This window comes from Trichogramma pretiosum, unplaced genomic scaffold (assembly GCF_000599845.2).
Source record: "Trichogramma pretiosum strain Unisexual culture from Peru unplaced genomic scaffold, Tpre_2.0 scaffold62, whole genome shotgun sequence".
Lineage (NCBI taxonomy): Eukaryota > Metazoa > Arthropoda > Insecta > Hymenoptera > Trichogrammatidae > Trichogramma > Trichogramma pretiosum.
In genome coordinates, this window is record NW_019641674.1 from 441,045 (window position 1) to 501,992 (window position 60,948).

The following is a 60,948-nucleotide window of genomic DNA, read 5'->3' on the forward strand; positions in this document are numbered from 1 at the left end:
CCCTCTAGTGTCAATATTTTTTACTTTTTTTCCTTTTTCTATACCTAACATAAGCCTCACATTCGTACCGATTTTTTCGAGATTTGAACCCTTATCGGATTAATTCTAAAAACTTGACCTTCCCACCCCTGGCTCACGGAACTTTACCAACTTTTTTTTGGATTTTTTAAGCCCTCTATCTTTAGTTCCATCCTTATGGTCCATTTTAAAAATACCTCCTTTCATTTAAAATTTTTTTCTAATTTTAGGGACAATCACTAACCAATCAAAAAATACGAATGAACTATTTCAGAATTTTATGCGACTGTCTATAATTCTTTTTAGGAACTCAAAATCTGCTGGCCTTCGCAGGAAAAATGTCAGGTCTCTGAAAAGGAGTGATAAATGTTTTTTAAAGTTTTATATGTAATCTTCAAACAATTTGGAGACTTTTGTTTTTGATATTTTTTCTAAAGTTATTCCTTTTCGTGTTAAAAAATCGCAAAAGTCTTTATTAGAAAATAATTTTTTTTAAATCGTTCCTAAGAACGTTAAACTAAACCAAGCATAGGGAGCTTTATTATTAAGTATCTGGAGCGCCCAAAAGATATTAATTAGGATCTGTGATTTAGGAGTGAGAAGGTCTCATTGTAAGTCTTTTCTAGTTGACGAAATGACTAGAGTCTAAACGGCAACTATAAAAATAAATACTCAAGGATTAAAATTGTTGGTTCATTGTGGATTTTTATCATACAAGAGCTTTAAACAAATCCCGAACATTAAACGAGAAATAAGAGGTGAAAAAACTCATTTTGACGAAGCGCGATTTTTCAACTTTTTCGGGTAGGCACTTTCTTAACAATTAAACCTAAATTTTTTTAACTTTTTGAGTTTAAAATTTGAAATGTCTTTATTAATTGATGGCCAATTTCTTTTTTAGTTGAAACTTAACATCTTGAAGCATAAATGCACGCGGAAAAGCTTGCGCACGAATTAGTACGAAACTCAAGCAGTCGATGCTCGGAGCTCATATACGAACGCGAATTGTTGTTGGAGCTTCTACGTTCTTTCCGATTCTCGAGATTTGATATTCATTTTCAGTTAATTTTTCTGTCAGCCTTACGTTGTTATATGGGCATTCATACATAGCTGGATCAACGTAGCTTTGATACTAGCGTAATCTGTCGTGTAGTATACTTTCTGCCGATCAAGTATATCAACTGACAGGTTAAAATCAAAAGTTGAGCTTTGCAGCGCTTGCGACATTCGACTACCCTCGAGGGGAGGATAAACAGCTGAGTCTTGAGCTATTAACGGGACCATTGTAAAATCGTCGGGGTTTTGCACTAGTCGACCGGCCGTAATATATACGAACGCCGTATTACGAAGTAGGATAAAATGTTTGACTCTATGTGTGATCGTTCCTCCGACTCGTATAGGTAAACTGCCGCTATTCTCGAGGGAGGCATCGAGGAAAGCCACGGCGTGACACTTGAGTGCACGATTACCGCGGCGACTTGTCCGCTATCTGCATGCGTATGTCGGTATACAAGACCACGTGTACATAATTTGCCGTGCATTCAATTGTACACATTTTTACACGTGTAAGAACTCGAGCAGCGAGATTGAACAAATGTGTTTTTTATAATGCGACTCAGTAGTCGCTACATCTCCGTTTTATCTAAACTTTTTTACTCGAAACAGAGAATATTTGTAAATAAAGAGCAGTTAAAAGGCTCGGTGCATTGGCGTACTATCGTTTATCAGCCATCGATTTTTTTGAATTTTCGACGTCTCTGACAAGATTTTCCGACATGCCTCAAAACACCAGAATGATATGAAAATTAGATTCTAGTAAAGATCTCGCTGTATATTTAATACAATTTTTGACAAATAATTTCGCATGATTCATACTTGAAATGGACCCTCGCTCTAGAGATAGACGATTGATTCAATCGATTGGCATCACACACATCTATCGATATCGGCTGTATAGTTAAGTTGCGGCGCTCCGAAACATTTTTGACGGATCCGAGTAAGCATCTCGACACGTGTGTCACACTCTTGCCATTCGAGGGAGAGAAAGAGAGAGAGAAAAATCGCGCAAGCGCACGCGCCACGACCAAGTTGTATCCCATACGTCCGACTATCCACGCCGTTGCACGAGCGAGTCGAGGAAAAAAAGTTTTGTGTGCAACATAATGGTACAGGCAGCGCCACTCAAGTTAATAGCAGCAAAATAGAATGGGAGAAAGCGCGAGCGTTGTCGCGCTGCATCTGCGGCACTTGCGAGCCGACTCGCACGACTGTCGGTTCTGCACAACAGTTAGGCACGTTGAATGGAGCGCGCGATGCACCGAGACTGGCCGTGCGCAGCGCACAAAGTTGCACAAGAGCAGAGGATAAGCCTCTACCTGTACACCGCAGCGACCGTTTACATACTTTACGAGTCCGTTCCGCTAGGATCCCGCGGACCGACTGGCCACTGGCCGAGACTTCCTTGGAACCACTGCGCGAGACACGAGCATTTTTTCCATTGCTTATGCTATCGGCCACTTTTTAATTTAAAAACCCTCTTCGTTATGACGGCTCGGAAGCACCTCATTTCACTTCCTAGTTTTGCCTCTTGCCAACTCGTAATTGGGTCATATTTTGTTTTCATCAGATCAGTTTTACTCGTGAATTTATTAAGGAGATTATTATATCATTCCGATTAAAAATAATTTTCTCTTGAACTTGTTATCAAGAAGTTAAAAGTTGATATTTTTAAAGAAACTACAGAGCTCGTACCCGATGCATATAGTTAAATGTTCTCATGATATATTCTTAAAATAGCGCAAATAAACCAAAACTGAGTCGGTCATTCATTCGATATTTTTTCCTTCTATGCCATCCGAATCTCTGACCGCACAGAAAACTTTCAATTTTTTAGGTCTAGTTATAAAACAGTCAATTTTAAACATAAAACTGACAATGATTACTTTTATTTTACAATTAAAAACCAGTTCATGACGCCAAATTTGAAAAAAAAAATTTATCAATTTTATTATTTTCAATTCTCAAATAAGCAGATTTGCCGAGGATATATTATGTATAAGATAGAGTCACGTTTTGGTATAGCAACGGCCCGTAGAATCCCATACATCATATTCTTTCATGGATTATTACAGTGCACCTGCCAAAATGACCTTTCTAGTTTTTGCCACGATACAGTCAGTGCAGCTCTTCTTGTCCCCATTCATCCCTTACTAGCTTGAATGGGAATTGCTGAACGTAATGCACTATCTGACATTAGCCCTCGATCGCGTGCCTTTTGCATCTTACCGATATAAAGGCACTATCTCGATATTTTCAAGCGGAAAAAATTTTTAACTATACAAATTATAGCAATGATTATGATTGTTAATTATCTTTTTAATGTTTTTAAAAGATTTTCCTATGTTTTCCTAGCGACAATCTGGTCGGTTCCGCATCTTCCACATGTTATCTAGTTCTCTTCTTTCAATGTTTGCAGCTTTTTTGCGTGCGCGTGAGTATATTCGCATTTGTGTGCAAGTGTGAGTGTAAAATTCATCGTGAACTTGTTTATTCCGCGAGCATATAACTTTAGTATAGCCAAGTCAAAGATGTCTTACATACAGTTCGATTAGAATAACAGTAAACTTATCCAAGAAAGAGAGAGAAAGAGAGAACTGCATACCAATTCTATATAGATCAGAGAGAAGCTTTTGCAGAGTCTTGAAATTTTTTTAATGCATTGGTATCCTGACTAAGATTTTGATAAATTTAAAGGAGCGGTAGAAATATTTTTTAACAAATAACCTGTTAATTAAGGACGGTTTTTTGCTTTTTTCTGTGAAAAGTACAGGTGCCTTAGAAAAGCAAGAATGCGATTGATAAGACGAGGAGATGGAGCGATTAAAGCAAGAGGAAAGGAGAAAAAATGTCAGAGTGCATCGACGGGATGTTTTCATTGAATGAAATTGGCATAGCTATGGGTATGTACGTTAGGGAAAGCGATTTTTAAAGCCCAAATACAGGCAAAAAGTGTCTTACATTGGCATGTTTAAAGCGAGCGCGAAAGTCTCCGAAAAAGCCGAGCGAGTAGAACTGTTGCTCGCGTATAATCGTAGGCTCTGCGTAGGGTACAGTAGAACAGAGAGCCGATGTCTCCCCTTGGAAAAAGAATAGAGCTCCACGGACAAAGCGACCCTCGATGTATAAAGCTACGGGAACCCCTCTGTATATGCGCAGCAGCAACGACGTATAGAAAAGAGAGAAGGGAACGGTACAGCGAAAGAGAGAGAGAGAGAGAGCGGCTGGCTACCCTGAGCCTCAACAATACGCTCATGAGGTCCCCCTGACAGCCTCGTACGTTTGAAGCTTCCCGCTTGTTGTAGCGAAGCAAGGGGAGCTCTCGTATTGCTGCCTCTCTCTTTCTCTCTATATATACGCGTATGTATACGAGTTTCTCTTGCTCTCGCTCGCAACGAATTATATGGGAAACTTTTTCTCCTTCGTTTTTCGTGCACTCTTCTTTAAAGAAAAAAACATCTATATAGCTACATCATGCAGCGCTTATATATGGTCTACCAGTGCATGTGTGTGTACGGGAGTTGATGCGCGCACACACATACACACACACACACACACACACATTTAGTGAGAAAAGCACGTTTCTACTGGTTCGTCTATAGCTCGCACGCAGTTCTCTACATTATATGGCCCGCATACCTGATTTCCCTTTCGTTGTAATTTTTCATGCTATTGGTTTTCCCGGCAGATACATTTTTTGCCCTATACTCCAATTCCAAGACTGCACTTTTTTTTATCTTATATTTTTATGGAAATAGATCGATGAGCTGTCGGTCTGACTTGACGTATCAGCCGACGGATATTTCGGTCATTGCGTTTGTTACTTTAAGCTCTTAGAAAACTCAAATCAAAGCTTATAAACTGCTGCCGCCAAAGCGATAGCGATCTCATTTTCGATGTTTTAAGCGAGAATATATATTAAAAAATTAATAGAAATTTGCTATAGTTGGTTATTTTTAAGCGCGCACTGTATGTTGAAAAATAAATAAAAGACAACCATAAACGTATCGAGCATTTAATTCGTCGACACTGCTTGAACATTGCTCAGCGTACACCTGTATCGGAATCGCTCTTGTGTAATGGACTGACTCGCACATAAAGAGAAAAAAAAATAATACGCAAGAAAGTGGTGCACTGGCCTTTCCGGTTGTGTGAGCCCTTCGCCGCTACACATCTATCATGGGTGACATGTGCCTTGTGCCAAATCGAGCGCGATCTCTATGACCTCCTTCATTGTGCACGTTCATTCACCTATGCGCACTGAATATGTGTGAATGCATACATATGTATATATTTCAACTACGACAACACATGTGCGTGGCATGGTAATCGAACCCGTTGCGAGCCCCTGCACTTCCTGGCGTTTTCCTTGCATTTTGAAAGTTTCGTCCTAAATGATTCTGCGTGGGCCAAAAGACGTTGTTTCGAATGGGACCGAGAAAAATACTCAACTTTCGAGCTCGGACAGGTTGGTTCTGTGCTTCCTCGCGCGTCGTCTTTTTACACAAGCAAAACTTATGTATACAATGAGCTGCAAGACTTACAATACATTTCTTATCCTTGACGCTTTTTTCCATGCACTTGTCGGAGCATAAATGAATGTCTCACATGTCCCTTTCGGAAAAGAGCGGTGGACAGTAGGGCGAAACGCAATTCGTTAACGCGACGGGGCAAACGAGTAGAACCCTCGAGTGTTTTTTTCGCCGAGTGTCGGACGATCGGCGGCTCACCGGCCCGACGCCTGTATCGTTTTCGCTCTTTAGGCCAGGCGAATCGTTATTTGTCATTCCGGAAGGGCTGCGGGGAGGGCTTATGCAGTTTGTTTTGTCGGGCATAAAGGGCATTTCCGAGATCAGAAGTAGCGAGCAAAAAAGCCATTCACAAATGAATCATACGACATGCGGTGTATAAAAATTATGCCAGAGCCGTTGAAAAGTCTAGGACGGTCAGCGGGCTCGGGTTTTTCCGTCGATCTTCTCACGACGCAGCAAAACGGCGAGATCGAGTGCTGCAGCGACTCAATTCAAACTCATTCGCATAAGCTCGCTTCGAAGCAGATCTATCGGCAAACGCGATCGCGAGCGGTCCGCAAGGTACGAGCTGTACAAGCGGTACGTATAGCAGAGAGCGTCGTTATCGAATGATCCTGCCGAGGACCGCAACTCGAGCACGAATATAGCTCCGTACATTCGAGGACACGTATATATCTGCGCGAGCTGCAATGCTGTAATGGTCGCGCGGAAGCCTCGTAATCCATCGCTAATTCAGCGCATGTGTGTGCGCACTTTGCCCACGCTTACGAGCACACGTACGTACACGTGTGACGCGGCGGCGCAGAGCGTAATTATGTGCATAGCAGATTGCCACCGCTCTGTGTACGAGTCAATGTACGCTCTATATTCACTTTCTTTCGATGCTTATCCGAGCGATTAACTCGCTGGAGCGATGATTTTCAGGCGCGCTCTAGAGGCCAAGGGCTCGTTGCTCTTTGCGCTTGTGCAGCACACTCGTGTAGCAATTATACATGTATATTAATTACGCCGATATCGCAGCTATAACGCCTATATATTATACTCGCGTACACATTCGTATACTATAGGCATTATGACGTCGGAAGCGTGCAGAAAACGAAATGCTTTTATAAGCGGGTCAATGGGAGCGCGCATCCTTTTGTCTGTGCTCCTGTGCTTTTCTGGCTTTGCTGGCGACTCTTACTTTGCTGCACAGCTCATACACCCACAGCGAGGGAGCAAGAAACTTTTATTACTTTATTAATCTTGCTCGATTGTTTTATACCACAATAATCTCTACGTTATTGTACATTAGCAATTTTCGTAAATGGTTCGCTAAAAAGTACTCGTTGATAATTTGATTGTTTACAAAGCCGACACCACAATGTACGCACACTTTTTTTGAAATATGGGAGAGCAAGGGCTCCTATTATATAATCGCGGCTCAGATGCGCAAGCAAAGTACGACTACTCGAGGCTCGACTAATCGGCTAATCATATAGTCGACGGATAACCGAAATCATGTGTACAACTATAACTACTTGTCTTGTCCCTCTCGTAAACTACCGAAGAAGCATTGAAAGAACTATTCGAACGGAGTAACAGGTCTCATAACAGTGAAAAAAAAATTGACCTGCTTCTAACCCACTTCGTTTTCTAATTCCTTATATATGAGGGGTGAGAATAATCTGTCCAATTAATAATCCAATTTTACCTTGCAAATGAGTTCATGATTGTAATTACGGCACCAACTTTATATAATTATTAATGTAGAGGTGAAATAAGGGTTGAGATGATTTGTAACAGAGAAATAAAGGAGGAAAAATCATCGATTGAATCTTGCATGTTTTCTCTGTTTGTCTGGCTCCGCAAGATTCAGTTACCGAACGGACGAACGGGTTCGCTCTGCTAGCCAGGCATTCTGAGGCCTATGAGTATAAAAGTCTCTGAAATACCTGTCAAAAAGCTTAAACTTTTTACCGTATGCGTGGGTGGCTCGTGCTAGAGGCTTCAAAATGTTTGCCATACCCAGCAGCGCTCGCTGTTCGAGTCTTGACTTTTTTCACATCACTTTCTCTTTCGCGGCTCAGGGCCAGCATCGAGCGACTCGACTCTTACACTTGGCTGTTTTTATTCGACTTTCTCACATACGCTATGTACCGAGAATGCGTGTACCAAAATATTCGAAATCTTTCCAAGACGCTAGAGTTTCTCTCCGACAGTCGCTCTTTTTGTATTTTCCCAAAGGCCAAATCAGCTTATTTTTAAGTTTTATTATCTAAAATGCACAAAATTTCAGTTTAGTTTACAGCATTATTTCTTGTATTTGCCAAAAAAAATCACACGTGACGCTACATGTGCTTATTGGGACTATTAATCGAAAGAAATCAGTATAGAATACACCAAAGAAAGAATAATAGCGAATATTCGAGTCTCGGATTGTCGAGGGACGAAATAATCGCGAAATTCCGAACTTTCGTGTCAGTAGTATGTATATAACTGATACTTGTGGATTTGAAATCCGCAAGTTAACAATGATTCGCCGGCCGCACTGATTGATTTACCTCAAATGCCTAAGCGGCTTTTTCTTTTTACGCGCCTGCATCGCATAAACGCAGTACCGAGAGCGATCGGTCGATCGCTGCCTCGACAAATCTCAAGTTTGCTTACGTTGGTCGGTCAATGTCTTTTTGGCTCACTGGTACACAATACTTGCGAGAAAAGCTGCTAGAAATGGCGCATGAGGTATATGCGTCGCGTTGTAAGAGGTGAAGATCGGGCGAAGAATGCGAGGAAACAGGCGCTCTTAGCCATGTGTCTGCAGCTCGTACGGGGCTTTTTCGAGGCCACCCTTTTTGCATCCCAGAGAGCTCCGCATGTGCGGGGTCAACTTCCGTCAGCTTCATCAGGGCTGCGTCGTACCCGCATAAGCAGCTTCGCGACGCGTCGATGCAACGATATACGGTAGATCTCTGCATGCTACATACATAACACACATTGTCGAGGAAAAAAATTCGTCGATTCATAGATGAGTACCTTTGATGGCAGAGCATACTTGCTAAAACGGTATGTGCACATTATGGAACACATTAAAATTCTTCTATTCTGCTAAAACACCCGCTCAAATATCCCGCATAATCAATAACAATAGACGCGCCGCTATAGTAAATCTTATACACGCGTATTTGTTTTCTTTCTTACTGTAATAGTATCAGCGTACGTAGTTTTGTCTTTACTCTCTGCGGCGCGTCGTCGGTGCGTATATACTTGAAATACGTCACGTATTTTGCGTATATAACTCGTGTTAAGGTCTCGATGATAAGACATCAGGCTCGTGTAGGACTCGGTCGAGTCTGTGGCAGTAGCAGCTCAAATAGCTTGCCAGCACCAAAGAGAGAGAAACGTAGAGAAAGAGAGACTCGGTAGTACTAGCGCACAAGCTATCTTAATGGGCCAAATTCACGCGCGCGCGCGCTCAGTAGGTCAAGCTCGACTCTCTGTATACATACAACGCGCTGCTACACATGTGCGCATGTACATACACAATCATTATATACATATATATACTGTACCGATGACAGCTCGCGCAGCACGAGGCTTTGTTTACGAGGAACCTCTCTCTCTATCTATCTTTGCGTCTCATTGCTTTTCTTGTACATTTCTATATCGCTCAGCTGATATTAGTATTTCTACGACGAACTTTTCAAATAGTTTAAAATTTTTCAAGATTGCACAATTATTGTGGATGATTGAAATCAACGAGTTGGAAATATTTTATTTATTGTAAAAGTCCGCCGGCACACCACAACCCAATAGGCTTGGGTTAAAGTAATTGAATTATAGGAAAAAAATGTAAATACAACCAAGTAGAAACGGAGCATACGCCGCGCCCCTACTTGCTGTATTCAAGTTTTTTCTCCATTGCCAAATTAATCTTAGGCAAATTGAAAGAGAAGACGACGCGTCCGCATAATCACGACATTCGCTAAACTTTGTGTCGATTTTGCGACGTGGTTTCGAATCATCACGAGTAGGGTCGGTAATTTTATCAAGTGTTAATTAACGACCACGTCGATAAGACAAGCTGAAGTTGCGATCGTCGTGCAGGCTGAAATGAGAATCGAATGCTCGAGTATCGAGCACCGCTGACTTTTGCTCGGCCTCTCCTTCCGAGCTAGGATGCTGTATACGTGCATTGCGAGGGACGGAGGCTGCGTGTACTCCTCTGGGTGCACATGCGCTCGTGTTTATATTACGTGTATGCGCAGCATTTGCGGTGCAAGATCCTTTTGCTTTCTATCGAAGGCCACCCTCGTGCGCGACGCGATCGTGAATAGTACGCCAGAGAAGCTCCGATGCAAGCCTGCTCGACGTCTCTAACAAATCCTATCAATAATCCTCTTGGATTTGCTTGACAACGCGCCACCGCGACTATATCCATCAATTTTTATTTTTTTTCTCTTTTTCATTTACACGACTAGCATCCCCTTTTATCGGGCCATGATTTACAAGTGCTTCGGCCAATGATGTTTGTTTGACCGATAAGAGCGCATGTACGGTAATTTGTATACTGCACAATACGTACAAACTGTGTTCCTACAAGTGTTTCTTTCGACTACTCTTCTTCCGTCCTGAAAACGATTTAAAGAGCCGTAAAGCTTTCTGAGAGTCATTGAGATGAACAATAGGCTATCACAGATTTGATTATTAGTTCAGAGTCGTTGACAGCTGTAAAGCATTTTCGTGGTCTACACGGAAGAGCAGTGCGCCTAGGCATTGAACTGAAAAAGAGTCTAGACAAACACGCGCCTATTAGGATTAAAATAAAACAAACATAACATACATAATGTATGTAATATAGTCAGGTCAATCGAACAAGTGTCGCGCGAGCAAGCCACAGCGTAATAATGACGTATTATCTGCCTCTTCTATAGGCGTACGAAAAAAAATCTATATAATGCCTATATGGTGTATCGAGCGGCAGTCATTAATTACTTGTCCATCCAAAGTATTTAATGCTCTCAAAAGTGTGAACAGCGCGTGTCTCGTCGTGCTATCGAGTCACACATCTCTCTTTCTCTATCAAGCTATTTATCGCTTGTACACGCGTACAAAACATCAAACTATCGTGTAAGCGTAATTAATATCGCGTCGAGTCCCGAGAGAGCTGCTCAGACAATAGAGGTAGCAGATTTGGGTCTCGAAGTCGAAGCTCGTTTAGCCGACAGCGTGTCAAGTGCACGGTCACACCTACAGATATTTTATAAATAAAACACACGATCGAACGGCACGCGCGGAAGCTGCCCGTGTGCGTCAGATAAAAACAAAAGCGATTCGATGATTATCCAAACACATGGGATCGGACGAATTTAAAGAGCCAAGCAGTACGAGGCAGACCTTGACACTATCTCTCGGAAAGTGTTGGGTGGTCGACTCCGACACAGTAGCAGACAATAGCAGCAGTAGACTCTTTTCTCGTGCAGCGCCCAGGCCTAGGTACAATGGCACATTCCACGTGCTACAACGCTGCAACGCAGCTGTCGCGGAGCAGCAGTAGTAGCCTGCATGAAATATGCATAAGAGCACCGCTACGAAGCTGCGGTGTGGCGCAGTGCAGCGGCCAACTAGAACTGAATGAAACTACGAAATGTCGCCGGCCGGCACTATATACACGTACATAAATACGTACATGTAAAGGGACAACGAGATCCGCAGGCGCGCACGTAAACGCGCCGACCGAAGGAGTATAGCGAGATAATCGCGTGTGCACTGCATAGCCAGTGACAGCCGCTACATAATAGAGCCGGCCTGCAACCTCCCGCAAGTAATCCGAGAAGTGCGCCGAGCACGGAAACACGTGGCCGCCTCTGTCGCGCGCGGCTGTATTCACCTCCCGTGCCTCTCTGCTCCCCACGTCTGTCTATAGCTATAACGTCGAATAGCCCGACGCGCGCCTATATATGTAAGCGATAGTTTGCGTAAACATCAGCTGTGAGATCGACCCTCTCCGATCACCTCCCTCTTCCGATTCGATAGACTTGCGATTCAGTTGCTACTTGTCTATCTGGCGATAGATCGCGCGCCGCGCGTTTTTATTGTAATTTCGACGATTAGTTGCGCGTGTGGGGCTACAAGTCTATAATGTACAATCGATAAAGGATCAATGCTCAAGTTGGAGTCGAGGTCGCGCATCGTGCGACAAACAATCCTGCTTATACCTTTTGACGATCGTCGATCGATTATCCGCGATTCTGTTTAGTTTGCATTACATAAATAAGGTGTATGTAAGCGTTGCTTTATACAATATATAAGCTCACGGCTATTTTTCCAATGACATAACTTTGACTTACGACGACGCTACGTCGATCGGCGTCGATGAATCAGCAAAGACGGCGCTCGCGCGGACGTCGGATTATAATCCGCGATACACCTTCTGATTATGTCAGAGCATGAGCAGCAGCTCTAAGCGAAGACTGCAACGCGCGTAGTGCGTGCGCGTAGTGCGTCGCGATGCTCGTTATCAGTCCCGCGACAAAGAGAGACGGAGTTATCCGCAAGAGCCGCGGCATCGAGTCATCGTCGAGGCGTTTTATCGCGCGAGAGCAACACCGAACGAGCGCGTGCTCCAATTCCGTCGGGCTGCGCTTGTATATAGTCGCAGCTTTCGGATAAACGCGACCGAGACCCATGCCTATTGCACACGGATCGACCAAAGTTTTCGGACCAAACGATTCAGTCTTCAACTCGAAAATCGTCACGGAGTCGATGCGTGCAGTTTTGCTGCGACTCTTGTAAAATATACATTCGACAGCTTATACATTTTTTTATATTATACATATGGTGTGCGCGTGTGTAACATAGCTATGGAGGAAGGCAAAGTCGAGGCGAGTGAGCTGTCGGTCGTTCGGGGGCTTTTGCGCAACTGGCCGCTCGCCGTATAATATTGGCTGGCAGCTCGAGTCGTGAGTTGGCGCGCATGACTTTGAGCGCCGACTGCCGAGTCGACTCGTTCGCGCAACAGAGCCGCAGTCGATGAGCCAGCAGCAGCGCGTACATATAGCACACGGAGCACGAGCCGAGTCCTTGAGAACAAAGCGCGACGTCACCGTGCCAGCGTAGCTCTATAGGCGGCCCGCTCTCGAGCACACAGCGCACACATTTATGCGAATGCCGATTTTGCCACACAGACACAGTACACACGGAGCAGAACAGCGCTCGAGCTCTCGGTTTTGCTGGCGAGCGGCCGCGCGACTCGACGCTCGACGCAAATAAGATACTTTACGTGCGCTCCGACGCAGATTAGCCGCGCGCGCATTATAAATCCATAGATCCGAGTGGCGAGTCTCCTCGCCAGCAGTTTCACTTCGATTCCTATTTAAAAGAGCTTTTTCGACTCTTACGATTCTCTTGTTTCCTAGCTAGCCGAGCTCGACTCTTATTCCTCCTAAATTAATGCTTCAATTCACTGGGCTTGCTTTTTCGAATTATTTGGCTTGATTTTGTTCCTTTTTACTTTTCACCCATGTCCAGTGGACGTCTTCGTTCGAGGCTTTCTACAGGAAAAAAGCGTGATTATTTTCGTTCGAGCTGCTGCTGTAATTTTTCGATAAGAAACGCATACGCGTGCAAAGTTGATACCGGAATTGCATTCTCGATGTAGCTTTTGAATTTGCATCGATACGTATAAAAATTGAACAAAAATGTTGCTCCCGATCACATGGTGCTTCGAGCAAGATGTAGCTCTCGGCTCTTTGTAGTTTCGCGAAACTAGCTCGAAAGCCCGAAAGAAGTCGGAGTCGCGAGCGAATAAAGCAAGCATAAATGCGACGCCAGTTGCCTGCCAGTGTGGCTCACAGCAACGAGGCTCGCTGCGCGCCAGTCTGCGAGCTAGCAGCAGTCCGAGATCTCGCGCACGTATATATCTTCTTGTATATATATACACACACATAGGAGAACGAGTGGAGGTAGCCAGCTATATAGAGTAGATGGTCGGCGTAGCAGTAAATAGACTGGCTCGCCTCGGTGGCAGCTACTCGGCGCGTTGAAAAAACCGAGCCGTGTATACGAGCGCGTGTAGCTCTCTCTCTCTATTCGAGTTCTGACGCAGATGGCGCAGGCGTCGAAGCTCATGCCGAGCGCACCCAAGTCCCCTTTCGAAAATAACACACGGCCGCTTGACGTCATCCAGCTCTCGAGTCTTTCGCTCGGCTCGCAGAATATATATACGAACGTGCGCAATATTGGCTCCGAGCAGCGCCGCAGCTCGCGATATAAAGCCAGCAAAGACTCGAGCTACGAGATACGTATATTTTATACGCACCTACATGCTATATATCTTTTATTTTATTGCTCGCAGCTATATGCGCATATGCTGCTTCTCTGCGACTTTTTGCGTCGATTGCCTGACTCGGCGCTGGAGATTCGTGCCGATCGCGAGTAATCTGGGCTTGCTTGTGTACCGATGCACCGAGCGCTCCGAACGACTGCGAGATTCCGATTCCTCCGCGCGCTCCAACATATGCCGTATGTGTTTGTGTGTGTGCTCGAACGGCGCGCGCCGTCGTATATATATACGATTAGACGATTTTTTGCTTGCTACTCTTGCGACGACGCGTTGTTTGCCTCGCTCGCGCGCGTTCTTGCAGCTCGAACTCGTCAAGCTTTCAGCTGGCGTCGGCAACTTGCTTTTCTTCTTCTTCTTCTTTTTCTTCTTCTCCTTCTTCTTCGGCAAAGACATCACGCGCTTCCTCGAGCAGCCACCTTTCTATATATTTATTTCTGTCAATTCGATCATGTTTTTAATATCAGCCAACAAGTCACTTTATCTTTACAGTAGCTGCGAATTATTCGTACTCGATCGTAATTAAAATTCCATTCGAAAATTTTTCAGCATTTTCTGACGATTGGGTTGAATGGGCAGTCAATGTGGATGGCTCAAAAGTTAAATAACGAAAATTTTCACGTAAAATAAGGATTTTCAGTTTTAGTCAGGTGCCTGGCCAAAATGAGCTAATTGGCCCAATGGCATCGTAGAAAGTAGCGACAATTAATTCGAGGGTTTACAAAAATTCAAAAAAATTCGATCGTAAGCTCTTGCGGTAGCGCTCGGTAGCGAGAGTACGAGAGGCCTTTTACTTATCGCTCGACGTGTGTGCTTTCGTTTGATTGCCGCCGAGTACATGCGGATTTTGCGCGAAAAGTAAATTATTGCCTTTAATCGCGTGACCCGAGTGCTGATAATTTGGGCTAAATTAAATATCGATTCGCCTGAGCGTTACTCGACGACGGTTGCTTCATTATAGGTAGACGCGCGTGCCACAGGCGCACGATTGGCGGAAAATCCATCCTGTTTCTCTTGTCGTCGCGTCGCCTATTGCAAGTGCAGCCTTATGAGATATATGGATAAAAAATGAAGTGCGCAGAGAGCTCGATGCCTCGACGAATCGATAAATAGATTGGAAAAACACGAGGAGCGATTCGCTGCATGGCTAAGCTCGGCGCGTGCAAATGTTCAAGCTGTAAATAAGCAAGTATATAACGCTCGACTCGGAAAGTCCGCGTACGCGCGTACTACAGCGCAGCAAGATAAAGAGAGCTGGCTGGCGGTGGCGGCGCCGAACAAAGCCAGAAGCAGTGCTTACGAAAGCCACTGCTGTGCTCGTCGCTCTAGCGTCCACGTAGACTGTAGAGCGGCGCGCACGTCATAAGCGGCCGACGACTGGTCTTGTACTGGCAACAAGTAGCCAGTGTATCAGCTAAAACGGCCAACTGCGCGCGTACGCGATGTAGCAGTCGAAGCAGAAAGTGACTAAGACGCATACGGCCCTGGGGGCTCTCTCGCGCGCCTTTATCTCGCCAACGTACGCGTCGAGTGCGGTCGAGCCTCGAGTCTCGGAGCCTCGCAAAAGCCGAGCTATAGCTCGAAAGAGCCAGCGACAGAGAAGGAGCATCGGCGCACGCGCTCTCGAGCATTGCTTCATCAGCCGACTCCGAGCTGCGCCAAGCTGCTTCTGTGTATTTTTATCTATACGTGTACGCGTATACTCTGCCTGTACAGCAGCAGCTTTATATAAGCAGCAGCAGCAACCAAACGATATTCGCTCGAGTCGCTGCATCCGATTTTTCTTTGCGCCACCTTGCGGACTTTTACATTCCTTTTTCCAAAGTCCAACCCCCTTGTCGTCCAGACCATTGTACAAGGCCGCTTTTCGATTTCGAACGTCGTGCGATTACTCATACGATATACTTGGCTGCCTGACGAAAGCCGAGCAATTTCAAAATGTATCGCTCGGTAACTCTTCCAGATGACAATCGTCGCTATTCGTCGCTTCTATCCGACTACGCATTCTCCAAACTTTGACAATGTCAAAGGAATTGAATATAAACACAAAGTGGACATTAATTCTGTCGGGTAAAACAGAGTGATGGAACGTGTATAAGCATGGGAAATTCCAGCGTTCCACCCGACAGAATTATTATGTCCACTAAGTGTGTAGCACCGATAACAATACAACGATCTCGCCGATTTTCCGCTTCGACGTGAATCAGTTGAAAAATTAGCTGGGCGAGCAATAAAGACTAATTCGATTAGCGAGTCGGTAGCGCTGATTTTAGCCCATTGGGAAAGACGATGCATCAGAATGTAGCAACTTAATGTCGAATCTAACGACTCGTGTGAAACGTGCACGACTTGTACGTACGTATATATAAATGAGCATATTATGAAGGATGCTCGGATAGGGTCGATCGCCAGCGACGAGCCGCGCACACTTGCATCGCTGCTCGACGACTAGCTTTACTCGCTTTACTCGCTCAAGGCGCGCGTAATCTCGCGGGCGACGAAGCGAAAAGGCTTTCCCCGATTCAACAAGTGCCTTCCTTCCGCCTTTATAGTATATGCACATGTCTCTCTCTCTCTCTCTCTATCTAGATACGCGCGAGCCGTAAACCTTTCACGGTTTCACCCCGTGCTAACGTATGGCATGTGTATACTGTATAGTGTATACGCTATAGCCGGGCCACTTGATTTCGTTGCGCGCCAGAAGCTCGCGCGCGTTTCAAGGGTTTCTAGTTTTCCGTCTCTAGGTCGCGTGCTTACGCTTTATCCGTATGCTTTTTTTCTCTACTCCGAATCTTGGCTAATTCGAATTTCAGGCCGCGCATTGTCGTTTATTCATATGATCGGGTAATGGCGTAATTCGGAGCACTCGCAATTCTGGCTGGTCGGGTTTTTCGCGTGCGCGACACCGCGCTCGACCGGATATAACTTGATATGCGTTTTCAATCGAGTCTACCCATCCTAACTTGCTCTTTTGCGTATATAATTAATTGTTAACGTCGATCTGTACTGCCAGCTTATGACTAGTTTAGACGGCTACTGGTCAAAGTCGGCTTAACGACGTGTCGAGTAAGATGTCGTTAACATCGAGCACACAGAGAATACAAAGATCTGTCAAAAAGTTGCGTATTCGGGCGTTTCACCAGTGGCCAGTTGAGTACTGCACGACGAGCTGAACAAAGTCCCTTGTAGCTCTTAATACCAATTCGCAGCGAGTATTAGCAGTTTGTCATGGACACAATAACGTATAGCATAGACGGGGAAAAAATTGTTTAAATCAAAAAAAAATAAAAAAGCGGAGGAGAAAGAGAATTGAACTTGAATAAATATATATAAAGAAATAGGCGCGTAAGTATAGATGCGCTCGTCGAGTGCTTGGAGTTGTGCGCTGCAAAGCGGCTCGCGAGACTCGCGACCTCGTTGGTGTCGGTGTACGGGGCCTCAAGTAGGACGAGCAACGGATGCTCAACGCCTTGACTCGGCTCTCCGTGTATCGCCGCCGCTCTTACTACACGTATCTCTCTCTCTCTCTTTCTCTCAGTCTCAGTCTCGATACGTTTATCCTATGCTGTGTATGTGAGCAGCGCTCGCGCACACACATGACTGGAGAAAGAGCTTGGCAGCTCCTAACATACTGTACGCATGAATCGACTAGCTCAGTTGTTGTTTTTTTACCCGTATTTTCTCTAGCTTCTGAAGCTGATGGATAGATTTTTAATTCGAGCTTAATTTCGTCCAAGCAAAGACGAGATATCTTTTTAGGGACGCTTCTAGTGTTTCTCGATAGTACTTGATTTTCATCGAGCTCAATCATTTAAGTAATTTTTTGGTTTTTCGTCAACTTTTAGCGTTTACCGATCGAGCGTTTGCAATACAAAGAGCAACGTCACGAGTAGGCCTCGAGTCGATAATCGAAATCCTCGAGCAGTTCGTAACATATAAGCTTGAAATGAACGAAAGGCGATTCACGATTTAACACTTTATTATCTGACGTTACATTACGATCGTCGCGAATATCGACTTTACAATTTTCCTCGCACTCGGTCGATTTTTGCGGCCTTTTGTCGAGGAGCTTGGCCACTCGCAGCCAGGCCCATGGACGGTTCGAGGAGGAAAAAGCGCCGTTTGTCGCGAGCGAGCCGCTTGCAAGTTTAAATCGAGGCGCGAGTCTGATTTTCCTCTTTGCTCTCGGCGTCGACCGGCGGATTTTTCGTCTCGCTACTCCCTCTTCGGACTCGGCTGCGCTTTGTGCTTTTTTCCGCAGAAGCTGCGCGGCTCCCACCGACTGCATATCGCACATTGCACGCACGTGCGGATACCGATGCGTCGTTGGCCAAGTATGCGCGCTTCGTGGCTGGCTCTCCCTCCAACTCTCGATTCTTATTTCTCATGTCTTATTTCTCGTGCTTGGTCGCGATCGCGCTCGAATCGGCCCGAAGCAGCAGCAGCAGCGACGATTGGCGGCGACTGACGCTCGCTAGCTCTCGGCTCATTTGTCATCGGCGATGCACGTTGCAGCCTCCACTCGTGCTCGCTCGCTCGCTCGCTCCATCAGTAGTACAGATCTGTTTTCAGATCTCTGCGCTCTAAGCTCGTTCGTTATCTCTTTTTCTCGTTTGCTTTTAGGCTGCCGTCACAAGCGCTTTTCTACTTGAAGCCGTCGCTCCGTCTCTCGAGCCGATCGACTTTCTTTTCAACTTGCTCGATCGCCTCGCCTCTACAAACTAATTGCCGCGACTGCTCGAACTTTGAAACGTGTGACCTGTTGCAACGCCAACTGCTCGACGTATATCGCCTATCTAGTTACTGCGGATTCCGTATTGAAGCATGGATAATCTCGCAGATTTTCGCTTCATCGATCGACCTTACGTTTTTACGTTGTAAAGGCCACAGCTTTCAAGCTGTATGAGCAATCGGAACTTCCGTTTTCGAGTAAATCGCGCACCAATTCCGAATCTGAATCATAATATCTCATCCAACTTCAACAATTTTCCATTTTAAAACATTCAATCTTTTTAATACGCACGCCTAAAAATGAAAATTTACCTACAACTGCAAGAAAAAAGTAAATACCTATCAAATGAACGTCGACAATGCCGGTAAATTTTTGTTGCCAACTCTGCTATGCTTAAAAAATGAAAACGTATTTAAACAGTAAATCAATGAGGAAAAAAAATATATCCATCTATAGATGTGTATATATATAGTTGTCTGTTCTTAGTTATTATTTTATTGTGTAAATGTATTTATATAATAATTTTTTTCATACGCATTTTAGCTAAAAGAAAAAATATTTAAAATTCGATAAAGAGCAAATGAACGAGTCAGATCGAGGCAGGCAAGCAAACGCGAACGTAGCAAGCCAAGCCAGCACGAGCAACGAGCAAAGCAAGCAGGCAGGCAGGCAGGCAGGCAGGCAGGCCAGCAAGAGATATTGAGCCAGACTACGCGCAGCAGTTCCCGTCATTTGCGGCGCACGTGGGAGTTTGTGTGTGTATGTGTGTATATAGTATAGATATCGTGCACGTATTAAGATCGGGTGGGTGTATGTGTGTGCGTTGAACAGAGCCAAGCGAAGCGAGAGAGTCAGCAACGGCAGCAGCAGTATGCCGGGAGGACGGACAGGCGGGCGGGCGGTAAGAGGAAAGCGTCGTTGTCAGGGCGCTCGAGCGGGGAAGCGGGGATAGGCGAGGGGAAACGTAGCAGCAGCAGCAGCAGCAGAGAGAGAGAGAGAAGCAAAAAAGTCCATAGCCAGCGGCAGCTCGTACTGCTCCGATCCGTGAGAGTGAGAGAGAGAGAGAGAGAGAGAGAGACAGAGAGAGAGAGAGAGAGAGACAGAGAGAGAGAACGGCGCCGTCGCGCGCTTGTATATACGGCAGTCGAGTCGAGCCGTCGAGCGTTCCGTCCACTCGCGTATATATAATCGGGTAGAGGCAACGACGGTGGCTCCGACTGGTGGCACATTTGGTCCCCCGTCGACAGAGCGAGCGAACGAGCAAACGAACGCGCGCCCGACTCTCGAGAGCGAGTGAGAGAGAGAGAGAGAGAGAGAGAGCGGCCTTTCGAATCTGCCGACGAGACGCCCGACTCGACTCGCTGCCTGCTCAGTTTGTGTCGAGCTGCATCGAGCGTCGGTCGGATGTGCGTGCCGTTACGAACGCGTGTCGTTCCTTACTACAGCAGCAGCAGCAGCAGCAGCAGCAGCAGCTCATCGACGCGACACACGCACTCGCATACATATTCGCCATGTAATAACATGCGGCTCCGACCACTATCTCGCCTCTGATTCAGCACACCGTACGCACGTCGGTGTTTACCTCTATCAATAAGAAAACCTCTGTGACAGTGTGTACGCGTGTTCTGTGCCCTCCAAGCCAACAACCCGAGCAAGCCGTTCTATATCCCCCTCTGTAATACGTGTTCAGTGTTGTTCGATGCACGCACTTTCATCGAGCGCCCAGTGAATTTGCTACATTTGTTTCGTGTGCACCTGCGGCATTCGGGCAAATTTGCTCCTTGTTAATTAAGTGATCTACCACGAGGCCAGCCCTAAAATATCTTGTGTCGTTCGGTGTGGCGGTTCTCGTACCAGACAGTGAAAGACAGAAAATTGAGAATCGTCGTCGACCAGACGCTAGAATGGTCGTTGCTCAATGCCTCCAGACCAACCGTTGTACGGATACTTCCAACTCCAAATTGTGCAGTGTGAGTCCTAACTTTGGAATACCATGCATTTTACAACTGATTCGCCGACTGATTAACTTTCAAGCGTGAATGAAATACCTTGATACAGCGACCCCTTCCCCCACTTTCCTCGCTTGACAACTTCCTCCCTCTCCTTTCTTCCTTTTATATGCTCCCTCGCTCCTTTTGCTCGACACCCTACACTAGTCTCTCTCTCTCTCTCTCTCTCTCTCTCTTTACATTATCTCTGACTTACGATGCCTTCGTTCTTATAATCTCCAACATTTTTTCACCTGTCAATGTTTATGTTCGTGTCTCATATTCTCATTACTTTCATTTCTATTCATAAGCCAATACTGTTCTACCAAAATTATTGCAGCTTTCATAATTTCGTAAACAACTTTTATTTATCTCTTCAAGTTCTTTGGTATTGTTGAGAAAATTCGTTAAACCTTTTTTCTTCGTTTTTTTATTACATTTTGGTTGTTTTGGTTGTATCAACATTTTTACAATTTTTCAATTTTTTAGTTTTCTATCATTCACTTGTTTTATAACATATTTTTAATGCCTCATTGAAACGCCTTACGGATATCATTTTCTTGGCCCAAGCCGTTTTTTATTTATTTGCATTCATTTTATTGATTGCTGTGCATTAGGTTTTAGAACTTTTAAAGCATGTCCAACTTTTAATGCAAGAACGATTTCAAGTCAAAGGACGCTTATGGTTTTAAAATTTTCTATTCACATCGATTAAAGCAATAATCACTTTGGCTTCAATTTAATTTCAATTTAAAGTTTTGGATTGTTTATTATTCAACTGAATGTTGAAGAATATTTTATGTATGCTTGCCTTCACAATGCACGCTTAATTAATAAAAAAAGTACATTTCGTTCATGAAACAACTTGTTAAAATTAGTACTGATGAGATCTTTGATTTTTTTTATATGTAAAAAAGATGAATTGAATATTTGATCGAATGTAAGGTTCGGATGAATAAGCGTTCGGCCACCAGGTGGCGCCACGTACCGAACAGGCTTATTTTCTGATCTCTCTTTGGTCACTTTCGAAATTTCGTTTCATTTCGAATAACGGATATTATTCGTAGAGTACAATATAAAAATTGAATCGATAACAGGATGGTTTTTGTTTTTTCTCTCTCTCTCTCTCTCTCTCTCTATACTAAAACTGAATTATTTTATATTCGAAAGATGCACTTCAATTTACTTCTCAGTCTTTTGCAAATCTTCTCAATCGAATCATTTTTTGATTTCAATGTTTTTTCTTTTTAAAAATTATATTTTGATATTTTCATTGGTCAAACGAATTTTATGTTTTTTTTTTGTATAAGTATCGATGAATTGGAGTAAAGTAATGAGGTTGTAAAAATGTGCAGCAAGGGCCTTCCTCCGATCCTTTTATTGGGACAAAATTGTGTTGCGAATCGTTGTTAAAATGCATCCCAGGATTATTTTGATCTTTCTAAGGAGAAAAAATACATATATCTGACGTCACTTCACGCGCGCTTTTTTTTCGAAGACGGGCGACGCGCCGAGCTTCTGACTCATCAGAACACACTCGCTCTCGCCTTACGCGCTTAGACTCGATGCTATATAAAATAGAAAAGAGAAACTTGGTGGCGGCATGGAAAAGAGACTGTACTTATTTGCTTCGTCTTACTTATTTTTGCTTTTTCTATAAGATTATTAGGGTGTTGATTTTTCATGAATTGATTTTTTCATTTTAAATGTATTCAAGTAATATTTATGATAAATGTATAAAATAATATTCTTAGGAAGTACGTTTAGAACGTCCCCTTTTTCATCAATCAATTTTTAACATACGATCCATGATGACTTAAAAAGCTCTAAAATTACATATCCTTAAAATATGTCACGTTCTTTCATTTAAATTCTCTAATTTATTTATGAACTTATTAAGACAATTGTTTTTACTAGTTAGAAATTGTGAACAAAAATGCCAATGAACATTTTTCGTTATTTCAGAGTTGTGAGATGATGGGTCTGCAGGCCACTTCAGGAAAACGCAAATTAGATGGAGGTGTTGGTTGTATGGATTTCGACATGGATTTGGCTGAAAATCCAACAAAACTCAGCCGCATGGAAAATAATTGGTGGTCGATAGACGACAATTTTAGCAGTTTAAACTCGTCGAGTTCGACTTTTTATGATTTGGACATAATTTCGACGAGCTGTGAATCATTGGTCTCGTCAGCAAGTAGCAATTCTTGCAACCTCACAACATCTTCCACGACGACAACGACGAGCATCACCTCTACGCAGTCGTCGAGCTCGAATTCTGCGCAACCAACACATCACAATCATAACAATCAGCAACAAACGTCGCCCCAGCAGCAGCAGCAGCAGCAGCAGCAACAGCAACAACAACAACAACAACAGCAGCAGCAGCAGCAGCAGCAGCAGCAACATCATCACCACCATCACAATCATCACCATAATCAACATCAACAGCAACATTACTACCAGCGTCCGACTTACATTCAACAGCAACAAATGATGCAACATGCAAGGCTAATGCAACAGCAGCAGCATCAACAACAGCAACAACAGCAACAACAACAACAGCAACAGCAGTTGCAGCAACAAATGCATTGGCAGTACGATGCACCGACGATACGTAGAGAAGAAAACGGCAAAAGTTACCTCGAGCTCGGTTCGAGTTCGTACCGAGGTAACAGCAGCAACGGGCACACGATATTTGGCAACGGAGATGACTCGGTCGTTTCAATGTCAAACAGCGAACGTTGCTGCGACGGTTCGCGAAGCAGTTGGTGCAGGACAGGTAAAACGTGTTACAAGCAGCGCAGGATAGCTGTACTCAACATCTCGATGTGTAAGCTCGCGAGGTATCGACAGTTCCCGGACCCTTCGCTGCATCGATCCGTCCTCATCTGCAACACGCTGCGGACCCTCGAGCGGGAGATCGAGGAAGACGCAGTGGCACAAGCGACATCGGAGCCTGCCACGACCAATCCACCTATGATGCACCAGCCTCTAGCCCAGATGCAGTCGCTCGAGCAAGGTCGTCTCACACCGTTCCCACCGATGACGAGTTCTTTGCCCGAGACGGACGTGGACTCTGGACTTGGCGACAGTGACGATAGCCGCTCAATTAACTGGGGTAGCGTGCTCTCGCTTTCTAGCCAGTCGCCTCTCGATCCGCTCAACAACAACGACCTTCTAGGTGGTGACATTGTTCCAGATCTCGACCTCGACTTCATGCCTAACTGGAAGCCTCTTAGTTCGAGTCAAACGACCAGTAGTTGCTCCGCGTCGGAGGAGTCACATCAACAGCAGCAGCATTCCGTTTGTAGCGGCAGCAGCATTAACGAGCCACTCATGAGCGCTGTCAGTACATAGCCTCAGACCATTTTAACGTCGCTCAGTCATCTTATCGACTTTTACCCGCTGGGATAAGCGGTATCGGGATTCGAGGATGCCTTTGCGAAATCTTAACGTGTCTTGGCATCCCGAGCCCAGAAAGCGCGCAATAAGCTGCTCTTGCGTAACTGAGGGAGTCGCATTCTCTCAGGAGCAGCATAGTCGACGACCGTCCAGAGACAATCGCCGCGACGACGCTCTTCCGTTGGCCATCCGACTTCCAAATATCTACTTCTTCTCTGAAGGTTGTGAACCTCTCACGAAAGCGCATGAACCCACTGCTCATATCGATTCACAGGGTTTTTTCTTTAATTTTAATCAAAGAAGCATCTGCGCGTTGCGTCTTGTAACTGCAATAAACCAAATATTATACGAGCAGTGGGAATCGCGACCTCAAGGCTCCAGGCCCAATGATACTCCCGATTCTCATGAGTAGTTGACGCACTAGATTTTTATGCGATTTCGAGAGTCGGGGTTATTTGGCCTGTGAAATGAGATCCGAGCTTGAACGCGTATAAACGCCAGCTACGAAATGGTCTTATACGAGTACAAGAGCGCGTCGCAAGCGTCCTCGTGTATATTACAAGAAATTCAATATATATATATATATATGCGTAAATATATATGTATATATAAATATAAATATAAATATAAATATAAATATAAATATTATCGTACGTACGGAACTACATACGAATATGCCATGTGCATTGTACACAATTATAGAATTATATAAAATATTGTTCGTGTCAATTAAACACACGCCGCTTCGATTTGTCTATCGATGAAAGCCCCGAGGTTGATCTGATCTTGATTCTTTGCGATATATTAAGTACTACTGTACGAGAGTGTGAATGTGATAAAACGTATATATGTAATTGCGAATATAAATGAAAACGAAACAAATGCGAAAGGATTTCAAAATTTAAATTTGAATGATTGTACATTGAAGATAACGACTAGAAGATTTTCAACGGGCGTTTAATTGCCCCCGGGCCAGCGATTTATCTGTGATTTTTTGACTCGATCAAACGTAGAGTAACGAATCGGTATCGCTCGCCTAGCTGGCTGACGTTGAGAGTCTTCTAGTCTTAGTACAGAATAAGTTTTCGTACTGGCTGATCATTTATAGTTGAAAACGCAAACTTTTTTCAACCTCCTTTCGATCTTACATTACACATGACTTCACCGGTGCTAAACTATAACAAAATTATAAAAATATTTTATTTCTCATGTAATTATAATAATTAAATACCTTGCATTTAAATAGTAAAAAGAAGAATCGAAAACAATTGGAGGTTGAAACAATAAGAAATTAATTTTCATAATATACAGATCACATAAAGTAATGGTGCTAAAATGTTTAATAAGTTTTTTTGTTACAAAAATAGTTCTTCTGAGACATTATTTTCTATTATTTTTAACCAAATTTACGACTTTGATGCAAGTTGTTTAAAGTCACATATTTTTTTACTTTCACTTCATGTATAAAGTGAATTTTGTTGTACTAGGTACTTTTTATGAAATTTACTTTTAAATGAAACATTGCTATACACTCTGATGCAAAATCCTTTACAACTTACTGATCTCATGAAAGCCTAATAGTTTTGGATTTTGCATTGTTCTAAGCTTACCTGCTCACCGCTTTTAAATTTCAACATTTTAATTTTTGTTCAATCGGCGACAAAATTCAGATTAGAACGGATGATTAAAAAAAAAATAAATGTTTGTTTATTATTAGATATACGTATTAGCGATTGAATTCTTCTTGAGTCAGGCGATAGTATTATATTTTATATTTTGAAAAAAATTAACGAGCAGATCAGAGTGACGCACATGCACGATTATTTTCCAAACTTTTTACTTGCACAAATTATCCATCGAAACTCACCCACGCAAGCCTAAGCTACAGAAGCTAGTACGAAAATGTCAATCTAAAATATTAGACAATTTTTGTAAATAATAAAATTATCTAAAAATGTTAATGAATGAAACTAATTATTATTGAGTCTGCAATCATCCACGAATCCCATCGTAAACCTTTCTTCAAACAACATATATCTTCCAAGAATGTTACGTTGTATTTGGTATGAAGTGTCGGCACTATTTACGTTACCAACAAATCATGACGAGCAATACTATTATTCATACGCATGTAAGATTTGAAAAATTTTAAAACAAAAGGTGACTGAACATTCGATCCACTGAGATAGCTGCCGCTGCTTTGCTGTGTTTAAATTTTTAATTTCTTCCAAATATATCAAAAGTTTTATTTGTAGAATTTATGTGTAGAAATACTCATTTGGACAATGTGGATTGTCAACATCGATGAAAAAATTCAATACTACAATGCTATTTACTAAAGTTTACTATTTTGTTTTTTTATGCCATCAATTATATGGATAAATTAGCGTGAATGCAAAAAAAAGTATGAAGTGCTAGATAGATCGTAATCACCGGGGCTGAGGAGAAATTGAAGTAAGATATAAAAGTTGTTTTAAGAAATGAATTTTGTAAATATTATACATAGCTCGCGAACGTACGTCGAGTACGAGAAATTAATAGGTATAAAATGAATTATGCATACGAGATATTATAAATATTATATATAAACGAAGATTAAACAAATATATATATATATATACATATATATATTATATATTATGTAAAAATGAATATATGAATAAGATTATTATGTATATTTACCTTATAAGTGATAAAAGGGGGCCACGATCGCTCGCTCAATCTCCAGACGTCAAAGGACGTCGTTAAAGCTGAGAACAATGTTCTAAGGCCCAAAATCATGCATTATTGGCAGAGGGGGCACCGGCTTTCGTACTTGATGCCTTCTATTATTGTTCTTATTGACTTGTTCAACTTTTCTACGTACTTTTTATTGTATGCGTTATGATTTCACATCGTAGTCGTTTTCTTAACTTTTTTACGTATATTTTTTTTATTTCTGTTTTATAATGTATATAATATCAGGACAATGTTTGGGTGTACGTTTTTGAAAAGGGAAAATACTCGTTTGCGATTCACCAACTAGCCCAGTAGCCGCAAGCAATTAAGTTCCTATTATCTCATTGTTATCGCAAGTATCAGTTGGCGAATACTAGACACTTGAAATAAATGCGTGCTCAAGTCTTGTTGATATCATTTTAATTATTGAAACTTTGTCACGCACTTAAATGATAATGATTTTATTGGATGCAGGTTCGTTCGTCGTCGTTTCTAACGTTGTGATTTCGTGAGCCTGTTCGTAAAACATTTGGTTTTCGACGAAATCGCGCGCATTTTAAACTATTTTAATCGTGCTATAAGGAGAATCTTAATAACAACGAAATTTTTTATCCAATAGTAGATTTTCAATCGCTTCAACAGCTAATGGATTATTCATTTAACTACGTTACGGGCGCTGTATTTTGTGTTGGTCTTTTCGCAAAAAATATTTTGAAAAAATGTCTTTTCAGTAGCTAGTAAAATAAAAAACAAAGCACGTTGAATTTCAATAAGATAAATTAGTCAAAATCGAGGTCTATGAGCAAAATGCGATCGCGACCGCCACTGAAACTTAAGGCACTGTACATTGTAAATAGTTAGTACAGATTAAAGGCGAGGGAGTGAGAGAGAGAGAAAATTAAATTAATGAATAAAATGTTAATTGAAGTCAACGAGTCCGATTGTCATTTACACATTGTACACACGTAACAAACACAGTGACCGATAGCCGATATAAAAACACGAAATACATTTTTCACGAAACTTGAACAATTCTAATTGTTTACTGTGTCTTTTCGAACAAAACAGATATGTTAATAAATAAGTAATTGTTGACGTTGCTATGAAATAAGGTGCAATCGAGCAAAGTTAGTTGTTAATTCGATATATATTAGGCTGGAGAGCAAGTGCTGCGGACCTCGCCGATAGCGCGTCACGAGCCCACGAGATGCTCGATTAAGACTATGCCGAACGACGAAAATTGTCAAAAAAGGGGGGAAACGTCACACTTTTTGTACAAGTTTACACATATAAGCTGATTTTTTCACTTTTTCCAATTTTTCTGAACGCGTAATAAAATACTTTATATCAGTAGAGTGTGATGTTTCGAAGAAGTGATAACGTCAACGTGTAAATTATACGGCTCATACATGCATTCTAGTCTCACGTACGAGCGGTCCAAAATAATCATCTCGTTAAAAAGCTGGTAAGCAGCGATTGGGTGTATTGTCGCGCGCACTTGCATGATTTCGGCTGATTTTGTCGCAACGCAATGATGAATTACTTATTAAGCTCGTGCTACATTTGATGCTGTCAACAGATGCTGGAAAAAATTTTCAACAAAAAAAAGTGAAATAAAAACATATGGCAAACGAGAAAACGACATACAATATGGACAACAACAATAACTATCGAAACAATAAAGAGTATTATTCTATATAAAAATAATTCGAGCATCTTGTTTTTCCAATCTTTTTTACAATTCCTTTGAAATGTTTTCTTCTTTACTCATGAGGAGAGAAGGAACCTGAAATGGCAATTATTGAGCGATTACGACATGGAGTATAGATGTAATGTAATTTATATCGCAGCTATTTGGTAAGGTCATCGTTTGAATGCGTTGGAACAACGAAAAAATTCCCACGCGCAAACTCGTGTAGCAGTGCGAAAAATCAAAGTACATGCGAGCGAACGAGCTATGTGTACTGTCGCATAGGAGGGAGTTGTTGACCGTTGACACCGATTCTCTTTGCGCGCTCATACGTTTGGCATTTTCGTCGTTTCAGTATACGCATTTATGATGGAATTTGGTAAACGGCCGGCCCGACATTAATCGAGCAGTGAGAATTTTGCAGAGAAGCACTCGGGCATTTTGGAATTTTGGCTCGTTGACGCTGCGCCGCGCTGATCCAGAGGCCAAAACGCAACGATGCACCTGCAGTGTAGCCAAATGACTTAGATCCATGTTTCACGCAGGACGAGCCGGCCTATGGAACGGCACGAGGGGCCCTTGACGGGCTCCGATCCATCTCTGAAATAATCAGCGCCCCTAAGGTAAGATAAGCAGATGGCTGACTTTTGCAGCTTAATCTTTGGGAAAATATGCACTCGAGGTAGGTGACGTTGCTCGATCGGGACGATGGTGGTTGATCGAGTATCGAGCTATCGATAGCAAAGGAATCAATCTAATGCGTAAAATAGCTTTATTGGAACAAGTTGAATTGAATTGATCGATCGCGATCGTACTGTCTCGTACGAACGCACAGAGTTTACATGGTTGCGCGGGCGAGTAAAGTTACGATAATAATCCATGCATCGGCGTTTGCGATAGGATGCGCGATAAGGTCCGGGCAGGACGATGTACTGCTCCAGGGCAGTATAGCAGCTCGGCAGCGGCGGCGTCCAAGTAGTTGGAATCGGTCTCGCGGGTCTTTCGCTCGAGATCGTCGAGAGTCTCAGCGCCACAGCAAGCCGACGAGGTAGTAGGCCAGCAAGGCCAGCGCGGCGAGCAGACAGACGCACTTGCAAGGACACTTGCAGGGACACCTGCCGCAGCTACTCGACGAGCCGGCCCATCCGAGCGGACAAGCCGAACTCGAGGAGGAAGAGGAGGAAGAGGAGGAGCCGCGGCCAGCAGCGAAGGGACACCCGAACGAGGCCGAGGAGGGTCCGTCCGTCGACTCTCGCAGCACGTGGGCTCTTATGCCTCGCCAGTAGGTGAGGAAGTAGTCGTCCCAGTCGAGCTGGCGCACGTCGCTGAAGAACAGGGCCCGGTCCCGCTCGTTCAGTCGCTCGTAGGCTTTCAGGCTCTCGGTCACGCGCACCCTGTAGTTGCCGTTGGCCAGCCGCACCAGCCGGCACATGTCCGTCATGGAGCTGCGCACCAGGTTCCAAGCTCTGAAAAGGCCAATCATGAATTCCAGCCTCGAGTTCGAGGAGAGAAACAAAAGCAAAGAAAAGAGCAAAGACGTACTGAGCGGGATGCCCGTGCAGAAGAGTCAGCAGGTCGATGAGAAAGGCCGGCACGTAGTCGAAGATGAAGCGCAACACCAAGTAGACGATCATGTTGCCGGTCATCATCACGTACGGGGCGCGTCTCGCATTGCTCGTCGCAAAAGCCTGCGGGTCTTCCATCATTTTATCTTTGATTTGTCGCATGGTGATTGGCTTTTCCGTGCTGCTGCCAAAGTTGTATACAGAGGCGCCGGGCTCCGTTTGCCTGCGAGGCGCATTCGTGGATCGTTAATCGAGTCGATCGATCGGACGTTGAAAAGAAAAGAAAAAATACGCATATCTCACCAGCGATCTATAGCATCCCAAGCAGAGACCAGTAGGGCGTTGGCGCAGAGGTCGGCCGGCACCAGATCCAGTGGGTACTCGGATTGATAGACCACGTGGATGGCGCCTTTGGCAATTTTGAGGAAAAACGAGGCCGGCCCGTTGTTGTGGTCGCACCAGCCGGGTATCGGTTCCTTGTACGTCGAGATCACTGCGTCAAGCACAAGAAGAGGCAATGAGCCCGAGATGGAATTCAATTGGATTCATTGGATAACAATTACCGAGACTGGGTCTGAAGACGCAACAGGTGTAGGGGGCTCGCAGGGCGTGTCTCTGCACGAGATCCTCGGCGATGGCCTTGCCGAAGACGAAGACGTTGGGCCAGTCGCCGAGCAGCATGTCGAGGGCGTCCCTGGTCAGTCCGCTGGCGGTCTCGCTGTCGGCGGCGATCATGTCCTCGACGGCCCGCGTGTCGGCCGGCGCCGGGTAGAAGACCTCCTCGACGACGCGCCACGGACAGTGGGCGTAGGCCGACGACACCTGCACGAAGAGCTTGAGGTGCTTGCAGCCAGCGGCCAGGTCGAGCATGCGCTGGGTGCCGAGCACGTTCGCGCGCAGCGACTCGTGCACCGGCCCGTTGAGCCGCGTGTCCGCCCCGTTGTGCAGGATGATGTCGACGTTCTCCCTCAGCAGCTCGTAATCCTCGTCGCCGAGGCCGAGCTTGTCCAAGCTCAGATCGCCTTTCACCGCCTTGATTTTCTTTCGAAAGTCCGGTTGGCTTCTCCGCAGTCTCGAGAAAACCTACAGCAGCCAATTGCATTTTTTTCAACCTTTCTTTTTCAGCGAGCATTCGTGAAACTATTCTACGCTCGGTCCAGCGATCGACCTTCTACCTTTTACGACGATTACATTTTACCAAGAGCAATCGTACAATTTTGCCGACTTTTTTTTCCTTTTGCAAAATGAAAAACAAAAGGCTCCCCTACTCATCTTTGATCATCTTGGGCAAGTTGGAAGAAATTCTAACGTCATCGAGAAAGTACGTGAAAATTGCGAACGAGCGCGATGAAATAGTTTACAAACATTTACAATGTAAATGAGATGAATCAGCGACCTAGTGTACGCCGCCACAAACGCACTGCACTATATGAAACAGCTGACCAATGCTAATGACGCAGTAGCCCCCAATCAAAGTTTTTGTAATATTTTTGCAGCGATTTTTGCAAAAAAACGTACGCATTCGAACGATCGCGAAAGATGAGGATGGAAAAAAAAGGCGGCGAATTACTTATTGAAATTAAGTCAAACTCGCTACACTTACGTCGTCGCCGAAAAACTGTTTACACTTTTCGTGGAAATCCTCGCCTCGCTTGGTCCTCACCAGCAGGTAGATGGTGTTGAGGTCGCTGCAGTCGAAGAGGAGCTTCTCGACGAGGCACTTGCCCAGCATGTCGCTGGGCCCGGTAACGAGGACATTGAGCCCCGAGTAGAACTTGGCGAGCTCGCTCTCGCCGGTCTCCTGGGCTTGGATCTCCGTGTCGTCCCTCATCCGCTGGTAAATGGCGTCGACGACCGACATCTCGGAAGCAACTATCGCTCGGCTGGCAAACTTTTCTTCGGCCGACCGGGAGAGCGCGGACAAATGGCGCTAGCCGATAATCTGTCTCGGTGAATCGTCGCGGGTGCGCGTGCTCGCGAGGCCAGCGTGGCAATTATTTGTGACGCTATCGGCTCGTCTCCGTTGGCTTTTATATTGGCTTATAGGCCGATCGCCGTGCGGCTCGGTTCGAGTATACGCGCCTCGCTCAACGGCCATTGTCCCGCGTTAATAATGCCCGTATTATACGTTTACGCACTGGCCAGCGTCGAATGCCGTGGGGCTATTCTGCTGACGCACTCTTTTCCATTGCGCAACGTTTATTTACACCTATAGATATGTATGTACACTGTGTGCACCGCGCGAGCAGCCATCGCTGCCGATCCATCGAAAAAGCTCGCGACGATACCGAGCCTGCGATATCTCAAGCGGAGCAGCGACGTTCGCCACGGCCCGTTTGGCTTTTCTTTCAAGCTCGAGACTCTCGCCGGAGCCTCTTTACTCTATTGCGATTTCAAGCTCGCCTTCTTTTCTCTCTTCCCTTGTAAATCTCTTCGAGGTATTGTAGAATTAATCGATGAATATAGAGTAAACTGGCTGTTATTTTGGCTTACTGTTACAAATCCAAAGGCTTCAAACAAACGAAGCAAGTATAATGTGGGCCGGGATTTATTCGAATAAGTAGGCGAAATAATCGGCGACTATATAAAGTACGTTTATTATATTATAACTTAAAAGAAGATTGATAAAATTCGGGAGAGTAAAGGTAAGAGAACGAAATAAAGTAGGAGAGAAAATAAGACGGCCATAGTGGTGTAGTGAGCTCTCTTCAAGAATCGATAAGACTTGACAGCCTTTTCAACATTATCCAGAGGCTCCTTCAAGATATGTACACGTACGCCGCGTATGTATCTAATGCAGTAGCTGTACCAGTCGAGATTCTGGATGTCGAAGTAGAAGATCTTTTTGTCCATGGGGCTGAGCCTGTCGTGGAGCTTCAACGTGTTGGACATGTGGATGCGCCAGTTGCCGTTGACGAAGTAAAACACCTTGCTCAGATGCTTGGTGCCGAACCAGAACAGCGACAAGGCCCTGCGCGTAATCAATCGGCCAATTGTAAGAAACGTTATCGCAAAAACATTATGCTTGCCGCGTGCTATACCTCGGCTTTTTGCCCATTATCAAGAGCGCCAGATCGGCAAACAAGGCCGGCAAGAAGTGCAGAAAGGCGTGTCCGATCCAGAAGAGCCACTTTTTGTCGACGAAAAACATGAACGGGTACCAGAGCATTTTCATCGAGCCGATCTTGGGCGCCTCTTCCATCAGATAAACGCTCAAAGTGTCGAGGTAGGTCGGATTCGTCGTGCTGCTACCAAAGTTGTAGACGAGTCCGCGCCTTTCCGTTTTCCTGCGTACGTGAATAAAAAAACAAAAAAAAAAAGTTTGGTCAAGTGCGCTCGGAAGCAAGAGCTGCTACAAAACAACCGCTCGACAAGTTGCCTCACCATCTCTCGGGCAGATCGTAGATCGAGGCTATGAGGGCGTTATTGGCCAGATCGGCGGGTATCAAGTCCATCGGGTAGCCCAGGTAGTAGGTGACGTGCACGGCGCCCAGACCCGTGCCCATGAAGATGTAGGCCGGCCCGTTGACGTTGCCCACCCAGCCGTCGAGGGGCTCTTTCAGCGAGCAAGTCACTGCAAAGAATTCAGGCACGTGCTGGACTCTCGATACTTTCCACGATTCCGTATGAAATTGTTCTTACCGATGCTCGGTCTGTAAATGGCGCAGGGGAACGGGGCCGTCTCGCCGTACTGCCTGACCAGGTCCTCGGCCAGGGACTTGGTGAAGCAGTAGCTGTTGGGCCACTTGCCGAGCTTGAGCTTCATCACGTGCTCGGGCAGTCCGTTGGGGCTCGCCTCGTCGGCCTTGATCAGCTCGTAGACCGAGTCCATGTCGGTCGGCGCCTGGTAGAACTTCTCCTCGATGTCCTGGTTGTAGCAGTGCGAGTAAGCCGTCGAGACGTACATGAAGGACTGGGTGCGCTTGCCGGCCAGCGCCAGGTCGAGCATCGACTTGGTCGCCAGCACGTTGATCTTCAGGGCCACGCTGATGAGCTCGTCGAACTTGGTCGTCGCGCCGTTGTGCACCCACAGGTCCACCTCGTCGATGAGCAAGCGCCGGTCCTCGTCCGACAGCCCGAGCTCGGCCGCCTGCAAGTCGCCCCTTATCGTCACCACCTTCTCCTCGAAGTTTGGCCGCATCTTCCTCACCCGGTCGAATATCTGCAATTTTCGTGCGACCGTTTCAGTTATACGTACGAGAGATGCTGCTTTCTATTTCTCCGTGTTGAACGACATTTTCTTACGCGGCTTTTCACGCCTGATAATTCATGCGTATCCCATCTTTTTGCTCATTTCGCCACGACCAACCACTTGCCGATACAATTATTAAAACGGTAAAAATCCATGCTCTTGGCATTTAATTTATCATGGTATCAAACAAACTCAATGAAAATGTACCTTCGTAGATAAAGTTGCACTTGGCTATTTTTTTAAATGTCTATAATCGCATTCCTAGTCGTTTCATTTAAATGCTTGGGAACCAGCCTTAAAATTTGCAATTCAAACTTTACACTCGTTATGTCGAGCTTGCATTCGGATAGCTTCGTTGCATGGCCATCAGGGTCAGACAAATCTTTAATATTCGTTTGAAATATCGGTTCAAAATCAAAACTTTCCCGGGCTTATGACTGATGAAATGTATTTTTAATTACACTATTCGAAATTCTCCTCAATGATACAAAACAATTCAAGCTCAAAATTTACTTTGATGAAAATCTAAGTTGTCGAATGTTTCAAGAAATTATTTCAATTAAAATAAAAAATATTGTAATATTACTTTTTTCTGATTACATTATGCTGGAGCTGGAATTAAGATTTTCTGTATAAAAGTAGAAGAATTATAAGGCTTAATTCTTTAATTTTTCAAAATACATTCTACGCGATTAGATATGCATTTTACATTGCATTATATACACGTGCAATGTGATTGTATTGCATTGTGTTGCATTAATACATTGCAAGTCTAAAAATTTTCAAATTTAATTTACGTTTGTTTTTGGTGTTTTTTGGACACTTGAATTTAAATGTGATTATTCTGCTTCATAATTGCAATTTTATTTTTACTTTGCTGTAGTGCAAGAATTATTACGTCTTTTTTTGGTATTGAAATAATAGAGCAAGTACGAAAGCATATGCACGAAAGCGATCCCATTAGTAAATTCAGTTGAATACGAAATTCAGTTGCATAAAAGCTTGCGTGTGAATTTTTAGTAAATTCATGTGCATCACATAAGAAATTGAAACAAAGACAATGAAACAAGTGGACTTGGAACGATTGACGACAGCGCATAACTGACCAATAAATTAAAACGATGCCAATGCATGTGCGTATTAACATTCAACGCACTCGTAAATAAAGTGCTGTACGAAAAACAAAAAATCTTGTCTCAACTATGTCAAAAAATGTTACTGAATAACCAAAAATCAAACCTTATTTAAAAAAGTATACTTGAAAGAAACGTCGTCGAAAACAATTTCCCTTGACCTTTTTGTTCAATATAAATATGTTAAAAGCAAAGAAATATCAAATAACAATGACGAAATGTAGGAGTTGAGCCAAGTAGTTTGAAATAACAAATAAAATGCAGACTTTTTGACATTTAAAGCTTTTGTAAGAGGTATGAGACGAAGAAGATATACTCACAATATTTTGAAAGTATTTCTTCATTTTCTCCTCGGGCGGGACGCCCTTTTTCTGCCTGACAAGCACGTAGAGCTTTTTAAGCTCCGGTATGTCTCGGAGAACTTTCTCGACGAAGCATTTACCCATGAAGCCGGTGGCCCCGGTGAAGAAAATGGTCTTGCCAGCAAAGTATCGGCGTATGGCGCTGGTGCCCTGGGGCAGACTCTCCTCCATCTGCTCGGTGTCGTCCTTCATGCGCTCGTACATCTGGTCGACGATCGACGTCATTTTGGTGGCCGGCTTTTCGTCGAGCTTCGTACGAGACTGTAACGCGACTGCGAGACTGAGCGCGCAGGCCAAGTCTAACCGGCCAGTCCAAGAGCGCTCTTTGTTGTTCGTTCTCGAGCGTCAAAGACGCCTGGAGTCCGCCACTGCGGCGATGCAACAGACGCGACGCGGCTGCTCACCACGCGGACGTTGCCTGCCTGCACGCACTTACCGATGTGCTCGAAAATTCCCGATCCCCTATTGTGAATTAACGCCGTCGGGACGCCCGATGATGCCTTGGCCCGCGTGAATCGGCCTCGCGACGAGCTTGCGATTTTATCGTGCATCGCCAATGGCCAAAGCCACAGCGATCTTATCATCTTATCACCTACTACGTCCATCGGAACGAAAGCGAGTATTGCAACTTTTCGGAAAAGCTTCATCGAATCTCTTCCATTGAAATAAACTCCACTGCATTTTATACTTTCCACGTACCTCCGACTTTCAAATAATTTTCGAGCAATTAGATGGAGCCAATTTCCAACCAGATTTTCGCTCCATTTAAATAACAATTAGTTTTGCGTATTTCCGTTCTTTCAACAAACAATGTAATATACACACTTTTGAGGTCATTGATCTGAGCCCAAGTACGAGCTATGCAAAATACTTCAAGTGAAAATATATTAATTGTAGATGTCAATTTTGTCCCTACGCCATATGGTTTAAACATTTTTACTTGAGCATTTATACTTAATACGTATAGGTATCACCTATTACATTTTTTTTTTTTTTAAACGGCTAAACTGATAAGTAATCTCTGTCTTAATTGAAACTTTCTAAAATGATACAATGCATGACGATCGATTGTTACCAAACATTTGATAAGTTAGGGGCACTATTATAGATGTTGGAGTAAGACCTCACTTTGTTACGACTCTCTGAATTATTCATTATTTTCAAATCTTTTCAAATAGTCACTGCGCGCGTCGGATTTATGAGCTATGTGACTAAAAAGTGACGTTTCAGTTCATAAAAAAATTTCATTGTCCCGAACAAGTGTTCCTACGAGAGTTAATCTTTGCGAGATATCAAAACTCTGGTATGAATGGAAATTTTCAAACACGTATTCCACTGAATATTTTCAATGAGCTACGCGAATATCCAAGATTAAATAAACAAAGACTTTCATGAATTTTTTCAAATAATATATCCAAATTCAGCCGAAAAAGAGTTTTAATTTTTACTCTATAATTGCACTGAATCACAGCATAATGAAATTCTGTCAGTCACAGAAAATTTTTTGGTTTGTATAAATCAAATCGTTTGCAAAATTTGATTTAAAAATTATTTGTTTATTTTTTTGTTTTAATCGAGAATCTGCAGAGCTATTTTTAAATGCATCCGTTCAAAGAACTTTAAATGACTTGGAATCGATAAAAACTTGTAGTGATTTTGGGGCATTTGTAAAGGCACACACTCACTTTTTGTTCTAAACGTCAGACTTCCGGTGTCCCGCATTTTTATCGATTGCATCGTGCATTTGAGTCGAATCCGCCGGCTCGGTACAAATTGCATGCCATACCCGCTTTACTATTCGTTAATCGAGATATTATTATTGTTCGGTTTGAGTTAAAAAAACTACTAAATGAAATTGAATAAAACATGAGTAAGGAGAGGCAAATCGTTTGGGTTTTACGCAGCTCAGACAGGATCGTTCGAATCTATGCCAGCCGGTGAAAACCACTGCAGAAATTTTTGGCGGGCCTTCGCAGTCCAGGTAAAGAGACACTGAAGCTGAACAGAGATGCGAGACAGCACTCGAGTATCAGGTACTGACGGTGCGATGGGGTCTCGCTTCAGTCGCAGCTCAGCAGTCGGCGCTCGCTGATGAAACGATGCGCCGCGCGGCAAGTATAATGTTGTGTACTCCAGCCTAGTGCTGTACACGGTACACCCACCGACGTCAAGAGCACGTTGCTGCCTCTGAGTCGGCTGCTGCTCGAAATTCGCCACGATAAGCATCCCAAATCACGCCGAACCTCGCAAGGACGAAAGTTCGTTTCGGAAAGATGGCAGGAGCCTTGGCAGCAGCGGTCGAAGAGATGGCCTCTGATTACGCTGCCTTCGCCAGCCTGGACATGGAAAACGAGGTATCCTTTACTTTAATCTCTGCCTGCGAAAGGCGATGCAAGTTCGTGTACGCTACGCGTACGCACGACGCGTCGCGCAGTCAGCATCGTGTCAGCTCGTTTTTAAAAGCCAACTTGCGGCTTGAGCTGCTTGCGTTTGGTATGACTGGCGCTGTTTGAATTTTTGCCGCCATAGCGCCTTGACGCGGCATTCAATCTCATCCTCTTTATAACTTCCTTTTTTGTAAGCTTGGACGCATCCATGAAGCTGTCGAGGACATGCAACTACGGCTCGAGGAATTTTCCTCCATTGTCGGAATGGTACGTAAATATCAAAATCCCGACAATACAGTTATTTTGCGTGCACTAACGATACAATTGGAGCTGATAATTAATTAGATTTTTGTTCGCAGCAACAAGCAAAAAATGATAAAGCTGTGACGGTAAACGTTACACGTTTTGCAGACCTACGACCCTTCGTTAACGATCTAGCTTTACGCGTCGAAGCCCTTGATAATTTCATTCAAAGAGTAAACGCTGATCTTACTGTTTTGGAAGCCAACATGGATCTTGCCGAAGCTTCCTACAGTTCCGAAAGTAAATTTTCCAAACTTAATCCATTCGCCTTATTCGTAAGTATTTATGCCTCTCACTGAAATTCAATTAATATCTACTCACATATTAATACTAATTATAATACTTCGTATTTTATTTCCCGTTTTCATTTTTTAGCAGAAAAAAACCTCCGAATCGGTATTGCAACAACCATCCGTAATAAACTACGAACCACCAGAAATTTTCAAAAAAGACGATTATTTTCAACCGGATACAGTTCAATAAAATGAATTTCACGTGATTTCAAATAATCGAAAAATGCTTTATTTTCAGTAAGGAACCATAAACATAATTAAACTCCTTAATACTTTTGTACTTATCAATAATTCTAGATGAAATTCTCGCTTGTGTAAATAAATGTAATTTTGTTGTATGCGTGTTCATTTTTTTTCTCTTGACACTATTTCATTCAATTCTAAAAATCAAAATGTCAAAAAAATGTTATCCCCAAAATTTAAATGTTCAAATTTTTTTGTTCAAACATTTTAATAAAACGTTTTATTATTAATCAAATTTTGTTTTGTCATGCTTTTGAAAGGGAAGCAAGGTCTTTGAAAAATAACAGCAATTCGAATTTCATTTTAAATATCTATCTCATAACAAGTTTTTATACAACAAAGTGTGTGTTTGTAAGACACGCATTCAGCCCTTCACGAACTGAATTAGATTCAAAATAAATATGGATACATTCTTTGAAAGAACGATTCCGTTGAATTTTAAACACGAAAAATATTCATGATCAAGAATGTCATAAGCCTCAATGTTAAATGAAGGAATTATAATTTTCATTGTAGCACTTCGCGCAAAAATAGTAACTTTTATCTATACGTTTCAGTGTTTATTTATAGAAAATAACTTTCCATTATAATTAATTTAAAAAACTTTAAAAATTTTTTAATTTTCAATTGAAATGATCAATTTTTATGCCTATACATTTATACGGTTCTGATAATTAACTCAAGTTTTACATCTTCTAGAATCTTTCAAGCTAGATTCGTAAAAATATACTCTAGGTGCTGTTGAAGTGCATCACAATCCAGAATAACTTATTGCATACAAAACTATTAGTTATGAAAAAAGATGTGACGGTTATCCGTATAAAAAACTATGAGCTAATTTTTTTGATACATGAACACGATGTGTACATGATGCAGGTGTCGATTAGAAATTGCATAATTTCAGAATAGTGAAAAAAGAAGTACAACCAGAGATCCAGGGCATGGTGGTATTTACAGCATCATAATAAACACTGTTTAGAATTTTAAAACGGCTTTAACGTTACGACGATGCTCTCTTTTGAGGTTTCTGTCCTTTGACAACAGTTGGTCGTCCTTTGATATATCCTTTCTTTTTTCTGCTAGTCTGTAACAATTAATAATTATCCCCCCCATTCTTTTATTATGTTTTCATATTTATTTGTTCATCAATGGATAAAGTTGAAACGATACGATAAAAAATTCATGAAGTATTGCATTTCTGAAAATGATAAATATTACTCACTTTTCTGCTGATGTATGAACTCGTTTGACGACTTATGGTACGCTTCGTGATCGGTATTCTAGGTCGATTAAATTCGTTTGGTTTTTTCACCCTGAAAATGAAATTATAATAATTTTTTTGCAAAATTTTTAAAGTGCATTCAAATTTAAGAAGAAAATGCTTGCTTACCTGTAAACTCTAACAAGCCAGTGCTCAGTCGTGTAAGCTTCTTCCAAGTAAGTTAGTTGGAAATTTTTATTTCCAATTTCAGCATTACGGGTTCTATCGAAACCAGTTGGCGATCGGTAGTCCATTTTAACTTCACCAAACCGGTAATAGCTTAGTTTGTACATGAGAGAATTTAGAAGTGTTGGTGAAGCCTCCGAATCGACACGAAATTCTCCTCTTTCAGTAAAGTAATCACTTTCACGAATATCTTGAGGGTGTTCACCTTCAGCGATTCGAACCATCCATAAAAATTTATTAATATCGTCACCCGAATAACCGATCATTCCACCAAATATGACTAGCACGTAATCAACGTCTAGAGACGTCATTATTTCATAAGCTGCACTTTCATTAGAGCTCATTGCTTTTCCAACAAGAGCTATGTGAGAATTGTTCCATGTATTATTGTCTACTAAAGTAGTGCTAAAATAAAAAAATTACTTGTTAAAACTGACTCAGTATGACTATTCAAGACTTTTTAACAATAGGCAAAATATTTTTACCGATTTGCCATTCCAGCTATTTGATATCCATAATCCCACCAACTCATAACTCTAGCATCAGTATGAGTATTCTGAGATAGCCAATAGTAGGCTTCTCTAAAATCATCAAGGATTGCTCTTCCTCCCTCATTACTATACGAAGCAAGTACAATAGAAGGACTGGAATAGGCATTGCTAGTAACCCAAGTACAATGAACTGTAAACATCATCAAAAGCATCAGTACAAAAATAACAACTGCATTGCGCACATTGGCTCCTAATCCATCTCCATTTCCTTTAGGCTTTTCATGTTTCATACGTCTAAGTTTCCCAGCTTTATCATATAAAGCTCGTCCTGGGCTACGTTCTTGTTCACCATCACTTTCTTCTTCTACAGCATTCGTTCCACTCTCTTCACGATCTTCTTCTTTTAAATACAATTCAAGTAATCCACTAAATGCTATGCCTGCTAGCATACAAACTACAGGTGTTAGGGTAAGCATAAGACGAACCATAACACCTGCAAAATAGACAGCACTAATGGCATACAGTACCACTGAAAATTCATGAAATTGTATAAATATTTAATAATAATTAAGTCTATCTTTATAAATTAGAAAAGGGATTTACCAAACACTCGTTCGTCATTGATATGTTTAATACAATACCAAAGACCAACTGGGAAAGTTGTAACCAATATGTGTAGATCAAAGAAGAAACTGAACCAAGTCGTTGGTTGATGCTCCGATACTGAAGCAATAATGGGAATGTGAATTTTAGCATATCCTGTATCCCAAAGTGAGTAAAATCTTCCACTCCATGGTGCTACAAATCCAGCATATGTCAGACCAATTAAAACTGTCAAAAATACTAGAGTGATACCAATAACTATGCCACCAAAATATTTCATCTCTGCTTTGGTCATGAAAGTTCTTAAGTATCTGTAAAAATCATCAAAAATTTATAATTTTAACTGAATCAAAAGAAGAAAGAAAAATAAAGATGCATTTACTTTAGACCCCCAATGAGAAACATTAAACAAAATACACCACCAGCAGCCATATGTTCAGATGTTCTTATTGGTTGGAAACCAACAAATGGTATTTGCATGCTGAATAAAAGACCTAGTATGTAAAATACTGTATAAGCTGTGAATAATCTAACACTGAATCGATTCATGACAAGTAATGCAAACACATGAAGAGGTATTAAGTTTATAATAAAAACATATCCTCCCCATGCTGAAACCATGTAAAAATAAGATAGGGCAGTTAATGTAGCCCATAAAATGGAGCCTGTTTTCACTGATTTGACCCATAAGTAATATGTTATTTGTAAAGCAAATATAGCAATTCCTTCATTGTCATAACTACCCGCTACTGATCTGGAAATGTAACCAGGAACAATGGCAATGAAACACGCAGCAAATAGGCCAGCCCCAGAACTCCATAATTCTTTTGTAAGAAAATAGGTAGATATAGCAGTGAGACCACTAAATACTGGGGCCAAAAATACACAAATATCTCTGATATGAACAGGTATATTCAATGAGTGCAAGATATAATGTATGGATCCAGAAGTAAGCATAAGTCCTGGATATACTGTTCCACCAACAATTCTTCCTAAAGGATACCATGCTCTTTCATCGAACCAATTCAAGAAATTATAGAAACCATGTTCTACCATATAAGCTGTTGCTCTGTAATTAAACCTGTAAACAAAATTAAATGAATGAATTTTTATAATTTTATGTACTTTATTGAATGAAATAGGTAAACTTATGAATAAAAATAACCAAGTTTTGCTCCGTAAAATTAATTGACATGATTTTGAGGGTTAATTTTGTATTAATTTAATTTGCAGCGTATAATAATGATAATAACAATAAATATGCGTAAACTGTCGTATGCCGGTATCTATGAACACGAAGATAGTGTTAAAAAAAATTCGTACAAACATAAGGTGTAATCGCTTTTGTAAGTCAAGTAATTTAAAAATTAATCATTGCAAAAAAATTTGGCAATATCGCAGTTGCCACGTTTGAGCTAAAGTAGCTGATAGGTTTGCAGGATTGGCTACATGCACATTGACCGAAACGCTACAAACATATGCACAGATTCGGCGACCCGGTGTTAATGCAACGTAAGCCCAGAACGATCAAGTAAAATTAAAAAGGCTATTTTAGCTTAAATTCAAAATCATAATATTTTGTTGGGAGAGACAAACCATGGATCAAATTCGTGGATGATGCTCTCAAAACGAATGACCGCAAAAAGTCTGGATGCGAAGCCAGATATCCAGGCAAGCAAAAGAACCGTGAATATGATGAGGGAATTGAGACCAGCTATGTTGGTCAAGCCAGACGATTTCACCTGCTTGGCTGGGACTTTTTTATCAGGAAAGAGGACTTTTTTGCCGGCCGTTTGAGCCGGGGCACCAGCTTGCGTCTTCGTCGTCGAAGGTTGCATGGCGGCGCACTATAACACACGCGCACCCAGCTCGTTTTTCTGTATCAACAGCGAATTTTAACCTTCCATTCGATCGCTACGGATCGGCGTCGACAATGTTCTGCTCCACGTATTATGTTTTCTGCGGCGTTGCCTCGTTTAAGTTAAAATTGCTACCTTTCAGGCACGATCAACGAAGCGATTTATCAGCAGACAGAATGGCACACAGACAACTCACCGCGCCACAGCAGTAGTCGACGACACTCGTCGATACTATCATGTAGCTATAAGTACTCGACACACACTTGTGTGCTTTATACACGCCGAATATGCGGTAGTATTGTGTATTTTACTCGGAGTCTTATGCCGTGTGAGCTGCTTTTCCATAATTCAGACAACCGAGCCAACATCCAAATAATCTGCGACACGTCAAAAGCCGGCCCCGGCCCCGTTCAGGTTCACCAACTTTACAGATTCACGCAGGCGCTTTCTCGCCAACTTTCTGAATTCACGAATCGCATTTGAATTTTCTAAACACTTCAACAAGTCTTATGAAATAACAAACTTTTTTTCAAACACTATCATCAATCACGTTCTATTTTTTTAATGGTTTTTTATACAGAAGACGATATAACATTTATTTACAAAATAATGAATTATTTTATTTATCAATCTTTTATACATAACTTAAATAATACAAAATAAATGAAGCCGCAATTTAATAACTTCCATCATCATATATTAAAATACTTTTCAAAAATTGTTGAGACATTGAGACAGTTTAAAAAAAAAACCATGTAAAAACAATGTATTATCAGTTTTTCACATTGATTTCTGATAGACAATAAAGTATTTATATTTGTGTAAATGTATGTATTAATTTAATTGTATAACTAACAAAAGTTACTATTAAATTACCACTTTTTAATTAAAAAATTTAAAAAGAAATCACTCAGTCTAATACACCATTTTAGCATAAAATAGATCTTCCCAATCATTACTATTCTACTATAATACATTGAAAATAATTACAATTAATTAATACATTTAATAGTGTATAAGATGAGTTATTTTCCATGTCAAAATTGATAATTAACAATTGTTATATATAATACGGTCTACTAATTTTGCTAATTTGATCATTGGAATTTTTTTTAAATAAGTCCTTAAAAAAAAAAGCAAGTAAAACATGATCACAACTTTGTAAATCTCTGAATCTTTGAATGTTCTTGGTATTTATGCAGAGAATCTAAGTTGTCCCACCACTCTAACAGCTGATTTTCTAGAATCAATTTAAACCAAGGTGTCAATGGAGAATCAATACTTTTAACAAAATTAGAGACATCTGCTCGTGATATCCATTGTATTTCACTTATTTCGTCTGGATTTGGATCCAAAGTAACCTTTTTGACTTTTAAAAAAAGTACATAATCAATCTCATGTTCTCCCCAAATATTGCACCCTGCTGCTTGATAGTGAATTCTAGTTAAATATTTAAAATCATCGATTGCCACTTCTTTTGCTGGAATACCTAGTTCATAACCAAGTCTTCTTTGGGCAGCTCGACGAATTCCTAATGCATCTTTTTCTTCTGTCTCACCTTCTATTTCTGCTAATGGATGACTACAGCAAGTATTTGTATAGAATCCAGGAAAAGTTATCTATTTGAAACATAAAAATTTTATTTATAATAAAATATAGTAAGTAAATATTTTATTAGAGAAATAAGAAGAAATAAGTAAGAAACCTTATTGGCTGATCTTTTTTGTATTAATAAGTCTCCTTTGCTATTAAATAGAAAAACACTGAAGGCTCTGTGCAGCGGTATACTACCATCCTTTGCAATGAGATGGCAATGTTTTTTACTAGCTGCACCAATGACTTTATCAAAATTGTCAACAAGAATGCAACGTTCCTCAAGAGCACTCTTTTGCAATGGAGCAATCTGCATTTTGGTATGATGAGAACGCACACTAGTGAGCTCTTCTTTCAAAAGACTGCATATTCTTCTAGCCACAGACAACATCATCTTTTTATATTTTCTACAGTAAAATACAGTACAAAAGCAGATTATTGTCCTGAAACGAAACAATGAGTTTAAACTGACAGTATAAAAAAAGCACAATTGTTATGAGCAAAATGAAAGGCATTGACGCTCGACGTTACCTCAAGCAAAGCTGACGAACCAATGCAGACACTGATGAGCAGATAAAAATTAAAATATTTCAATATGTTGATTATCATTTAAAAAGTAGGTATTTCTTTTTTTTTCGTTCTACGTTATGACAGTTAGGTAACCTATACAACTAGTATCGCGTTTACGGCATACCTAATACCTATAGTCTTGAAACTTTTTCTTTACTCCACTCCATACGTCACTGAGTGTTTGTCATTCTTGCCAGTTCGCATATTTAATCGAGAAAGAGAAGGAGCGACTTATTGCGCGAAGGAATTTAACTTTCCTTTCAATGTTCGAATGTGTATACATGTTACGTACGATATATATACACATACATCTATATGTATTCATATGAATGAGTCGTCTTTAGCATACCGTTATGTATACTACATCTGACAGTATCACACTTTCGCATCTGCTGAGTCTGAAATTAATTAAAACCTAACAAAGATAATCTGACTCAAAGTCAGACAATAACGAGTCTGTGTTTACATACAAATCTATAATAATGAGTAATAAAATGCAGTTGACTTCATCACATACATTATTACGTACTTATTTTTAAAAAACCTTTGAGCGATCCAATATCGTGACTTTTCAAAAACTCGCACCTGTATTATAACTTTTAAAACCAGTCTCTGATAAAAAATGTATAGATGAGAAGTTAGATTGAAGTTCACTGTACATATCATATACGATATTAATTAATAATGTTACCAGTAAACTTATTGAAATAATAATAATAATAATAATAATAATAATAATAATAATAATAATAATAATAATAATGATATTAATATTAATAATAATAGTGCTCAGCAACTTAGTTTCTATAAAATATTATAAATTTTTTATTTTTAATTTTATTTACAGCAAAAAATGACGGCTGAAATCATAAATACCGTATGTGTTGCACCAATGGAGTACTGAGGCAGCACCGTGCACTACTGATTTCCATGTTTTAACACGTTTTGACACGGTTACGCCCGGTTATGTTTACGTTTTCATTAGTTAACCGGGTCAAGCTCTCTTTGGAGTATTCATAAGTTTTTTAAATAATAATTTTACCTAAACATAATTTGCATCATAAGTTTCTTTCAAACATGTCAGAAGACAAAGCCATATTCCAGGAATTCAAATTAGATCCTGATAATGAGCTACGTTTTGAAGTAGAGGATAAAGATGAAAAAGTAACTTTAGAGGTTTGTTTCTTTCTTTTTTATCATCTTTGTAAGTATACAAACGATTTAATCTTGACATTATGTCTGATAAAATTTTAATTTTTAGTTGAAAAGTGGTCTTGCAGAAGTTTTTGGAACAGAACTGGTAAAAGGCAAAAAGTATGAATTTACTTGTGGATCCAAAATTGCCGTTTATACTTGGCAAGGTTGCGTAGTTGAATTAGGAGGTAAAACAGGAGTGAGTTATGTGTCCAAAGAAACTCCCATGAGTTTATATCTGAATTGTCATGCAGCAATGGAAAGATTAAGAGAAACAGCTGAAAAAAATGATTCTAGAGGACCTATCTTAATGGTTGTTGGTCCTTGTGATGTAGGCAAATCAACATTGTGTAGACTTTTATTAAATTATGCTGTAAGAATGGGAAGGCGACCTATTTATGTGGATTTAGATGTAGGACAAGGACATATTGCTATACCAGGAACAGTTGGAGCTTTACTTGTTGAAAGACAATCTAATGTTGTTGATGGATTTAATCAACAAGCACCATTAGTATTTCATTATGGACATAAATCACCACAAACAAATATAGTTTTGTATAATCTTCTTGTAACACGATTAGCTGAAGTTTGCTCAGGTAGATTACAAGGAAACAAAAAAGCTAAAGCTTCAGGCATAGTTATTAATACTTGTGGATGGGTTAAAGGTGGTGGTTACAAAATTTTGACTCATGCTGCTCAAGCATTTGAAGTTGATTCAATTCTAGTTTTAGATCAAGAAAGACTTTACAATGATTTAGCTAGAGATATGCCAGATTTTGTAAAAGTGGTATTTCTTCCAAAAAGTGGTGGTATCGTTGAAAGATCTCAAGCCGAAAGAAAAGATAGCCGTGAGCAATCCATTAGAGAATATTTTTATGGTTCTAGAACTCCATTATATCCTCACAATTTTGAAGTGAAGTGGAGTGAGGCAAAATTATTCAAAATTGGGGCACCAATTGTACCAACATCGTGTCTTCCATTAGGTATGAAGACTGAAGACAATGTAACAAAATTAATTCCAGTAACTCCAGGGCCTGGATTATTACATCACATACTATCAGTATCATTTGCTGATTCTCCAGAAGATGATGTAGTACAAACAAATGTTGCAGGATTTGTGTGTGTGTAAGTATAAAATTACTACATTCTGTTCATTGACCAATATTTTGAAGTTAAATATTTTTTCAGAACTAACGTTGATGTTGATCGTCAAACTTTTACTATACTCAGTCCTCAGTCTAGACCATTACCGAATCATATTTTATTACTTAGTGAAATACAATTTATTGATACTCTATAATTAGTAGATTACTGCATATTCATTAATATATTCACTATTTTTACAATAAAACAGTTTTTGAAATTTTTTGATTTCATGTATTTTATTTTACCTGAAATTCCGATTATATCTATTTCAGAGTATTCCTATAAGACACGTTCTAATTTCAAATTATAACGGTTAAGTTCAAATCGATATAAATACTTACCATGCGTAAGAGTTCGGTTAGTTTGAATATTAAAACTGAGACGAAAGTCACGGAAAATGTCTCAATCTGAAAGTTTGAATAGCGAAGGTCCAGATATTTTTAAATTCGAACTACTTTTACAAGAAAAATTAAATGAATCAATATGGAAATCGGTAACAGTTACACAATTATTATTAATAAAAATGATCCCGAAAATTCAATGTGAATTATAGAAAGCACTGGAACAATCGCAGCAAGAATTATTGAAAGTTCGTCAAGATTTATTGAACAAAGAGTTAATTTTGGAAGAGAATAAACGAACCATCGACGATTTGAAAGTACAGTTGTCATCCGCTCAAAAAGTAGTCGAAATGAATGAGAAGGAAAAAACCAAGTACATAAACGAACGCTTGCAACTGCAAATCAACTGCGACGTTGCCATGAAAGAAAGGGAATCTTTATTGCATCAAGCTCACATGGCAAAATATGAAAACATGACTTTAAAATTAGATCTACAAAAACAATCGGAGACAGTTACAGCTCTTGAGTCATCAAAAAAAACGTTGGAGTCATCTTTAATCGAAATCAAGGAAAGATATTCTAAAATAAATAGTTCTTTGCAAAGGTAAATAACTGCTGTAAAACCTTCTCTTTTACCCATGACAATTTAACATATGTTTTCATCATTGAATATTCAATTCAGTAATATTTCAAAATTAAAGCAAGAGCACGAATTTTTATTGAAATCTGTTGAAGTTGCAGTACATTTAAACAAACGCTTACAAACTGTAGGCCTGTGTGCTCACTCTGTTTTTCAAAAACAAAACGAAGAAATAGCGAGATTGCGAAAAGAGTTACTTAACAGGAAAAGTGATTTTTGGAAGGAACAAGCTGAAACTAATCAAAAAACCATTGGTTGTAGAAAAATTAAAAATATGGATTTGCAGGTATTAACTCTAATAATTCAAACAAACGGTTTTTATCTGATTTTCTAAGAAATTGTCGTTTCAAAACTTATTAGAAAACAATCATTCATTTTTATTTAAACAAAAAGTAAAAATTTTGTACAGTCTCTGTGAGAATAAAAATTGTTGTATAAAAAAGTAGTTTTACAATCTTATTTAGCGAGTTTCAAAATTTTTTTTTAATACGTTGGGAAGCTTCTTGTAAGTGAGAAATAATTGTATGTACTTCTAGTAACAATTGACAATTTGATATTTCAATGGTTAAACTAATGTGGAAACGTACAACATAAATATTTACATTAAATAAAAAGAAATCATTTACAAACATTATTTTGATTTCCTTTTTATCTAGGTTACTTTAGACCAAATAAGGAAAGATACTGAAAAAAGTCATGAAATCGATATGGAGGTAGAAACTATACTGAAAGAACACGAAATTTTTTAAATAATATTTATATATCATGAGAATTTAAGAATTGGATTGATGGGGTTGATGACTTTCTTCAAATGTGTAAGTTTGCTCATAAATGTGGGAATACCATAACATATATCATATTTAATAATTAATAGTCATTTGTATATTTAGAATAAAATTAAACCACATTGGATTATTCAAAATGCAAAATAGTTAAGAATACGCGAGCTGTGATAACAACAAGCTGATGCTATAAAAATGATTCATATAGGACCTCTGTACATACTTAAATCAACTTAATTTTCTAAACACAAACTTTTTAATGTAACAAAAGAATTTAATCTTGTACAAAATGGATACTTGCAAAATTATCCGAGCCCTCACCTGCACCTACGTAGACGTTTAATTAACGTTTTATTAATATTTTTTGTCTGATACTCATTGTATGATAGACCTAATCATGTTTTGAGTTTTTTGTATTTTCATTTAACAAATATGCTAAAATTACATCATCATGAATGCTTATAAGTTTAAATTCAATTTGAAAAAAATTTACGAATCAACAACAATGTAAAAAATTACCATGGTCAATTTGTAGCCCAAGTTGTAGTTTTTTTATACTCTATTCAGATTTCAATAAATTAATGAAGTACTAATTTAAAGTATATGTAAAAGGCATGTATCAATTATTGCTAGCAGTTTCTTAACAACAGCAAAACTTTTTCACATACTCGAAATCAGAGATAGAACAATTGAAACAATGGCGTGTAAGACGACCAATAAAGATCAAAAAAACGTGTCAATACAAAACGATTAAAAAATATTTTTCTTGATTCGCTACTTTCATTGACTAACGAATGCTGACTAAATTTTAGAACTTACTTAAGCAAATTATAAAGACAGTTAGACCATTTTTTGTTTGTATCTTAATTTTTTGCTCTTGGCTCATTGTTCGATACTTGTAGCCAATATCAAATTTTGTGTGATAATATAAAATTTAGAATAAAAATTTTACTTCGTACATCAAATTTAATAAAGAGAAATTTTGTAATTTAGTCTATGAAGTCAGTACAATTTTGTCCTCAAAGTTTTGGACAATGGTGTCGATTATTTTGTATAATTTATAAAAAACATAACCCAAGTAATAAAATATATTATTCACTGTCAAGGAATACCATCAAAAAACACCTTGAAGGGCACATGCCCATTGCAAATCTGTTCTTTGAACAGAAGTTTCGTTCGACATAAAGAACGTAAGTAGACAACAGCAGTAGACAAGTGGGCCTCAGAGTTGCATGAGAAAAATTTAAAGGGTCAAAGTATAGAACAACGTGAAAATAGGCTTGGTGGTTTTCTTTGAGGTTCTATAGCTTTGAGTTGATGACCTCCACTTTTTGGTGGGTTTGATGCCTCCTGAAAACCAAGTAAAGAATAGAATAGATAAGTTTCATTCAATAACTTATATAATTCTTATTATTGAACAATTTTTTTATAATTTATCCACATGAGTAGAGTAAAAAATATAATAAGATACTTTTTCAGTAAAAGATTGATTTAAATTTAAGTCAGCTTTTAAAAAGATATAAAAAAAATAAGTTCATATAATAAAACATACGGGCTAGAAAAATATTAATTGTAATAAACCTTGTCACATAAAATGATTATATTAAGTTATAAATAATGAAGCATGACCCAATTAATTGCTTAAGTAGAGAAAATATGAGCTGAATATAGTTTAAAATTGTTATTAGGTGATAAATGGTAAATGAAGACAGTTGTGGGAAAGTTACCTTCTGCCAGTATAGACCCGCACCAAACACAGAGGAAAAGAGGCATGGGAAACAGAAACATTTGGTTATTAATGATTTGTAATTTTATAAAAAAAATTCTAAATGTATTATAATGATTGAAAGTAATGAAACAATACACCTTTCCCCCAAAATTGAATGTAACTTATTTTAAGTACATGAATAAATAGTTTATGACAGTAGAATAACATTTTTGTAAATTATATGTAGAAACATAGAATTTATATTTCTAGCTAAGTTTACTTATTTTGTGATTGATTTGAATAATTAGTTTACATTTTGTAAGAAATAATAAAATAAATTGACACAAAAATAGTAAGTCTTACCAATTTTTTTTCCATTTTGGCCTTGATATCCCTAGCAAGTGTGAAAAAAGCTTCCTCTACATTGATGCTGGACTTGGCTGATGTCTCCATGAATTTGATACCGTATTCAACAGCCAAAGCTTCACCTCGCTCCTTTGATACTTGCCTTTTATTCGTTAGCTCACATTTATTACCTAAGAGCATCTTTTCAACATCTGCAGAGGCATTTTCCTCAATGTTACGTATCCAATTTTTTATATTTTCGAAACTTTTCTCGTTTGTTACGTCGTATACTAGCATAATACCCATGGCTCCTCTGTAATATGCTGTTGTTATTGTGCGAAACCTTTCTTGACCCGCTGTATCCCTGAAATTAGAAGATTTTTTATTTCGAATATATTTTCAAATAAAAAATATATAATTAACTCTCAATGACTTACCATATTTGTAATTTGATTTTTTTGCCGTCAAGCTCAATTGTGCGTATTTTAAAATCGATACCTGGAACATATAGAAAATTATGAATCCATTGTGAAGGTATTGAATGATTAAAAATATAGAGATAAAAGCATGAATAGATCATCAGAGACACTGGTAAACTGGGTTAACATCGATTGTGTCTAGTCCAATCGAATGGTAGAACATGTAAAAGCATGGAGATTCCAGCGTTTCACCGGTCACAATCGATGTTAACCCAGTGTATATGTTACAGGAGGCTCTGAAAAATGTATGGGATTCGAATTGGTTTACAGAACAACGCGAGTCAAAGTAAACAAAAATAAAACCGAGCCAAGTTAGCTTTTTGATTGATTTTTTCCAAAAGTTTTGTTCGTATAATGTTTATGCTATGTACGCGGTTAGAATCCAAACATTAACGTATCAAGCCAACGACGAAGATGAAATCTACATAAAAAAATTCTTTCTCGTTCGTTTTTATTCGCTGGTTCGAAGATAAACGGATGTGCAAAAAATAGATAAAAAAATAGCACACGCATGCAACTTATAATTGGTTTGTTATGTTTGCACGAACTAATCAATTGAATAAATAATTCCTTCATTATTATTCAAAGATTAAAAACAAAAAAATTCATTTCATAGAGAAATGTCAAAAAGAATGCTGCAGGGTCGCGGAATCTCGTGCAACAGACTTATCGCTTCAATCGTAATACCTAGTAATTACATGAATAACTTTTAGGAGTGTAGCAGGAAGCGACAATGAAAGTATGTCGTATGAAAAGTATGCGTACCTTGCAAAAATTTTATCAAGTATATATATGTACAAAATTTATTCAAATAGAGTCTAGAAGAGCTTGAAGTTTGATCGAATGGTTTTTTCGCATCAGAGAGTCGTAAGAGTAAGATGTGAGCGATAAAAAGCTAAATGAAGGACATCAGGATATGATGCAACAAGCGAATAGCCACGCGAACACAAGATTTATTTTCGAGAAGGCGCGCACGATGCTTGTTTCTTAGATGCACTTTTTCGACAAGTGTAGCTACGAATATTATGTATGAACTATTACAAACGACCGTTTGTTAGTTTAAATAAGTGGTAAAACGTTTTGTTTATCTATTGAGTAAAGACTAGTAATAATAACTTATTGAACTGTAGAGAAAGTAACAATCAATACGAACAATCAAGAACAAACTAATCTTACTGATAATCGGCACAAAGGTACTTATTTATGATCTAATTGGTCCTCAGAAATGCTAAATCAAAGTAAAAATTAAGATCTTCAAAAATATCCGAAAATTCTATTAAATACTTTTTTAATAGCTCGTTGTTCCTGTTTATATTTTTAAGATCCCAAAAATCAAATTTTCAATTCGGTTTTCTGAAAATTCTAGATAATGTTTCTTTTTTACAGAGTAAAATAATCATAGAGATCATATAGTACTTGAAACAACATTTAGTAAAAGTTTCACAAAATGCACGTAAATAATGTTGTTTGCTCTAGCTTCGGTATCTTGAATGTCAACGTAGAGTCATCACTCGAATCCACAAGCTTTTGGGGAACTGTGCGCAACAAGTCAGAGAAGCGATTTCACGATGTAGAGTAAATGCACCAATTTTCGACCACCCTAAGATATTATTTAAGTAAATGGAAATATTCATAACATTCCGACATTGTTATACTTTTAGAGAAAATTTATAGAACCTTTGAAAATTATTAAATTTTGTTTCGTCACTCAATTTATAATTTGAAGATCGATGATAAGGTTTCTCGTGCACTTCTAGATATCACATTATACATGCTTTTAGAAGTTGAAACTGAGTTCCAAGTTCAGGGCCACTAGCGGCTCGGTAGGTGGTCGAAAAATTTGTATTTTGTGACTTTAATCATTTTTTAGAAGTATCACCAGCTTTTTTGGTCAAGTGTGTGTGCTCATTAGAAAGGTTACTTTTTTCCCCTGATAAAAGATATTTTAATAAAAATCTTCAAACGTCACGCACGGCTCTGCAAATGAGCAAAGAAAGATTTTTTCAAGTATCCGAAATATGAAACATTTACCCCAGTCACTAATGTTACAGAACTTTCCTGAATCAACAAGAAGAATAAAAAGGAAAAATCAACAGGTCATCGACACCTGGTCCACCTAAAGTGTGACAGTTGCTTAACAAGGACTTTGCAATATAATGTAGACATTTCCCGAGTGCACGACTCGCTCATCAGTCGTTGATAAGTGCGACGCGCATGTGCCATGTGTGTGTAGGTGTGTGTATGTAACTGTGCTGCTGGTTAGTTGCACATTTCATCTGACGAGACACACCCAACGATGAGCTTTTGTCTATAAAACAGCACAGAGTTCCTTATACTCATACTGCATTACGTTTTGATTTTTTGTGACTGTTAACTGGCGCTTATTTTTGGTTGTTTAGGAAGAATTTTTTCTTGCATTTTTAGGCTTTTGCGGTGGCACGACGATTCCCATGCTCGTAAATAGTACATCACTGCCCTAGACCACGAAAAACAGAAATGTAATTAGCTGAACACGAGCTCTGGGGCCTTTTTTACGCGCCTTAGGCCTGTGTGCTATTTTCCATACCCAGTGGTCCGAAAATTGCTCTTCCCGCTTTGCGCAGCGGCCGGGAAATAGTCAATTCCGGGCCGCTGGTATGAAAAAGTATTTGAAATAACTGTTTCATGAACGAAAATACAATTTCAATGAAATTAGGACAGTAATATACTATTGAATTAATTGTTGAGACTTCAATTAGCTTATTCTTCACGTTTTCATTGCTCAAATGTTTTATAGGCGTGACAGAGCTTGGCAGCTTCTGCTGATACATCAGTAGTATCAGAAGTATCGGTTACAATTTTATCTTTTGTTACTGAGACTGTTTGAGTTAAAATGAAAAACCTCCACGTGAATTTTTTCTCGAAGACAAGCCCGCTTAGCAACCAAACAAATGATACCAGTACCAGATGAAATAAATTTGTTTTGAAGTTTGAGTAATACGAGCATAAAATGTGGGCCCGAAATTACAATATACTCGAGATCGTCTATACTATTACTGGGAGATAAACATTTAGAAAAGTGTCACATTTTTTCTGCTATCGTTTTTGATGTATTATGTCACTTATTTAATGATGAGCAATTATGAATAATCTTTCAATTGGTTATTCCATACCGAGACAAAAATCTAACAAATAAGAATATTGTAAAAGTTAACAATAATTCAATATTAATCAAATTATTTTGAGGAAGAACGATGAATGAGTTGCGGGTAAAATGGCAGTGAATTTTTAATGAAAAATTGCATCTTTTTTCATATGAAAGCAATATTAGCTAAACGAACTTATTATTCAACATTTTTTCAAAGTGTGCAATGTGGCATAAGTGTGTGCATGAAAATAATCGAAGTGAAGAAGATTTCTTGGACTGGTTCACATGTTAGTCATCGGTGACACAGAACATTTATATTTTAATCAAGGTTTCTGTTCCGTTCTGCATTAAAATACATTGGCTAATTTTTTTTGTCGAGCGCATAGCTTTGTCCGTAAACTCATAGCAAAGCGGCATAAAGAACACGAGAGATTGTTCAAATTTCAGGCGTACCCAATACAACGCGAAAAGAAACGCGCGTTATACCTTTAGAGCTCGCTTAGAGTTCATCGTGACGCTGAGTCTTTTGAAGCTGCAACTCATTTGCATAATGCAGAGAGAGAGTAGTTGACCGTGTTAAATTTGCGAGTCGGTCTATATGCATTTTTACCGAGAACGATAACGAATTAGCGGCCTCGCGTCAAAGAAACGAAATGAATTGAGTCCCATCTTGGTTGAGCTTGGCTGTTGCAACAATTTTCAAACGCGATCGACGAGAACAATACTCTTGCAGCGTCCACAATTTAAATGACATGATCCACGATTATTCAAATAACAATAGGGGAGATTTTTTGTTGCCGAGTTGGAATGTTGGATGCTGTCACTAAGCCGAAAAATCTGTTAGACCCATCTTAAGTGCCGCACGGCATTCTTGGTAACAAAAATAAATATAAATATATAGGCGCAGGAAAATTGAGTCGCTAATTAGATGAGGCGAACGTATATATCGATGACACGAGCAGCCTAAACACTCAGCGATTAACATCGCTTCAATCATCCTTTACATGTCGTTATCTATATAGCACGGGGTATTTAAGACGGCGATCGGCGAGCCGTAGTCACTGCTGGCCGCATACTTGACAAATGAAGATGTGTATTGTCGAAAGCATGTGTAGTGCAGAAAGGACGAGATGGCAGCTCATGTATATTCATCATTACGGAAATAAAAGGAGGAATCGACGCTTATACTTGGCATCAAACCGTTAAAATCATCTCTCGCAAACTTTGCACCGCGATGCTGCCGTATAATACTATTTATCATAATTTCTCGAAACTGCGCACTTTTAGCATTACTTTATACATGTGTGAGTCTTCATTGTATCCCGACGTACAAATTGCAACATAGGTATATATACAAAATAATACACATCGCGATCGCATATCACCTATATATGCGACCTGAACGTATCAGCTATATGCCTGAATCTGTGTATTATTATATTATATACACGCGTGCGCGCACACAGCATACTTGAGCAAATATATACCCAAGACAGAAGTGAGAAGACTGTTACTCACACACACACACACTCTGACGCAGCGCGCTGCGCGCAGTGCACGCACACACACACACAAACACATATACACACACACACATACACACGCATTCGCGCACGAACGCAAGCAAACAGGTATACGAGTATTGGTGGATATGTACGCGTGTATACGTATTTTTAAGCGTACAAAAATGAAAATTGCATAAGTAAGGAGATATAGAGAGAAATGCAATTAATGTACACACCGATGGTGGATATGAAGGTCGTGTTGAAGGCGTCCTCGGAGAATCGGAACAGTACGCAAGTTTTGCCGACGCCCGAATCACCGATCAGCAATAGCTTGAACAAATAATCGTAGGTCTTGGCCATGGCAGCAGATTTACGAGATGACTGGAGAGCTGAGCCTTGTGAATTGGACGTATCGCTGTAATACTGGGACGGCAACAACGACGACGACAACGACGACGACGAAGATGACGATGACGACGAGTCACGACTCACCCAGCTGTTTTGGCAGCCGCTGTGCGCACAACACGGACACACTCACACACAAAGAGGCACAACACCACTTTACAAGGCAGTAATACACGCGTCTACACGAGTCCGTTCGACGACGCACGCTACGCACCCACTTTACGGAATTGCAGGCTATCGAGTCTCGAATCGAGTCACACAATTTGACTCATGAATCGGCACAACAGTGGACGACAAACTCAACGCTGGCGTGAAACTTACAGTGATGTATGATAATCTCTATAGGCACTGCAGCTTTTCATTCGTGCGAGCTAGCGTGCGGGCCACGAGTTCGGCTGCTGATATACGAGCTGTGAGAATGAATGTCGTTCTTTGCAAGCCTAGGTAACCTAAACTATATGTTGTTATGATATACGTATAGATGGGAGATTGGCGAGAACGTTGTCGGATATGTCGATTGTCGAGTCTCGCTCGGCAGTCACTACAAGTCTCAGTGATTGGCAGCACGGACGAGTGACGATGACGATGACGAATGAAGACACGGACGATGCACGCCTTGTGCGTTTAGCGACGCGACTTATAGCTTTCCCTTATATGCGCCAAGTACTTATGATGCTGTCCGAGTCTGTGTGCGTTTCTGACTCTGTCTACCTATATACTCTTGACTATTTACCGTCTCAGTCGAATGTCGATGCGGCAGGCAGCTGTGCTCTCGAGCCTCTGCTCGCGCAAAACAGTCGTTGTATTTCGCTGCGTTCAGTCGTTAATTCGTTAAGCGGCATTCGTGCTTCGACGCTCGACCAAAACCTATATACACGCGCTATACACTACATATATATATACCTAAATGTATACAAATATGTAAGCATTCAGTCGGCATTCAATTAGCCTGGCACTCGCCGAACCGCTGATTGAATAGCTGATGCTTCGATGCTGTTGCAGCTCCTATCTTGGTGACCTCGGCTTCTTTCAAATTGATCGTCCCAGCACCTTTTTAATTAAAATATTTTGACAGATTGACTGATGTGCAATGTTGAAACTTTTAGGCTATAAAAATATATACCAAGTCAGGCTTTGCTGATATCATTTGGAAGTATGTGATTATTTTCGCGTGTCGGATATCTTATGCTTGCAGCGACAGCCGACAACGGCCGGTGCAGCAGAATATAGAACTCGATAGTCAAGATATTTCGGCTTTACCTCCTCCCCTCGGTGTTAATTTTTCATTTTTTGTGATTTCAGTTGCTTATATGGTGGTATATACCGCCTATCACTCTTCATGCCACAGATCTTCCAAATTATCTCTTGAAATGACTTGCCAACTTAGAGCGAATTAAAATGAATGAGTGAGGTTAGCTTCGTCGATTCAATCGTCATTACCCACTCTGTTTTTCTTATCATTTTTCGCACCAATGTTGTATCAAAATTGTATGTATGCAATTCAAGACCAGAACAATAAAATCTCAATGATGAATTTGTGCGGACAACTCTTTACTAAAACTCTTGATCAAAAATCATTAAACAAGAAAAAGAGTAAGTTTCTCATATTATTCTTTAAGTATAGAGTTTTTCGTTCAAATTATTCATATTACCTAAATACATGGATACAATTGAACAATATCAATTCGGTGATGGGAAGAAATCGAGGAGCCGTGCTCCGAATTGCTATCATACAAACAGTGCAAAGAGGCGCTAGGAGTAGCTAGGACTTCTCGAGTAACTTATAGTTCTATTGCGCTTTTTAAGCCTCAGATGGATCTTCGAGAAAACCCACTATGTGTAGTATGTACCTCTTCAATCCACCTAGGGCATAAAGAGCCCAAAAGAACTACAACTTCAGAACTCTACTTTTACTGACTAGAAAAAAACTCAGAAAAACTGGAAATATGAAATTTTATTCAATTCATGTAAGATTTAAATCAAGTTTTATTAACGCATCAATTTGATTTGTTAATTAAAATAAATTCGAAATATGAATGAATTTATCGTGTATTGGGAAGTATACGATGCCGCAGCGCCTCTCAGTATTCAATTTGAGCGACCCATAAGAACTAGAAGAATAGGGTAAAATCATCTATGCCCTATTCTTTTCGTTCTTATTGATTGAATTACTCATTGAATACTGAGAGGTGCTGCGGTATCGTATACTTCTCAATGGGCCAAACAGGGATTTGAAATTGAAAAAAACAATTCCAAGTTTTGGAAAGGATTTTTCTTTGGCTTTTTCATTGCATTTTTTAGAATTTCCAAATTTTGATTTTCCAAGGATATATAGATATTTTATAAGCATGTTCCTGAGGAAAGAATCCTCAACTTTGAGAATCTTTAAATCCACATCGATTCTATGCATGGTGGTATCGCTCACGCATCTGAATTATGATAAATAAAATACCTATAAATATAGCCGTATCGAGTCTGATGATATCACCCATGTGCAAAGAAATTTGCACAAAAACGAAGTATTACATCTCACATCGATATGGTACATAGCTCACGGCCTAATGAATATGTAAACCTTCGATTGTGTCGAAAACCCTGATGGGCCCACGGCCAAGGGTATTTGATCAGAAAACTAATGTTCAATTAAAAATGTTCCAATAAAAATGCTAAAAATTATCATCGAGCAAAAAATTCAATTTTTTATTATTGTAATTTACCTTACCATTTCTTAACATATGTTCAAACAATTTGGTCAAGTTATCGAAACACAAATTGATGAAGTGTGATACATCTTGTATTAGTTTTTGATTAAAGTCTGTGATGCCAAATTTTTACTTTGTTTCCGAAACCGGTCATTTTATGGCATCGGCCTATGACTCACGTGTTCAAGTAATTATTGTAAAACTTGATTTGATTTTATCTCGAAACTGGTACCGCTGAAGATCCTGAAATTATATATGTGGGGAACTGTCGAATCTCAAAATCTTTTAAATGTTGGGTCATTTTCATGCATAGTAAAATTGAGTTATCTGAGACGCTGTTTTGAAAACAATGCATACTCAAGGACAACGTGAATTTATTTACGGGATACTGCTTGTTTTAAATTTTCTTCTTAGTGTTCTGCAGAAGAGAAGTTTTTTACAAGAATTCTAACGAAATTTGTGGAGCAAGTTTTTTAGGTATATTTATCGAACATATAGTACCGGAACAAATAGTTCCGGTACGTGGTACTATGCTCAATACAGCATTGCTCATACATTTTGTATATTCAATGTATATTCGTTATGAGACTTATTTTCTTTAAGAATAATTCTAAATTTTGTTAGAGCTGCCGAGGAATAGTATATTTTACAACAGTTGCAGCTATAGTTTTTTTTTATAGCAAAACGAGAGATTATAGCATGAGCGGTCGTAGGCGAGGACTGTAACGAGTTTGGTTTGTAACCATTTGTAATAGGTTGCACCGAATGCAAAAGAAATTGGCTTAAGGTGACAATCGCGATGAAAATGAAAAACAGAATAAATTGTTTTGCGAAACGACCAGCGTGCTCGTTATGTACAGAACAAAACTTTAAACGCGTTTTTCTCTAAACCATTTTTTTCAACTGGTACCAACGGTTGAGAGAAAACTATAAATTCAAGCTCAGCCATACCCACAGAGTCAAAGAAAATAGACTGATAGAATAGCCTTTAACTTATAGGGCTGACTATCGTTAAAACAATATGGGAAGTAATATGACTCTATAATGTCGACCATCTTTGTATAGTATTATAGA

The 60,948-nt window shown here is 40.2% G+C and overlaps 9 protein-coding genes across 12 annotated transcripts; 4 read left to right on the plus strand and 5 right to left on the minus strand.

Moving 5' to 3' along the window:
- The first annotated feature begins 19,990 nt into the window (after window positions 1–19,990).
- On the plus strand, window positions 19,991–24,479 carry LOC106650719 (putative uncharacterized protein DDB_G0282129). Its single transcript, XM_014368897.2, has 2 exons — window positions 19,991–20,628; window positions 22,612–24,479. The coding sequence occupies exons 1-2, from the start codon at window positions 20,563–20,565 to the stop codon at window positions 24,004–24,006; spliced, it is 1,461 nt and encodes a 486-aa protein (XP_014224383.1). The 5' UTR covers window positions 19,991–20,562; the 3' UTR covers window positions 24,007–24,479.
- A 4,733-nt stretch (window positions 24,480–29,212) lies between these two features.
- On the minus strand, window positions 29,213–32,110 carry LOC111694031 (fatty acyl-CoA reductase 1-like). The gene is made up of 5 exons (XM_023460561.1): window positions 31,628–32,110; window positions 30,588–31,107; window positions 30,328–30,517; window positions 30,002–30,247; window positions 29,213–29,925 (listed from the first exon to the last, which is right to left on the minus strand). Exons 1-5 carry the CDS (start codon window positions 31,883–31,885, stop codon window positions 29,484–29,486), a joined length of 1,656 nt encoding a protein of 551 aa, XP_023316329.1. The 5' UTR covers window positions 31,886–32,110; the 3' UTR covers window positions 29,213–29,483.
- A 484-nt stretch (window positions 32,111–32,594) lies between these two features.
- On the minus strand, window positions 32,595–36,124 carry LOC106650316 (fatty acyl-CoA reductase 1). Its single transcript, XM_023460562.1, has 5 exons — window positions 35,670–36,124; window positions 33,667–34,186; window positions 33,409–33,598; window positions 33,066–33,311; window positions 32,595–32,995 (listed from the first exon to the last, which is right to left on the minus strand). Exons 1-5 carry the CDS (start codon window positions 35,934–35,936, stop codon window positions 32,635–32,637), a joined length of 1,584 nt encoding a protein of 527 aa, XP_023316330.1. The 5' UTR covers window positions 35,937–36,124; the 3' UTR covers window positions 32,595–32,634.
- Window positions 36,125–36,424: 300 nt separating this feature from the next.
- LOC106660538 (biogenesis of lysosome-related organelles complex 1 subunit 4) lies at window positions 36,425–39,068 on the plus strand. 2 transcript variants are annotated; one of them, XM_014383543.2, is made up of 4 exons: window positions 36,425–38,065; window positions 38,294–38,365; window positions 38,458–38,676; window positions 38,780–39,068. In XM_014383543.2, the coding sequence occupies exons 1-4, from the start codon at window positions 37,985–37,987 to the stop codon at window positions 38,882–38,884; spliced, it is 477 nt and encodes a 158-aa protein (XP_014239029.1). In that variant the 5' UTR covers window positions 36,425–37,984; the 3' UTR covers window positions 38,885–39,068. The 2 variants fall into 2 exon arrangements, with proteins under 2 accessions (XP_014239029.1, XP_014239022.1); XM_014383536.2 differs by having other exon boundaries at window positions 36,826–38,065; window positions 38,777–39,068.
- Window positions 39,069–39,233: 165 nt separating this feature from the next.
- Window positions 39,234–43,855, minus strand: LOC106648161 (dolichyl-diphosphooligosaccharide--protein glycosyltransferase subunit STT3B). The gene is made up of 7 exons (XM_014364847.2): window positions 43,075–43,855; window positions 41,861–42,559; window positions 41,479–41,789; window positions 40,870–41,404; window positions 40,328–40,789; window positions 40,160–40,250; window positions 39,234–40,021 (listed from the first exon to the last, which is right to left on the minus strand). Exons 1-7 carry the CDS (start codon window positions 43,314–43,316, stop codon window positions 39,938–39,940), a joined length of 2,424 nt encoding a protein of 807 aa, XP_014220333.1. The 5' UTR covers window positions 43,317–43,855; the 3' UTR covers window positions 39,234–39,937.
- A 133-nt stretch (window positions 43,856–43,988) lies between these two features.
- On the minus strand, window positions 43,989–45,758 carry LOC106648198 (isopentenyl-diphosphate Delta-isomerase 1). Of its 2 annotated transcripts, XM_014364906.2 has the most exons (4): window positions 45,625–45,758; window positions 45,462–45,492; window positions 45,043–45,373; window positions 43,989–44,956 (listed from the first exon to the last, which is right to left on the minus strand). In XM_014364906.2, the coding sequence occupies exons 3-4, from the start codon at window positions 45,322–45,324 to the stop codon at window positions 44,489–44,491; spliced, it is 750 nt and encodes a 249-aa protein (XP_014220392.1). In that variant the 5' UTR covers window positions 45,325–45,373; window positions 45,462–45,492; window positions 45,625–45,758; the 3' UTR covers window positions 43,989–44,488. The 2 variants fall into 2 exon arrangements, with proteins under 2 accessions (XP_014220392.1, XP_014220382.1); XM_014364896.2 differs by having other exon boundaries at window positions 45,462–45,748.
- A 114-nt stretch (window positions 45,759–45,872) lies between these two features.
- Window positions 45,873–48,065, plus strand: LOC106648172 (protein CLP1 homolog). Of its 2 annotated transcripts, none has more exons than XM_023460586.1 (4): window positions 45,873–46,155; window positions 46,348–46,676; window positions 46,762–47,819; window positions 47,883–48,065. In XM_023460586.1, exons 2-4 carry the CDS (start codon window positions 46,578–46,580, stop codon window positions 47,992–47,994), a joined length of 1,269 nt encoding a protein of 422 aa, XP_023316354.1. In that variant the 5' UTR covers window positions 45,873–46,155; window positions 46,348–46,577; the 3' UTR covers window positions 47,995–48,065. The 2 variants fall into 2 exon arrangements, with proteins under 2 accessions (XP_023316354.1, XP_014220345.1); XM_014364859.2 differs by having other exon boundaries at window positions 45,873–45,954.
- A 118-nt stretch (window positions 48,066–48,183) lies between these two features.
- LOC106648190 lies at window positions 48,184–50,037 on the plus strand. The gene is made up of 4 exons (XM_014364884.2): window positions 48,184–48,333; window positions 48,394–48,785; window positions 48,864–49,107; window positions 49,478–50,037. The coding sequence occupies exons 1-4, from the start codon at window positions 48,238–48,240 to the stop codon at window positions 49,568–49,570; spliced, it is 825 nt and encodes a 274-aa protein (XP_014220370.2). The 5' UTR covers window positions 48,184–48,237; the 3' UTR covers window positions 49,571–50,037.
- Window positions 50,038–50,549: 512 nt separating this feature from the next.
- Window positions 50,550–58,050, minus strand: LOC106648221 (ras-related protein Rab-8A). Its single transcript, XM_014364939.2, has 4 exons — window positions 57,004–58,050; window positions 52,094–52,154; window positions 51,675–52,020; window positions 50,550–50,953 (listed from the first exon to the last, which is right to left on the minus strand). Exons 1-4 carry the CDS (start codon window positions 57,125–57,127, stop codon window positions 50,855–50,857), a joined length of 630 nt encoding a protein of 209 aa, XP_014220425.1. The 5' UTR covers window positions 57,128–58,050; the 3' UTR covers window positions 50,550–50,854.
- Window positions 58,051–60,948: the final 2,898 nt, after the last annotated feature.

What these genes read in the sequence shown, in the direction of transcription:
- LOC106648172 (XM_023460586.1), top strand. Translation starts at nt 46,578, where the DNA reads ATGTCAGAAGACAAAGCCATATTCCAGGAATTCAAATTAGATCCTGAT. An exon ending in ATGAAAAAGTAACTTTAGAG is followed by an intron (nt 46,677 to 46,761) that starts GTTTGTTTCTTT and finishes TTTAATTTTTAG; the next exon opens with TTGAAAAGTGGTCTTGCAGA. An exon ending in GTTGCAGGATTTGTGTGTGT is followed by an intron (nt 47,820 to 47,882) that starts GTAAGTATAAAA and finishes ATATTTTTTCAG; the next exon opens with AACTAACGTTGATGTTGATC.
- LOC106648161 (XM_014364847.2), bottom strand. Translation starts at nt 43,316, where the DNA reads ATGCAACCTTCGACGACGAAGACGCAAGCTGGTGCCCCGGCTCAAACG. An exon ending in CAATGACGAACGAGTGTTTG is followed by an intron (nt 41,405 to 41,478) that starts GTAAATCCCTTT and finishes ATGAATTTTCAG; the next exon opens with TGGTACTGTATGCCATTAGT. An exon ending in ATAGCTGGAATGGCAAATCG is followed by an intron (nt 40,790 to 40,869) that starts GTAAAAATATTT and finishes TTTTTATTTTAG; the next exon opens with CACTACTTTAGTAGACAATA.
- LOC106650719 (XM_014368897.2), top strand. Translation starts at nt 20,563, where the DNA reads ATGGTCGTTGCTCAATGCCTCCAGACCAACCGTTGTACGGATACTTCC. An exon ending in CCAACTCCAAATTGTGCAGT is followed by an intron (nt 20,629 to 22,611) that starts GTGAGTCCTAAC and finishes TCGTTATTTCAG; the next exon opens with AGTTGTGAGATGATGGGTCT.
- LOC111694031 (XM_023460561.1), bottom strand. Translation starts at nt 31,885, where the DNA reads ATGTCGGTCGTCGACGCCATTTACCAGCGGATGAGGGACGACACGGAG. An exon ending in AACAGTTTTTCGGCGACGAC is followed by an intron (nt 31,108 to 31,627) that starts GTAAGTGTAGCG and finishes TGGCTGCTGTAG; the next exon opens with GTTTTCTCGAGACTGCGGAG. An exon ending in CTGCACGGGCATCCCGCTCA is followed by an intron (nt 29,926 to 30,001) that starts GTACGTCTTTGC and finishes TGGCCTTTTCAG; the next exon opens with AGCTTGGAACCTGGTGCGCA.
- LOC106650316 (XM_023460562.1), bottom strand. Translation starts at nt 35,936, where the DNA reads ATGACGTCGATCGTCGACCAGATGTACGAGCGCATGAAGGACGACACC. An exon ending in CATTTACAGACCGAGCATCG is followed by an intron (nt 33,599 to 33,666) that starts GTAAGAACAATT and finishes AATTCTTTGCAG; the next exon opens with TGACTTGCTCGCTGAAAGAG. An exon ending in TACGATCTGCCCGAGAGATG is followed by an intron (nt 33,312 to 33,408) that starts GTGAGGCAACTT and finishes TCACGTACGCAG; the next exon opens with GAAAACGGAAAGGCGCGGAC.
- LOC106648190 (XM_014364884.2), top strand. Translation starts at nt 48,238, where the DNA reads ATGTCTCAATCTGAAAGTTTGAATAGCGAAGGTCCAGATATTTTTAAA. An exon ending in ATAAATAGTTCTTTGCAAAG is followed by an intron (nt 48,786 to 48,863) that starts GTAAATAACTGC and finishes TATTCAATTCAG; the next exon opens with TAATATTTCAAAATTAAAGC. An exon ending in TTAAAAATATGGATTTGCAG is followed by an intron (nt 49,108 to 49,477) that starts GTATTAACTCTA and finishes CTTTTTATCTAG; the next exon opens with GTTACTTTAGACCAAATAAG.
- LOC106660538 (XM_014383536.2), top strand. Translation starts at nt 37,985, where the DNA reads ATGGCAGGAGCCTTGGCAGCAGCGGTCGAAGAGATGGCCTCTGATTAC. An exon ending in GCCTGGACATGGAAAACGAG is followed by an intron (nt 38,066 to 38,293) that starts GTATCCTTTACT and finishes CTTTTTTGTAAG; the next exon opens with CTTGGACGCATCCATGAAGC. An exon ending in TTAATCCATTCGCCTTATTC is followed by an intron (nt 38,677 to 38,776) that starts GTAAGTATTTAT and finishes TTCATTTTTTAG; the next exon opens with CAGAAAAAAACCTCCGAATC.
- LOC106648221 (XM_014364939.2), bottom strand. Translation starts at nt 57,127, where the DNA reads ATGGCCAAGACCTACGATTATTTGTTCAAGCTATTGCTGATCGGTGAT. An exon ending in AAAATCAAATTACAAATATG is followed by an intron (nt 52,021 to 52,093) that starts GTAAGTCATTGA and finishes TTCTAATTTCAG; the next exon opens with GGATACAGCGGGTCAAGAAA. An exon ending in CCAAAATGGAAAAAAAATTG is followed by an intron (nt 50,954 to 51,674) that starts GTAAGACTTACT and finishes CTTGGTTTTCAG; the next exon opens with GAGGCATCAAACCCACCAAA.
- LOC106648198 (XM_014364906.2), bottom strand. Translation starts at nt 45,324, where the DNA reads ATGATGTTGTCTGTGGCTAGAAGAATATGCAGTCTTTTGAAAGAAGAG. An exon ending in AAAAAAGATCAGCCAATAAG is followed by an intron (nt 44,957 to 45,042) that starts GTTTCTTACTTA and finishes TGTTTCAAATAG; the next exon opens with ATAACTTTTCCTGGATTCTA.